Below are 72,089 nucleotides of genomic sequence, written 5' to 3'. Positions count from 1 at the left end.
ACAACCGAACGCCGTCAATGACACGGGAAGATCACCATTCGAAATTGTTTATGGGGTGAATCCATATCTTCCTATTGACTTGGTTCCTATACCAAAGAAGGATGTGATGAGTTTCGAAGCAAAGAAAAGACAAGCTGCATTTCTTCGAGTTTGTGAACAAGTTAAAGCACAAATCGAGAAAGCCAATGCTAGATACAAGGAGAAAGCAAATAAACATCGAAAGCAACCTGTTTTCAAAGTTGGAGACTTAGTATGGTTACACTTAAGGAAGGAACGTTTTCCATCCAAGAGGAAGAATAAATAAATGCCAAGAGCCGATGGACCATTCAAGATACTTGAAAGCTATGGGACTAATGCCTACAAGTTAGAATTGCCGAGTGAGTATGGAGGTGTAAGTGCGACATTCAATGTTGGAGATTTGTCACCGTACTTAGATGACGAAAATTTGAGGTCAAATTCTCAAAAAGAAGGGGAGAATGATGCAGGAGCACTTGAAGAAAATGAAAATGAAGTCTTAATTAGTCGAAATGTAACTCACATTTCTAAAGGTTTCAAAATGGGCTCAAGTATCGTAAATATGATAGCATGCAGAAGCAAGAGTGACGGGTTGGAGTCCGTCTAAGTCAACACGCCAACCAAGGAGAGTCAATGTCAGTGCTGGTGGAGGTGTTTAGGATTATTAGTTTCCTTATTTTTGCTTTCCTAATTCTAGTCAATAAATTTAAGGTAGTATTGTTATTTCCTTATAGTTTCTTTCTTAATCTTAGCAAGATTGTAATAAGGCAATTTGCCATAATATGGGTTGGTTTCCTAATCTGTTTAGGACGAGTTAAGGAAGTTTAGGGAAGGGAGGTCGGTTCTCTCCTTAGTATTAATAAGGGTCATTGTATTCAGTTTTATTCAATTCAAGTTTAGAGATTAATACAAGTTTTCTTGTTGCTTATTGCTTGCGAGCTTTGAGTGTCTTATTTCTTTCTTGCGAGGGAGAGATTAGAGTGTGGTTGATCCTTGCGAGGTGAGAGTCATAAAAACCAGTCGTGAGTTACAATCAAATTCCTTGCGAGGGAGGAGGGAGTGATCACGTCATATCTCTTAAATTTTCGTTCAAATACATATAAAAATCAAATAAGCAGTTTAATATTCCGTTGCGTTTTAAAGAAAAATCCGAATAGTCCAACGTACTATTCATATCCATAAAATCGACCAGATTTTACATCACCCCCCCCCCCCCCTCGATCGAGTCATGCAGACTCGTACACTACCCGCATGTTCAAACTCGTACTCCCAACTTTCTATACTTTTATGCAAAACGACAAACAACATATATATATATATATATATATATATATATATATATATATATATATATATATATATATATATATACGTATCTTTTATGTACTCAAACAAACAACTTTCCTTTCGTATTTCTAACATGCCACGTTATAAATCAAATATCATGCTTTCAACCAATCAACATACAAACCACATCATCATCATCTTTTACTACATACCTCCTATCCTCCACATGCATACATCCACTAATTCATACCACACATTACTATATAGATACACAAAGCACAAGGTAAACACATAGCGATCCCGACACACACCCCATAGTGACCGGTTCAAAATTGTAGGGCGAGTTCGCGACTTTAGGACGTCTCCCAAGTCTTTGCATTAGCTTCTACAACTCCTACCCGGGTTCATTTTAGTTTGACTCCCTATGTTCATTAGGTTCATTGGTTACAGGTTTCAAGATCATCGCTCTGATACCACTTTGTGACACCCCCATACTCCAAGTGCCTTACCAGGACCACTTAAGGTATGAGAACGTCACCATCTCGGTTACCCGAGGCAATGATACTCAAATAGATAATAACGAAACGTATTTAAATGATAATAAAGTTTAGATGACACAACAAAGTTCCAAAAAATGTCAAAAGGAATACAACTGTTCTCCAAAAACCAAAGTACTCAAACAACTAAATAAAATACAGCGGAAGACTCTAAGACCGGTGGTGACTCCATCCCAGTTATCCCTCACATAAACCAACATACTTGCTCAACAACTGGCCACTGTTAGGCCTGGAAATTAGACATCCCTGATCAGTATCTCACCTTAACCTAACCATCAGGCTGTCAGGGTGTCAGGGTATCAGGACAGATGAAGATAGGCACCAGGCCATGGAGAGGACAACGGTCAAAATATTAGGACGATATCAGACCAGGAAGACATATTACAAGAGGAATATATGCGCAGCATTGAATAGGAAGATCTCGCAGTAAATACAGTAATTAAGGACGTAATATTGGCAATTATTGCGGGTAATTAAGGAGAATAATCCATAGTAATGCCGCCATCACACAACCGTTCAGCAAGAGCTTATATAAGGGATATTTGGAAATCATTTGAAGGATCATCACAAGACAAGGCAATATACAACATTCTCATTTCATTCATAGATAATTACGTTCAATTGTTCTCAATACATAATACAATAGTGAAATCCTCTCCTGGCTTGGTGCCCGTGATTTTTTCACATTTAAGGGTTTTTCACGTACAAAATTCTTTGTCTTCTTGTTGTTATTTTTATTGCATTTACAATATATATTTTGCCCCTGACGACCTGACTATTAGGGCATTTAGAGCTAGTTAACCCTATCCAAATCTACCCTGACCTGATTTCGCCTTGCGCAAAATCCACACAAAATAATTGGCGCCCACCGTGGGGCATCTAGCTCTTTAAATCCTTTTTTCTCATCTTACAAAAACTCAAAATCCTACAAAAATGGCCCAGCCTACCATTGAAGAACAATTGAATGCAAGCTCTCCAGCAAATCGCTGAGTTGGAAAGTTTGAAAGAAAAAGTAGCCCAAACTGAAGCAGAAATCCCTGCGACTAAGAGAATCTGAGCCAGCTCTGAAACAAAAATTAGAGAAAACCCAAGGAGCGGGCTCTAGATTCCAGCCAGGAACCCCATTTGCATCAATCATCAAAAACATCGATTTCTCCAGTTTTGGGAGCCCAAGTCGTTCTAAATTCATTAATGTTGATGGTGACGATGAACCAAATAATGACAATGAAAAACCTGATGAATCTACAGCAGCCATCATGATGGCAGTGGTTCAGGAGATCAAGAAACTCAATGAAAAATTTGACAAGATACATGGAGTAACTGTCAGCATGGAAGAAGCTGCCCCTGACAGTTATGCTGATTCGCCTTTCATAGACGAAATAGCAAAAGTAGATTTACCAAAGAAGTTTGTGGTCCCATCCATGAGGGTCTATAATGGAACCACAGATCCACAAAATCACATGGCTCTCTATAAACAAAAAATGTTGGCTGCATCTATTCCCAGCGAATTTAGACAAGTTTACATGTGTCAGGGATTTGGAACGACCCTGACCGGCCCTGCTCTGCAATGGTACATCAACCTGCCAACTGGGAGCATCCATTCCTTCTCCAACCTGATCAACAATTTCAACCAGCAGCGAGTAGCAGAGAGTTGGAGAAACGATCCAGTGACCTTTACCGAATCACACAGAAGCCTGATGAAACTCTCAGGACATTCCTTCCAAGATTTAACAAAGATAAAGTATCCATTCCCAGGTGTGACGTTGGAACGGCAGTGGAGGCATTCAGGCAGAGGTTGCTACCACATAGTGACTTATACATCGAGCTCACTAAGTATCCCTGCCATACCTTCAAAGACGTCCAGGCCAAGACTCTTACCTTTATCAGGCTAGAAGAAGACAAAAGCTACAAACTTGGATCACCTAGTGGACCAAAAGATTATGAGAGGAGCAGTAGGAAGAACAACAAAGGAAACAACTACAAGCCTACTCCATATTCCAGACCAGATCAACCAGAAGTTAACCTGGCTCATGAGTATCAAGGTAAGGCTAAAGTTTTTCCACCTATTTCCGAACATAACTTCAGTGTTGATATTGCAGGATTAATCTAGAGACTTGACAACATGGGATCAGTAGTCAGATGGCCCAGAAAGTCGGAAAATCCCAACCCTAGAAGGGACAATTCCAAATGGTGCGAATTCCACATGGACATTGGACACACGACGGATGACTGTTTCACCCTGAGGAAAGAAGTGGCTTATCTCACAAATCCGGATACCTAAAAGTCCCGATCAAGACGAAGGCGGTATGCAAACCAGGGCAAAGAGGATCAAGAGCACAAGTAGGATCGCACCTCCCTCCACCACCTCCAATATACGAAGTAAAATTCATATCCGTGGATCGAAATCATGATCGACCCGATTCAGTTCAGAAAAAAAAAGATAGCCAGGACGCCAAGGACTGTCTCACCATGCAAACCAGACCATATTCCAACAATCACTTTCAATGATTGTGACCTGGTAGGTATTCCTGATGTTCATCATGATGGCCTGGTAACTTCTATGCAGATTGGAACCGCCACAGTGAGAAGGATCCTGGTAGACGGAGACAGCTCAGTAAACCTGATCATGCTTGACGTGCTGAAAGCCATGAAAATCAACAAGGACAAAATCACCAAAAAATCCAGTGTCCTGGTAGGATTCAGTGGCGAAACCAGGAGCACTCTAGGAGAAATCTACCTCCCAACCTATGTTGAAGGAGTCTTATCTTATGAGAAATTTGGAGTCCTTGATTGTCTGTCATCTTACAACGCGATCTTTGGTAGACCCTGGATTCATAATGTCAAGGTCGTGCCATCAACCTATCACCAGTGTATCAAGATACCAACAGACTGGGGCATAGACACAGTCAAAGGGGATCACAAGACAGCCCAGGAATGCTACACAACAGCTTTGAAGCCTTCCAAGGTAGGTAAGTCCCTCGCATATCAATTATAGTGCCCTGTCAGGAGCACTTATGAAGCACCTCCCAGAATGGAAACAGATCAAGTAATTCTGGACCCTGAGTACCCTGACAGGTATGTTTTAGTAGGATCTGACGCCCCGAATAGTGTCAGGCCCGAACTGGTAAAGTTTCTTAAAAATAAATCATCCTGGTTTGCTTGGTCACATTTTGATATGACTGGAATTAGTGTCGATGTAATTACACATAAACTCAATATTGACCTATCTTTTAAGCCCGTGCAACAGAAAAGACGAAAATTTACAGCTGAAAGAAATGCCATAATTAACGAAGAAGTGGAAAAACTCTTGGATATGGGAATGATCAGGGAAGTAATGTACCTTGAGTGGCTGGCTAACGTGGTTGTTGTGCAGAAACAGAATGGAAAGTGGAGAGTCTGTGTAGACTACACTGACCTGAACAAAGCTTGTCCTAAAGACCCATTTCCTTTACCACATATTGATGTCATGGTAGACGCCTCAGCAGGCCATGAAATGCTGACATTCATGGACACTTCCAGTGGATTCAATCAAATAAAGATGCACCCTGCTGACCAGGAGAGTATTGCATTCATTACAGACCGAGGCATATACTGTTATACTGCCATGCCGTTCGGCCTGAAGAATGCAAGGGCAACGTACCAGCGCCTGGTCAACATGATGTTTAAAGACCAAATAGGTGATATCATGGAAGTGTACATAGACGACATGGTGGTAAAATCTAAAAATGCAGAAGATCACGAAATAGCATTCGAAATATTGGAAAAATACAACATGAAGCTCAATCCTGCAAAATGCCACTTTGGACTCTCAGCAGGTAAATTCCTTGGATACATGGTCACAAAGAGAGGTATAGAAGCCAGTCCTGAACAGATAAATCCTATCGTGGAACTACAGTCGCCCAGATCTATCAAGGATATCCAAAAACTGACAGGTCGGGTAGCTGTCCTGAACCATTTCATATCAAGATCCTCTGAGAGATGCAAAACATTTTACAACCTCCTCAGAAAGAATAAACAGTTTCAATGGACGGATAAACATGAGACAGCCTTTCGAGACTTGAAATATTATCTATCATCTCCACCTTTACTGGCTAAATAAGAAAAGGGAGAACCCCTGTCAGGATACTTATCAGTTCCTGACACAACAGTCAGTGCAGTCCTAGTAAAAGAACATGACGGCCAACAACACCTTGTTTATTACGTAAGTAAAAGCATGTTGGATGCTGAGATGAGGTATGGACTACTTGAGAAATATGTTTTAGCTTTGATTATGTCATGTACTAAATTGTGACCTTATTTTGAAAGCCACCCCATTGTAGTCAGCACCAACTTACCCATAAAATCTGTCCTACGTAAGCCTGAACTAGCAGGCAGGATGGCCAAATGGTCAGTGCAAATTAGCACGTACGATATCTCCTTTGAACCCAGGGCAGCGCTCAAATTGCAGGCCCTAGCAGACTTTGTGGCTGACTTTAGCCCTAACCTGGAACTTGACCTGAAAAAAGAGGTCAATCAACTAGAAAATAAAACCCCAGACCAAGAATAGACCCTGTTCATAGATGGGGTATCCAACGCCAGGGGGACAGGGTCAGGATTAGTGCTCAAGTAACCACAGGGAGATATGTTAGCACAGGCTATAAGCTGTGAGTTCAAAGCTACAAACAACGAAGCAGAATATGAAGCTCTGATAGCAGGCTTAAAGGTTTGTCTAGACCTCGGTGTTCAAAACCTAAAGGTAAAAACTGATTCACTTCTAATTGCTAATCAAATAAAGGGAATTTATATGGCTAAGGATGCAAAAATGATTTCGTATTTAGAATATGCAAAAAACCTTACCGCTAAGTTTGCTTTATTTGACATAGATCAAATATCAAGAGACTTGAACACCCATGCTGATGCTTTGGCTAGCCTAGGTTCAAATTTTACCCCTATAGTTTTCGACAAAATACCAATTGTTCATTTATTAGAGCCAGCCATCAGCAAGCCTGAACAAGTCAATCCTGTCAATCAGCATAATAACTCTTGGACTAAACTCTATTATGATTGGTTTCTTCGAGGAATACTGCCTCAGGGGAGACATGAAGCAAGGGCTTTTAAAATTAGAGCTTCAACTTACGCTATTATCAATAACACTTTATTCAAGAGATCGCAGGCTGGACCTTACTTAAGATGCTTAGAGCCTGACGAAGCCAAACTGGTACTTCAAGAAATACACGATGGACACTGTGGTAACCATAAAGGAGGAAAGAGCCTAGCAAGTAAAGTCCTCAGGACAGGCTACTACTAGCCTACACTGAGGGCTGACTGCCTGGAATATTCATCAAAATGTGAAACCTGCCAAGTCCATGCACCAATCATACATCAGCCATCTGAGTTCCTTCACTCAATTTTTGCACCCTGACCATTCATAAAGTGGGGCATGGATATTGTGGGAAAACTGCCCGTAGCTCCAGGACAAAAAATATTCATGTTGGCCATGACTGATTACTTCTCCAAATGGATTGAAGCTGATTCTTTCAGGAAAGTAACCGAAAAGGAAGTAATATCCTTCATCAAGACAAATATCATTTGCAGATATGGAATCTCGTCAGAAATAGTATGTGATAATGGAACCCAAATTGTGGGGAAAAAGACCTAAGCATTTTGCCAAGAATGGAATATCAACCTGGTAACGTCAACCCTTAGATACCCTAAAGCTAATGGCCAGGCTGAATCAAGCAATAAGGTAGTCATAAGGTGCCTAAAAAAGAAGCTAAAAAGAAGACGAGGCAGATGGGCTGAAGAACTTCCATTAGTACTATGGGCAGACAGGACAACTCCAAAGACATCAATAGGCCAAACACCTTACTCTTTGGTGTACGGCTGTGAAGCTGTCATTCCTACAGAAGTACGGGTGCCAACATAAAGGTACAGCCTGAACAATGTTGAAGCAAACAGAGACCTGATGCAAGATAACCTGGTTCTAACAGAAGAGCTAAGAGATGCTGCCAAAAATTAGGATGGCATCATACCAACAAGCAGTTGTCAGGACTTACAACAAAAATGTCAAAATAAAAGTTTTCAGGGAAGGAGACCTCGTCTTACGCAAAGTTTTTCCAAACAAGAAAGAAAAATCAGCAGGCAAGCTAGCCCCCACATGGGAAGGCCCTTACTTAATTGATTCAATTGTTGGACAAGGAGCATACAGGCTCCAAACACTAGAAGGAGAAATGATCCCAAGATCCTGGAATGTAACCCATTTAAAACTATTTCATATGTAAAGACCATATCAAGCTATAACCAAGTACAAACTCATATCATTACTCAACCTGATGTGCTACCTGAAAAACTACGTGTTTTACATACTCTGTATGCAACTCATGTCTATATATCTAAGTAACCCATTTTCTCTCACTTTTTTGAATCTTGAACAATTATACATGATAAATATTTTATATGCATAAATATTCAGGATTGAGGGCTACTCTACTATATATCAATTCCTGAAACAAAACTTTGCACTTAACTGTGCCTAACGAGTTGGTAACCATCACCAGATACAGTAAATGTCAGGACCAATCAGGCATGAAATAATTGCCTGACCTGACTAGGTTTACTGCCGATGATTACAACCGGCTGGACGCAGCAAGACAGGTGAAAGGGTGTTCTCTCCCAACCACTTAGTCTAAAATCCCTCCTGACAGGCCGAATACCAAGCCCTCCAGATAGGCAAGGGACATAAGCCCTCCTGACAGGCCGGTTTTCCCACCCCTTCAACCATTATGGCAAAAAACTATACTTGGTTGAATTACTCACGACGATTCAAATAACAGGATAAATCAAAAATGCTTTGCAGGTTAACTAAACACAAATTTTGACAGGTCCATCAGGATGGAAAAAAGAAAAACTCACAGGCTCAAGCAAAGTCAAAAAAGCAAAATCGGCCAAAAAAGGCCACCATGCCTATATCAATAAAGCCCTTACCCTATTTATCCTTTAATCTTTTGCATTTGTATGGAGTATTTATCAAGACTCATGGAGTTTGCTACTAGAACATGGTACTTCAGATATCATCCTATGTGTAAGAGTTTGAAACTTACTCACTTACTCTTTGCTGATGATCTTCTCATGTTCAGTAAGGGTGATGTGGAGTCTATCATGCTTATTCTTAGGGTGCTGGCTACTTTTTCTGGCTCTTCAGGGCTTAAGGTCAATGCTTCTAAATCAGAAGTAGTTTATAATGGGGTTCCTGATTCTGTAAAGTTTGATATTGCTCAGGTTTCTGGTTTTCAAGAGGGTAAGCTCCCCTTTAAATACCTTGGTATTTCTATTCAACCAGGTAGACTTACAAAATCTGATTGTAATGTTCTTCTGGAGAAGATTGTGTCAAAGATTAGAGGTATAGGGGCTAGGAAATTGAGTTATGCTGGTATATTAGTTCTTATAAACTCAGTTCTTAATACATTGCATAACTACTGGGCTTCCATCTTTTTGATTCCTAAGGGAGTTATCAAGAGAATTGAGAGTATTTGCAGGAATTTCTTATGGTGTGGGGGTTCAGACTATAACAGGGCACCTTTGGTGGCGTGGCAGGATGTGTGTTGCAGCAAAAAGGAAGGTGGCTTGGGTATAAAGGAAGCAGGGGTGTGGAATATAGCAAGTGTGGGTAAACTTGTGAATTGGATATATACAAAAGCTGACAGATTGTGGGTTCTTTGGATTGATCATGTCTATATGAAAGGGGCTAATTGGGAAACATATCATCCTCCTCCTGATTCTAATTGGAATTGGAGGAACATTTGCAAGATCAAGGATAGGTTAGCTGGTGGTTATCAGGGTAATTGTTGGGTTGCATCTACTGGTGGTTACTCTATTAGTTCAGGATATCAATGGTTACAGGCTTTACACCCACCTGTACCATGGTATCATGGTGTCTGGGATAATTGGGTTATCCCTAAGCAAGCTTTTGTTGGTTGGCTTATTCATAGGAATGCTTTAAACACAAGATCTAAACTGTATAAGCTAGGCCTGGTTTCTACTGCTAATTGTGTCATCTGTGAGATGGGGGAGGAGACACATGATCACCTATTCGGGGACTGTGTCTATGCTTCCAAACTTATTGCAGGGTTAGAAAGTTGGCTGCAGCTGAAGCTCAATGACCAGTCTGGTTCTTATTCTAAGTTGCAGCAGAGGGTGTGCAGGGTAGTTAAAAATGCAGTCCTGTATGCTATCTGGTTGGAAAGGAACTCTGCTCGTTTGGAGTTATCTATTTGCAGGCCTGAAAGATTGATTCAGCAGGTTCAGAGACAAGTTCATGGGAGGCTAGTGCAGAAACTTAGGAATTGTACTATGCCTAGTGATTGTGGTTGGCTAAGTACCATAAATATTAGATGTTCTTTTTGTACTTAGCTTAGATGAAGGTTGGCACTTCTTGTAGAATTATTATGATGTAATCCTTTTATTATTAATACAAAAAAGCTCACATTCTACCAAAAAAAAAAATAAAGCCCTTACCCCCTGGGGTAAAGGCGCCAAAATATTCATAAAGGCCAGGGATAGTCTCCCTGACCTGGATAAAAAAAGAAAAAGATAAAAATTGTTCGTCCATGAACATCTCCCCTGGATGGGCCAAATACCAACTAAAAAAATCAAATTACTGCTTCTCCTTAGAAACAGTACCAGCACTCCCACTCTTAGCCGGATCAGCATCAACGTCCTGCTCCCCTAGAGAATCGACCTCCTGTTCATTGCCTATGTTATGCAGGTCAGGATACTTTGAAGCAGCAAAAGCCATCTCAGCTTCAGGATTCCACTTCGCCCTGGCCTCGACAGACTCTAACATAGCAGCAGCCCTCCCTTTAATATAGAAATAGAGGGAAGCATCATCAAGTTTGAACTCCAATTCATCCCTCTCCTGGGTGAGCTCTTCATTCCTGTCCAAAGTTTCCTGCAAGAGCCGCTTACTTGAATCTGCCTCAGCCTTAAAAGCATCCTTTTTAGCCTGCACCCTCACCAAATCAGCAGCTTTAGCAGCCAGGTCAGCTCGTGCAAAATCCAGTTCAGACTTCAGCCTATCATAATCTGATCTCATCAGATAAATCCTGGCTACCAAAGAAGTAGCCTGATAGGCGTTACGGAGACAGACCGTAGCACCCTGACCAAAAACAGGAAGAAGAATATGAGTAAAATACCCCAATAATAAAAACTACCCAAACAAAATACACATAAAAATAAAAATAGCCTACCTACCTCACAGCAGCCAGGGCACCTGCCAAAAGGCTGACTGAATGATCCACTGAAGCAACCGCCTAAGTAGCAGTCTCAACAGGGTCAAGGGTGAGCATAACGTCTGACTTAGAAGCAACATAATCCCTAATCTTCACCCTAGCAGCCTCCATATTGTCCACCCTGGCCTTCACTTCCCTGACCGGGGCAGAAATGTCAACATCTTCAATTTTTATTTTTTTGGTTGCTGAACTTGTTTCAGCAGGTACAACAGTGACCTTAGGAGCATCAGGTTGTTCAGCCAAATCGATAACAGGCTCAGCATCTCCGCTTCCCTAGGAGCCCTCCTCTTTAATCTTAGCCAACCTGGCTGAGAGGTCAGCCATACCAAACCTGGCAAGGCGAGTAGACGACCTGGTGGCTACAACACGAAACACTATATTAGCAATATAAACTAAACATCACCAGGAAGCCAAAGTAAGAAGAAAAAAGAAATTAAGATAGACTTACTGCCTGAGGTAGTGGCACTAACAGCCCTAGAAGGTTTAGCCACCCTAGCAGCGCCATCAGCCTTCAAACAGTGAGGGAGATGGCCAACCCCACAGCAGAGAGGCCAAGACCTCTCCAAAGGAGGAATAGCAAGGAAAGCATAAATATTGGCAGTGGGATACTCAGTTTCAGTAACCCAATCATCAACTGCACACATAAAAGGTATGATTCAATATGAACTTCATTTTATTTTTTACTAACGAGTGAAACATGCAGGACAAAAGAAAAACCAAAAAACTCACCAGCAACGCAAGCTTCGTAATTTAAATATACCAGGTCAGGACCCACAGAATTGGTCGTGACAAACATGTACCCAGCAGCCCAACCCTTGTCATGGCCGCTATCCAGATTGCTCAAAAGGGGAGTAGTAGAAGCCCTGACCTTAAAACTTATACGGCCAGCACTATTGGTTTTGACAGCATAAAAAGCCTTCAGATCATCAAGGGAAAACGAGATATTGTGTTTTTTACAGAGATACTCAACGGAACATACAACCTTCCACACCATAGGCATCAGCTGATAAGATGGAACACCAATCTCCTTAATAACCTCAACCATAAGAGGAGAAAAAAGAAGCTTACAACCTGCCCTGAAAGCCCAGTCATGAATGCAGAACCAACCATGACAAGCCCAGTCAGCCCTGATAGGAGAATTCTCAGGGATCCAGACTTCAGCATCAGCAGGGATGATCCCCTTATCCTTCAACACCTTCTCAAACTCAGGCTTCAAACGATTTGCAAGAGACTGATCGTCCTTTAGAGCCTTTGTAGGCTTGAACTGGAAATCCCCATGGAAAATTGAGATCATCTCCAATAGAGAATCACTCGGCTTATTGATCGTAGAAGGTTGAGCAGCAGAAGAAATAGGCAAATTCTCAGAAGAAGTTTCCTCAGGATTCTGGAAAGGGGGGTTGCAGGAGTCGCCGCCTTGGTAGACTTCTTTTTGCGGCCATTATTGAAAGATTATGAAGATTATTTGAAGATTAAGGAACTGGAAACTAAGTAAAATTAGAGAAGAAAGTTATTAAGAGAGAAATGGGGGAGATTATTCTGATGGAGATCAACTTAATGAAGTTAACGGGTATTTATACTAGAGTAAATTAGGGTTTTAACCGCAAGTGGATTTATAATCATTGAAGGAGTTGCAGTAAAAAGCTACACGCGTCATAAACTGCAGGGAATAGCCGTTACAGGAACTGACTAGGCAAAATTCAACCATTGGATAATTTTCCTAAGATTAAAGTTATCTCCTCATTTTTTGTCCTGACACATTGAAAATGAGGAGATAAGGAGCAATTGTTAGGCCTGGAAATCCGCAGACGTCCCTGATCAGTATTTCACCTTAACCTGACCATCAGGCTGTCAGGGTATCAGGACACATGAAGATAGGCGCCAGGCCATGGAGAGGACAACGGTCAAAATATCAGGACGAGATCAGACCAGGATGACATATTACAAGAGGAATATATGCGCAGCATTGAATAGGAAGATCTCGCAGTAAATGCAGTAATTAAGGACGTAATATTGGCAATTATTGCGGGTAATTAAGGAGAATAATCCACATTAATGCCGCCATCACACAGCCGTTCAGCAAGAGCTTATATAAGGGATATTTGAAAATCATTTGAAGGATCATCACAAAACAAGGCAATATACAACATTCTCATTTCATTCATAGCTAATTACGTCCAATTGTGCTCAATACATAATACAATAGTGAAATCCTCTCCTTGCTTGGTGCCCGTGGTTTTTTCCCATTTAAGGGTTTTCCTGGTACAAAATTCTTTGTCTTCTTGTTGTTATTTTTTATTGCATTTACAATTTATATTTTGCCCCTGACGACCTGACTATTAGGACATTTAGAGCTAGTTAACCCTATCCAAATCTACCCTGACCTGATTTCGCCTTGTGATGCGTATAGAGGGGGGGTAAAAATTCTAATAAATTTCAGCGGGAATCACGAATAAATTCCGTCTAATTAAGTCCAAAATAAATACGACGGATAATCAAGTTACGAGTTGACAAATAAGAGCAAGCGCGCAAAACGAGGATGACGAAAATTGCAGGTCACGACTAGGGCTGCCGTGTGAACCTTGTTGTGGAAATTCAAAGACGATTTATTTTTCCTTGCTTTATAATTTACGATGTCAACTCAATTTTCTTCAAAATTTAAATTACTAGATTTTTCTAGCAACTAGGTAGATTATATTTATTGTAAGTCAAAATTGAATTTCCCCATCCCCCTTCCTTAGGTCGGTTTCTAGGCCTATAAAAGGCTGATTTGTACTTCATTTTTAGACATCTGGAAGAATTTAAAAACCGTTTTGAGAATTATTCTCTTAACCGTCAAAGCATTAGTGTGGTTTTACACTCGTGTAGAGACAAAATTGAGATCGACGCGTTTCGATTCTCGACTTAAACCGCGGACGCGCTCCAAAGTTTAAGGGGAACTTCCTTGTCGCGTTACGAGGATTCCAACCATTGTATCGTTATAGGTCTAACGGTAGCAAATATCTCCAAAGTTCACACAAAAACAAAAACAAAAAAACAAATCACTGTTCACGTGGTACTGTTCACGGTACTGTTCGTCACAGGAAAACAAAAAAAAAAATATTCATTCGTCAAAAATTCACAAAATGGCGTTTAACCACGAGCAAGCCCAAATTTCGAACCAAGCCGCTTCCGCCAACCCACCCCATACGTTGCAAATGGTATCAGAGCCAGGTTGATGCGTATAGTGGGGGGTAAAAATTCTAATAAATTTCAGCGGGAATCACGAATAAATTCCGTCTAATTAAGTCCAAAATAAATACGACGGATGATCAATTTACGAGTTGATAAATAAGAGCAAGCGCGCAAAACGAGGATGACGTAAATTGCAGATCACGGCTAGGGCTGCCGTGTGAACCTTGTTGCGGAAATTCAAAGACGATTTATTTTTCCTTGCTTTGTAATTTACGATGTCAACTCAATTTTCTTCAAAATTTAAATTACTAGATTTTTCTAGGAACTAGGTAGATTATATTTATTGTAAGTCAAAATTGAATTTCCCCATCCCCCTTCCTTAGGTCGGTTTCTAGGCCTATAAAAGGCTGATTTGTACTTCATTTTTAGACATCTCGAAGAATTTAAAAACCGTTTTGAGAATTATTCTATGAACCGTCAAAGCATTAGTGTGGTTTTACACTCGTGTAGAGACAAAAATTGAGATCGACGCGTTTCGATTCTCGACTTAAACCGCGGACGCGCTCCAAAGTTTAAGGGGAACTTCCTTGTCGCGTTACGAGGATTCCAACCATTGTTATCGTTATAGGTCTAACGGTAGCAAATATCTCCAAAGTTCACACAAAAACAAAAAAAAAAAAAACAAATCACTGTTCACGCGGTACTGTTCACGGTACTGTTCATCACAGAAAAACAAAAAACAAAAAATATTCATCCGTCAAAAATTCACAAAATGGCGTTTAACCACGAGCAAGCCCAAATTTCGAACCAAGCCGCTTCCGCCAACCCACCCCATACGTTGCAAATGGTATCAGAGCTTCGGCTCTTGATTTCCTTAAACCAAGACGATCCTAAGGGGAAGGAAAGGGTGTTTGATCCTAGTTTACCACCTGTTTTTGATGTGTACGAAGACGATGTTATATCGCTCTTTCACGATGGTTTTACAACCGAGGATAAACTTGATTTCAATTTCAATTTGCCTCCTATATTCGAAGGAACTATCAATTGCAGGGATGTAACATCGGAGACAAAATGAGCAGCCCAAGAGAATCGTGGAGTTAATCTTGAACCTATGTGTTTATCTGGTTCGGTATGCTATTGTTTACATTTGAAGGTCATGGTGAATGACACCTTTAATTTTCACGGTTCTAACGATGCTCCAAGATCAATTCGCTGTTTAAAGCATTTCGGGCAGAAGATGTTTCGGAGCGATAGAGCACGGTTGAACCCTTCACGCTGCAAGTTTCGGGACTGTAGAGTTTGTGGGTGGAATCAGCCACAATCATCGAAGGTGTTCAACCCGGGCATTGGGTAGGAAAGGATAAATGCAAAACCAGCATCTCCTCCTCGACACTTAAAGGTACAAGAATCGAGACGATTCTTTTTGAAGAAAAGGAGTGTTGATGCGTATAAAGGGGGGTAAAAATTCTAATAAATTTCAGCGGGAAACACGAATAAATTCAGTCTAATTAAGTACAAAATAAATACGACGGATGATCAAGTTACGAGTTGACAAATAAGAGCAAGCGCGCAAAACAAGGATGGCGAAAATTACAGGTCACGGCTAGGGCTGTCGTGTGAACCTTGTTGCGGAAATTCAAAGACGATTTATTTTTCCTTGCTTTGTAATTTACGATGTCAACTCAATTTTCTTCAAAATTTAAATTACTAAATTTTGCTAGGAACTAGGTAGATTATATTTATTGTAAGTCAAAATTGATTTTCCTCATCCCCCTTCCTTAGGTCGGTTTCTAGGACTATAAAAGGCTGATTTGTACTTCATTTTTAGACATCTGGAAGAATTTAAAAACCGTTTTGAGAATTATTCTCTGAACCGTCAAAGCATTAGTGTGGTTTTACACTCGTGTAGAGACAAAAATTGAGATCGACGCGTTTCGATTCTCGACTTAAACCGCGGACGCGCTGCAAAGTTTAAGGGGAACTTCCTTGTCGCGTTACGAGGATTCCAACCATTGTTATCGTTATAGGTCTAACGGTAGCAAATATCTCCAAAGTTCACACAAAAACAAAAAAAAAAACAAATCATTGTTCACGCGGTACTGTTCATCACAGAAAAACAAAAAACAAAAAATATTCATCCGTCAAAAATTCACAAAATGGCATTTAACCACGAGCAAGCCCAAATTTCGAACCAAGCCGCTTCCGCCAACCCACCCCATACGTTGCAAATGGTATCAGAGCTTCGGCTCTTGATTTCCTTAAACCAAGACGATCCTAAGGGGAAGGAAAGGGTGTTTGATCCTATTTTACCACCTGTTTTTGATGTGTACGAAGACGATGTTATATCGCTCTTTCACGATGGTTTTACAACCGAGGATAAACTTGATGTCAATTTCAATTTGCCTCCTATATTCGAAGGAACTATCAATTGCAGGGATGTAACATCAGAGACAAATTGGGCAGCCCAAGAGAATCGTGGAGTTAATCTTGAACCTATGTGTTTATCTAGTTCGGTATGCTATTGTTTACATTTGAAGGTCATGGTGAATGACAACTTCAATTTTCACGGTTCTAACGATGCTCCAAGATCAATTCGCGGTTTAAAGCATTTCGGGCAGAAGATGTTTCGGAGCTATAGAGCACGGTTAAACCCTTCACGCTGTAAGTTTCGGGACTGTAGAGTTTGTGGGTGGAATCAGCCACAATCATCGAAGGTGTTCAACCCGGGCATTGGATAGGAAAGGATAAACGCAAAACCAGCATCTCCTCCTCGACACTTAAAGGTACAAGAATCGGGACGATTCTTTTTGAAGAAAAGGAGTGTTGATACGTATCGAGGGGGGTAAAAATTTTAATAAATTTCAGCGGGAATCACGAATAAATTCCGTCTAATTAAGTCCAAAATAAATACGACCGATGAACAATTTACGAGTTGACAAATAAGAGCAAGCGCGCAAAACGAGGATGACGAAAATTGCAGGTCACGGCTAGGGCTTCCGTGTGAACCTTGTTGCGGAAATTCAAAGACGATTTATTTTTCCTTGCTTTGTAATTTACGATGCCAACTCAATTTTCTTCAAAATTTAAATTACTAAATTTTGCTAGGAACTAGGTAGATTATATTTATTGTAAGTCAAAATTGGTTTTCCCCATCCCCCTTCCTTAGGTCGGTTTCTAGGCCTCTAAAAGGCTGATTTGTACTTCATTTTTAGACATCTGGAAGAATTTAAAAATCGTTTTGAGAATTATTCTCTGAACCGTCAAAGCATTAGTGTGGTTTTACACTCGTGTAGAGACAAAAATTGAGATCGACGCGTTTCGATTCTCGACTTAAACCGCGGACGCGCTCCAAAGTTTAAGGGGAACTTCCTTGTCGCGTTACGAGGATTCCAACCATTGTTATCGTTATAGGTCTAACGGTAGCCAATATCTCCAAAGTTCACACAAAAACAAAAACAAAAACAAAAAAGAAATCATTGTTCACGCGGTACTGTTCACGGTACTGTTCATCACAGAAAAACAAAAAAAAAATATTCATCCGTCAAAAATTCACAAAATGGCGTTTAACCACGAGCAAGCCCAAATTTCGAACCAACCCGCTTCCGCCAACCCACCCCATACGTTGCACCTTGCGCAAAATCCACACAAAACACTCACCATCCCCGAATGGATCACCACAGTTTTTAAAACAATTAACGGGGTCAGTATTGAATACATAAAAACAATAGCCACAATGAAACAGAAACACAAACAGCTGAAGCAGCTCAAACCAATCTCGAGTCTCCATCTCCAATCTCCACACAACTGACTACACACTAAAGTGTGTAGTCTTGCCAGAGTACCCATCGCAACAAGTACTCCTCGCCGCCGGTGGGGGACCGCAGCCGTTCCCACCTAAGCCCCGCTCATCTCCATCGAGCGATAAACCCAAGTTCATTAATGTGCACATCCCTTCTGTGGCGGGTTCCACAGAAGGGGAATTAAGGGCGTGAAGCCACTCCCGCAAGTGACTCCACTCAGCCAGGGACGCACCCCAAAGATCACAGACAGATACACAACCAATCAACAATATACAACCAACAACCATCAAAATCAAACCAACAATATATTTAACCAACAATCACCTTCACAAACACCACACATTATGTAGCCAATACTGAGTAGGGAAACCCTACCTAGAAATCAAACACCAACAGTCGATCAAGCAGCTAAAACAGAATATTTCTTCAATGAAACCTCCTCCTATAACATACATACATGCAATTACTTCCACAATCATATAAATCACCCAAAACCCCTAATATCACCCAATTAGGGTTTAACCAATCTTAACAAAATATTATAAAAATTATATAAAAAGCTTACCCACGATACAAGGATCACTACGGCGTAAAGAACAATGCAATACGACACTCCTAGCCTTGGGATTTGCTAATAATGTGGCGAGAACAATCAACGTAACTTCTAATCTTCTCTTTGAAAGGTTTTAGAGTGTAAAAGTGTTTTAAGAAAAGTGACGAAAGCTTTATATACTAATCCCGCATTATTAACAAAACCCGTCCAAATAAACCCGTAAAACACACTTACTCGATCGAGTAAGTGACTTACTCGATCGAGTGACCCTTACTCGATCGAGTCCCCATCTTACTCGATCGAGTACCCTACAGGCAGTCTACTGTTTTGCGTAAAAAGCTACTTACTCGACAGAGTAAGCCCCACTCGATGGAGTACCTTAAGACGCATAAAACCGTAGTATTACACTTTATCTCTCAACCGCCATTTTTTTCCTCTTCTAATCTTCATCATATTTATCATCTTCTCTTCCATTCTTCATCAAAACTTCATCGCCTCTTTTAATCTTCATCAAACATTGATTACTATTCATAATCTTCGTTCATCGCCTTTGATTAATCTGATCATTTTTCAAAATTTGATATGAGTGGTGAATCTGTGATGGAAAAATCTGAATCTACTCGGCCTGATTTTGATCTTCGTGCTATGGAGAAGAAATATGAAGATTTTTATCTGGGTGGTGAATCTGGGATAGAGATGAAAGAGGGCGAAGTTGATGATGGATCGTCTAATGTTGTTGCATGTTGCTCAAATATTGCTTCTCTTACAATCGTGGATGAGGAGAGGCAGATGAGGATGATGGTTAATTCAAAGATAGGAGATTCTGAGAGGGAGGCGAAGAGGTGGTTAGACAGCCGTCAATCTGTTCAGAACAAAAAAATATTTATGGAAGATCTATGTAGATCATGGCCTGAGTTTGGGGTTTTATTGGAGTATGAAAATGAGGAGAATGCAAGGGAGAAAAGAGATGATGTTGCATGTAATTCTGATGTTGTTTGTAATTCCGATGGGGAATTAGATCCAGTGTCCATACGAAAAAATCCGGTTATTTCAAAATGGTTTATGGGGAAGCTTTCTAAATATTGGCCTGGTTTTTGTCTTACAGACGAAGACGAATCGTCAGGAGGTTGATTTCTTGTTCCTTTAATTTTTTACATTGATTTTTTTTTTGTTGGACTGGTTATATAATTTCTGTTTCATCTAATTTAATCTACCCAATGATCTCTAATGTTGAGGGTAGTTGATTGCCTGAAAATGTTGTTGTACATATACAATGCCACCACCATTTGTAGTGATGAGGCTGTGTATGTACGACAATGTTGTTTACTAAAGCTAATTGTTCTCAATTGCTCATGTCTGAAGTTAATATCCTTAGTGTCAAAGACTGAATAGTACAAAAGAGTTGCAAAGTTCTACAACAAAACCAAATACAGACTAAATAAAATGCTTCACTGTGGCCTTCTTGATTGTTTGTTGTCCTTGCTTCTTACTTTATTTGTGAAAATGGTGACTTTGATAAGATATCCAGTCTTTGCTAAGTTCTAACTGTCCAAAATGTTTCATATTAATGATGTTTATATAAGTTTCTTCATTCCCTTGCACATAAATCTAGGAACCAATCAGTAATGCTCCCAATAGGGGGATAAAACCCCAATGTTGGGTCATTACTACCTTCACCTGCTTCAGTAATGGTGTCAACAGGTTCAATGTCCCATGTTGGTTCATTACTGGTGCCACTGGTACATGCTATATTTTCTGCATTCTCCGTTACTCTGTGAAGTGAATTTACTAATTCACTTACATTGCTTGGATCACCAACATTCTGTACATATTGTATGCATTCTTTCACTAAATCAATATTATCCAAACATACTTAAGTTTAAGAACATCTTGTTCTTTATATGCCTGGATTGTTTTATGAATAAGTTCATCAAACTTGATTGCTTTTTTTTGTTGGAGAGATTGGATTGACCTAAAAAAAACCCCAAATCCAAGACATTCAAGTTTGGTGAATTGGGTGTTTGATAAGCTAACTCAATCTGCCATCCATCTGATGTTGTTGCCTTTTTGAAATCTGGATCATCATTGCTAAAATGTGGACGAGCATTATCTTGTTGAATAATTATGTGCTTACTCACATTAGAAGGCCATTTGGCCTTTATTGCTGGTAACACACAGTTTAGAATCATCTCTTTTGTTAGTTGTTTGTTTATAGACTCAATACATTTTGTTTCTACTGTACCCATTGGCCTGTTTTTGGAATTTCTTTGTGCTGGTACTTGTATAACAAAGGGCCAAATACCAATCTTTCCATCAAAAATAAGTTCACCATTTGACCCATACTTTGGTCTTCCTATAGCAGACATAAACATTACTTTTTCTATGAAACTTTTAGATTGCAAACACCTATAAGAATCTGTTTCACCCGTACCCAAGTAAAATCTTGTAGAAGGTTTAGTTTTAGAAAACCATTTCTCATCCATATGAATGATATTGCTTTGATCTTTGAAAACTACTCTTTTAGTTACTTCATGATATTCTAAATGTTGTAGACTGAAAATTAATCTAGCAAGTTTGTTTTTATCAGTCAAACCTGGTTTGAGTGCATTTGTGTGTGACCTGATCTGCTTTGACATCACCCATCTTGAAACTGTTGACTGACTCACTCTTAAATTTTCAGCAAGTGAGTGTTGTGTTGTCCTTTTTGGTAGATCAATTGACTTGAGCTTTTCTTCATCTAACACCACCCTCCCTAATTTCTTGCTTCCTTTCTTTTTACTGCTCATATTGACTGGTATGGATGCATTTCTCTGTAACTATGCTGACTTCCATAACCTTTGTATGGTTTTCCTGTCCACTGAAAACCTTGATGCAACTTCATTGATAATGCCATACCTTGGTTTTCCATTAGTGCTGTTTTCCCATAGCGTTTCATTAATTTTTGATCTTTCTATGTTTGTGAGATTCTTCATTGAATGATTTTGATTTTTTTGTTTGAAAGTTGTTTTTTGGACTGAAGCAAATCAACGAACCCTGATAAATACACCTTCTATTTATAGCATAAAGAACTTTGCACTCTTTTGAGAATTTGGTTTTGGCGCCATAATGAAACCTCTTTGTATTTTTGGCTCCATATTTGATTTTTGGTTTCAAATTGTAATCTTGGTGAGCTGGATATTTAACATTTGGACTGACAATTTGGGTTATCTTGGTTTACGAAACAACTAATATGGGGCAATCAAGATAAGATGAAGAAAATCGAAATTTAATCTGAAGTCCATCCGTCTGTTTTGATCTTTAGTGTGCTTGTAATTTAATCTGAAGTCCAAGTTTTTGTGTAATTTAATGTCAGTTTAGAGTTTAATGTAATTTTATTTTAACTTACTGTAATTTAATTATGTAATTTAATTACAATTTAGAATGTGTAATAATTTAACTTCATGTAATTTTATTTCTACGCAAAACCAACTGTGTACGCAAAACCGTCTATGCATCAGCACTGTGTTTATGAATTTGGAGGGAAACGAATTTTGGTATGTAAAAAAGGAGGGAGTAATTACTCTCTTAATTAACTAATTACCAATCATAATCATAATACCCTTCATCCAAACTTCTTACCCACAAACAATACTTTTCATTATTATATTATCCTCCTTAATTCTTGTGCCATCCTTTAAATGGGACAATTATCTAGAATAGGAGGGAGTACTTTATTCTTTTCGCACCGAGATCGATAAATATCATACAACAACAACAACAACAACAACAACAACAACAACAACAACAACAACAACAACAACAACAACAACAACAACAACAACAACAACAACAACAACAACAACAACAACAACAACAACAACAACAACAACAACAACAACAACAACAACAACAACAACAACAACAACAACAACAACAACAACAACAACAACAACAACAACAACAACAACAACAACAACAACAACAACAACAACAACAACAACAACAACAACAACAACAACAACAACAACAACAACAACAACAACAACAACAACAACAACAACAACAACAACAACAACAACAACAACAACAACAACAACAACAACAACAACAACAACAACAACAACAACAACAACAACAACAACAACAACAACAACAACAACAACAACAACAACAACAACAACAACAACAACAACAACAACAACAACAACAACAACAACAACAACAACAACAACATTACCCCAGTGCCTCAATGGCTCCCGCAAATTGCGAGGTAAGGGGGGTCAGATGTACGCAGCCTCACCCTTGTGTTAGCAACACAAAGAGGCTGTTTCCGAATGACCCAAGATGAAAAATGCGTCGAGAACTGCATCGAAGGACCACTACTTCACAAGAGAAAGAAGCGCAGCCACTTTAGTGAGCCATTTTGCTTTATTTCATCATAATCCAGAACCAAAGAGTAATGAATCTAAGAAATTATTTTAGTCCAAAACTTTTTTTAATATATTCAGAATATATAATTAGAATATACAAACTGACCGTGCAAAGCACGGAATTCTAACTAGTATTGTTATAAAATCCCGGTTCAATGTACCTAAAACCCAAATTAAGAGATTATTTTCAGACGGAAGTAACAATCAAGTTAGGGGTTTTCTATAAGGTAACCCTCAGTTTTTTCGATTTCTATAAGGTAACCCTCTATTTAATTAAACCCACACTAATAACCCTGTATCTCTTAAAAAATAATCAGCGTGACACTAAGGCTTAATTCCGTCAACTTTGACGTTAATTGTTGATATGTTATGCTGACATGGCAGTTGTGGTGAAACACTAATGACTAAGCAATTACTTGAAAATAAAATAAAAATAAAACCCAAAACCCCCTAACTATGATCATTCACATTCCGCTGTTTCATTCAGAAACCCTTTCACCTTTGCTCTGCCAACCCAAATTAGGGTTTCTGAACCCAAAATTCATCATCTAATCAACCTAAATTTCATCGATCATCTTATCAAAAACCTGCATTTTTCATCCTTCATTTGTGGATTTCCAGGTATTCATCTTTCTCCTTTTATTTTTGTTTGTCTTGCATAAGACGGACATTATTTATCCGTCTTATGCTTAAAACGGTCAAGTACTACCCCATGATGATAACTAAGACAAAAAATTTGGCATTTTTTAGGCAACAAGTGGGGTAACTTTTTTATATATTTGACCTATCTTAAGTTTAAGACGGATAATGTCCGTCTTAAATGAAAATTTGTGTATTTCCACATTCACTCTTTGATTTCGGTAGAAGTAGGAGTTGTTAAGTTGAAAAATCCGTCAAGACAACCGAGATTGAAGCCACCTCAATTCGGTAGATAGATGCAGTATGGACTTTACTTTTTGATTTGTCATTGAGTTTAAATGTCTCTGTGGTTGGATTTTGTGTGCTGTACCGATTAGTTGCACTACTTGTTGTCATGTTTGTTTGTTGTCTTATACATTAGCTAAGGCTAAACTCCATGCTACATAATTCACCGTCACTTTTTAGCAAGGGTAATTAAAATGGAGGGAATTTAAAAGGAGGAAGGAGAAAAAAGTGAAGGAAAACTAACTAAAGCCCATGTTACCAAGTTAACAGCCACATCACAAAGTTAACAGTCAAATTTGTCGGATTGGAAAAATAAGGTTATGCTCATTCAATTATATAGAGTACTAGGCAGTATCCTGCGCTTTGCGCGGCCTGTTTTAAAATTTAATTATTATAATTGAAGAAAAATAACATAATTTATATATGACCTTTAATATTTTTACTTACTAGTTGTTGCTCCGCGCCCTCCCGGGCGCGGTGCCCCAATTTGGTCAATCTTGTAGACGTTCGCATGAGGAAGTACGGTAGAATAAATGGAAAGTATGACTAACATTGGCAAGGAATAGAGTTCATAGAAGTCGTGTCGTTCAAAGATTTGTACCAAAACACGTCATCATTGCTATATACAAACACAATTAGAACTGGATGGTATATGCGTATAGCTCATGTGAATTTGTAGTACAATTAGCTCTAGTTGTTGCTCGGCGACCTTGAGGAATCAGCGAAAATAAGGCGGGAGTATGGAAACAGAAAAGGAATTGGTCCATGTACTCAAATGGTGGACCGTATATTACTCAACTGGAGAAAATGTTTGAAAACACGAGTTTGCCAAGAAGCCTTGGTAAAATACTCAAAAACATTTTTCTTGGCAGTGCAATGACACTAAGGCACTTTTTTTTTTTGGCAAACCGAACCAAAGAACGAGACAACATCACGAGAGTAGGAGAGGAACTAAAATACATTTGGTTAAATGTCAAAGACGACTACGTAGCCCAAACAATATACTTAGTATTCATCAACTTTCCAACACCAAATGATTATCACTTATTCTAGTTGTATTTCAACCACCAATTAGCAGCTAAACATGGCTGTTGCAGATCTGGGCCATAGGATAGTTATTTAGTACTTGACAAAAACAAAACAACCTTAGTCGTCTTTTTGGTCTAGGTTTTCCGATACATCACCAACCTGTACAAATTCTTGAATATCGAGTGTTTCATTGTCAACTTCCACTTTTACTCCAAGTGCGGTGTAGTCCGATATTACCGATATTCCCTGATAGGAGGAGTCTTCGGTGCCTACTTCAATCAAGATAAGCAATAGCGATACGTTGAAGCTTTTGTACGTGCACAGAAGTTGCAAGTAAACTTATATTTGATATCTTCTCCTTTCCTAGTAAACTTGCACAGTCAACAACAGACATAAGTGAAGTAATTTCCCACAAAAAAATGTCAGCATAATCAATCTGCTTTGGAACCGTTTAGATGGATTCCATATGAATCAAACTATCAAAGCATGTATGAGAGAAGGTTAGAAATCACTTGTAAGCAGATAGGTATGGACCAATATCACAACTCAAATAACACCCAAAAAGGGAAAGAAGTAAGTGGTAACTGAGCTGAAAAAGTTCATAACAACATTACCAGTGCCATGATGGTTCTTGCATATTGCAGGGCAAGGGGAGGTTCGGAGATAGACAGGCTTACTCATAACTCGCCCATATTCTTACATCCTTTAAGTAATTGTTTAGACGTAGGTTTCAAAGAGGCAGAAGAAACATAAGCTAGAAGAGACACAAGTCACCTGAAACAAGGAGAACCAGCGTGAACTTAATACCCATCTTCTTCTAAGCTCTAATTCCAATCCCTTTAAACCCTATACTTTTCAACCTGAAATCAATATATGTACAGACTAAATACGCCTAATGAATAAAAAAGAGACGCGGAGTGAAATATAACATTTTTCTTAAGCAAAGGTTGCATAAATTAAATCGTAAACACCTAGTGTCAAACTTTCTTTTGGGGCTATAGAAGCTTGAGCCATGACATCCATCTAGTTTGCTCCTACAGGCAATTATGGTAGAAAATAAATGGACATATATGACTGCAAGTTAAAACTTGCAATAACCGCAGTCTATACCTAAGCGTTTTTGTACCACAGCGGTAACCCTAACATAGAAAGAGCATAAAAATGATGTTTGGCTAATAGTACTACCCCTTTTTTGAGTTATAAGAGAGGATGGCCCCTGTACAACCCCAAGGTTTGACTATTTAAATCCCTAAACATACACTAACGACCCTAAAGTAGACATCATCAAATGAGTAACAACCGAAACTAATACGAAATAACATCACCGCCCTACACCCAAAAGCAACAACTTAGCAATGGCTCTGTTTTATATAAATAGATCACTCCGAGGAACTACACGTCGGCCCTGCTTCTGTCAATCATTTTAGATACGAAACCTCGTTTGGACTACAAAATGAACTCTTTTTATTGTCGTTGTGGGTACAGTCCAGCCCATTTGTGCAATTTAACGAGGGACATCGAGACCATCTCATAAAAGAGCTATGAAACACAATTAGTATAAGCTAAAGTAGTGATCATGGTAGAACATAAGAAAACTGAAGTGATCAAATGAAAGAGAACAGAAGAGAACCTAGTACTCCATTGTGGCAGGAAGTGTCCAACAAACAAAGACCAGATAAGAGAAGCGAGCAACCCCTCATTTTGAGCTCCATCACACCGCAGTAAAAAAAATTGTTTCTAAAATTCCTGTCAGACAACCTGAATTAGAAAACACTGACCTCGATCCATCAACAAATTCAGAAACTTTGGTATAGCAAAAATAAAGTATATGAAAAATTGAAAAGAGCGAATTATACCTGTATATATGGTCCCGCGAAACCCTTTCCGTAGTACTAAAAAATTCTGAATCGAAAGCGGCGATCAAACCATCTAAGCTAAACCAAGGCTCAACAATTAGATCAGGTTATTACATTGAAAATCTGGGCTAAATTAGCATTTCCCATGTCGCTGTCTAAAGGGACAACCAAATATGAGCTCAACACCGTCCGACACATAACATCCAGCAACACTGAAAACACAGCAAACGAAACAAAAAAAAATTAAACAACAATCAGTTAAACTCGTACATAAACAATCTTACCTCCGGTTGGTCGTAAAATTCCAGGCGCAAAATAACGAAATCAAACTGAATAAACTATAAAAAAAAGTGATAATGCGAGACGGGCAAAAAACCCAGAAAATATAAAATGAAGAACTAAACCCTAAAATTCAACAAGGCACCAGTAGAAAACAAAGAGTAATTCTGGCCCCATGCCTATTCACCAACGACAACCCCATGCCCCGCGACTACATATAAACAGGTTACTGCAACAAGAAAAGAAGAAAAGACGGCAGTTGAAATAATAAACCCAATCAATAATCGCCAAATAAAATAACAATTGGGAGTTCACTAACCTAAGATCACGAACAATCCAAAAATCATCAATGCTACCGCCTAGCCTGGTTTGCAGCCCGACGGTCGCCATCTCAAAAACACCTGCAACCACAATTGAAATAAACAAATAACATCAGAATGAGGAAGAACGAATACTGTAATGAAAGAAACAAATGGGTACGAAAAAATTAGGATGTGGGAGGAGTGTTGTAGAGGAAAAGAAGAGATAAGTAGAAATGAGGAAGCACTCATAATTTGAAAGGAACAAATGGGTAAGAACACACCTAAAATCATGCACACCAAACTCCAACGTCAAAAATTATCAAAAATGTCATGATCTATACTCCGAACTTCAGTCTGATTTTCGTATTCCTCGACAAAAGCTGCAATCACAGCCCAAAAAACCGCAAATATAAGCAATATAATTGTAGACAACATATATGAACAAATAAAAAATAATCTAAACTAAATAATATATAGACAAACAAAATAGAGAAAGAGCAGATGAAGTGTCCACACGAAATTTGCGCGAGGAGCACCAATGTAATGTTGAATCCTTTCGCTGTTGTAGAAGGACCAGCCTGTTTATGGATTTTCCAAGTCTCTTGTGACTCTAGTTGATAGCCAACAGTTAGGGTAACTGTGAAGTCCAAAGCCGGAGCAATGCAACACATAAATTCTGTCCCCAGGACCCCGTGAACACATATACACAGGATAGTAACGCAGGAAAAGAAGAAATAGGGCAATGGAAATAACAAACAGAATCAACACTTGCCAAATAAACCAGTAGAAATTAGGACAATGAAACCAGTACAGTGATTTATCAAAACCATAATTAAACAAACTAAAAACATACAAAATCATAAAATTGAACCGATGTAAAGATTGATGAAGATGGTAGTTGACAATTCACCATTTTGAGTGGGGGAGATGATAAATAATACTTTCATAAACTTCTAATTGGCTCCTAATATGAGCAAACAAGTCAAATGAAATTCTTTTAAATTTCTCATCAGATTCATATACATGTGACAGTCGTGCATCAAAAGACATACAACATACTTTTTTGGATGAGCTTGCCAGGAACATGTCTAATGCAACAAAATTTGGCCAATTAATAACCTAATTAAAATTGAAAACATAAAAAATTTAACAAACCAACGAGAATAAACACAGAGATTTGAATGAAAAAGTCATTTTGAACTTGATTATCTGATTAAATTAAACGATGAAACCTAAATATCAATTTGATAATAAAATCAAAACAATCAAAAATTATACCTGGAATAAGGTTAAGAACAATGATAAGAGGAAGGCGAGATTTTTGATGAGTAAATTGCAGGTTATAATGCGAAGTCGATTGCTCGTTGTTGAGAGAAGAGGGTTTTTGAAGATGGAATTCTCTTCACATATTCGATGATCCACAGGTATAATTTATGAGCCAAAAACCCATAAAACGATCATTCAAATCTCGCCTTCCTCTATCATTTTTTATCATTCAAATTTCTCTTCAAACCTTCAAAAATTCTCTTCACATATTCTCTTCACATCTTCACAGATTTTTGATGATCCACGGGGACTTCTCTTCACATATTCGATATCAGTTATTAGCTGAACTGAAGGACAACCTACAACAAAAAATAGTGACAAAAAAAAAACATTAAAAACGAGAAAAAGATGGAAACTTTATTACTGAGAACAAAAATAAGATGAAACCCGGATTGGAATGATGGATTATGAAGATCGTTTTTATAATGAAAGTGAGGGGAAAATGGGGAAAATATCTAATAAAATGATACAGCAACATTACAATTGATACCTTTGCAATGTAATTGGCACACAGGTCTAGACAAGCATTATAAATTATAAATAAGTGCAAAAACGAAGTAATTAAAATGACCCAAGCATCAACAGGAAAACTAACCTCTAGCTGTGCAAGCACAAATCAACCTCAGAGGCACTGTTCAACGAATGAAATAATAATATTAAACGAAGTAGTATTAATAATCAAAGAAATGATAACAATTATAAGAATAACACTAATCGGCGACAAACCCACAAAAAATGAAAAAGATGAGTTCACCAGTTCTAGGATAATCAGAGATGGGAGCTAAAATCATCAGCTGAGTTCAGATTAGGAAAAGAGAGAGAAATAGGGCGCCAGTATACATGGTTGTTCCCGCCGTTGTCATCGAAAGCAGCATTGTCATCGCCATCATATCAACACCTTATCGTCACTACCATGACACCAAGTCCTCATCGTCAGCATTGTGGTCTGATATTGAATGAAGGGATAAACAAGGATAACAATTTAGCACAATACCAAACTGATTAAACAAGGATACCAATTGGTCACTCTAATTTCGACCACATAAATGATTTTCCCGATATATGAAGGAATTGATCTTCATGTGAGGATAAGGGGATACAAAAGAGTATTGTAATTAAACTGATGAAACTAATACGAAACTGAAATTAAAATAAGCAAAACTGAAACTAATACGTAATTAAACTGACCGCACAAATACGTATCAATTCAACAGGGCACCATTGGAGAAAAAACAAGATAAGGAATGCCTAAAAGAAAGACACTAAAATCAAACAAAACCCTAAAATTCAACAGCACAACACCGTATTTGTATGATGATCAGTTAGTACCTTAGGGATGATCATGGGAGAAGCAAAAGAAGAAGATAAAGCCATAGAGGAGAGAATAATATAATGAAAAATGGCAAGTAAAGTGAATTGAATTATATGGGCAATAAAATTGAAGAATGCCCACTTTATAATATTGGACTAACATCATAATAATCAATCAATAAAAATGATGAATCATACTCAATGTTAGGAAACGGCGTATGTCTACCTTCCATTCAAGGAAAAGAAAAGAAAAGGCATGTGTTAGTTGGTCACAAATTCAAAGTTTTCAACAAAAAAAACTCGAAATAATGAACAGCGAAAAGAAGAAAGAAGATGTAACCTTAAATGTTGCCATCGGACTCATCATCAGCACCGTCATCGTCACCACGGCATCGTCATTGTGGTGTGAAATTGAAGGGGAAAGGGGAAAATGTCACTGAGATGAAGCTATGGAGTAAAAGGGAAAATAAGCGGATGAGAAGTGATAAAGAAAATATCAAAAGTTGTGGATGAGAGTATAACAGAGATGGAAGGTGGAGATCTAATGCGTAAATCTAACGGCAAAGGGAGACTTTGGGTGGTACTATTCATTGCTACAGTACACCCAAGTCCCCTCTTTTTAAGATGTAAGGATAAATAAATAAAAATTAATTTTTCTCAAATTTAATTTTTTAGGTTTATTTTCAACATTTTAAAATAAAATACATACAATTTTAATTAAAACTAATAAGTGATAATTAATTATGTTGATGAACGTTTTATAAAATTTATTCGAATAATGCAACAATCAACATTAAGTACTCAAATTATATCATTTCACAATACGTTGGGTTCCAAAGCAATTAATATTTGTTGAAAATGATGTGAATATAATTTTATGTAATTTTTATTTTTTTTTATGTATAACTCGTGATATTTTTGTATCAAACATATAGAGTTCAAACTCAATTTATTCAAATGTTTTGATTGTGTTTTTCATCTACTGATATAGGACAAAGGAGAACCCACCCCAAAAGCTAGCTCAAAGGGTGGTAGAGCCCTTGCCCTATATAAATCCCACATCAACCCCCCATTTGATCGATGTGGGACTCATGTCCCATACCATGCAATGGCACAGTCCTGTAACATTCGTCCCTTCTTCAGGACCAACGTCCTCGTTGGGTCACGGCTACGTTGGGTCACGGCTGGCTTTTCCAGGCCACCCACTCCGTAGGCCACCCACTCCGAGGTCGGCTCTGATACCACTGATATAGGACAAAGGAGAACCCACCCCAAAAGCTAGCTCAAAGGGTGGTAGAGCCCTTGCCCTATATAAATCCCACATCAACCCCCCATTTGATCGATGTGGGACTCATGTCCCATACCATGCAATGGCACAGTCCTGTAACATTCGTCCCTTCTTCAGGACCAACGTCCTCGTTGGGTCACGGCTACGTTGGGTCACGGCTGGCTTTTCCAGGCCACCCACTTGTGTCAAACATATCTATAAAAATTGCACCTTTTATATTTTTAAACAACTATATATAAATGACGTTTAAGAGTTTTCATGTAAATAAAATAGGTTAAACTTTCTCAAATAATATTTTTCGAGGTTTAACTTCAAAGTATTTAAAATATAACATATAAAATATTTAACTAAAAGTTTTAGCTAGTCATAATCAATATTTATACTTGACGTATACGTATTTTAATTGAAGATATTAAAAAATGTAACGTTTTTTTTCTACTTTTTCACGTCTTTTATAATACTATATTATTTAATAATCATTACTTTTGTTTTGATTATTCAAATGCATTCGTGATCACTGTGTACATACATACTCGTACACATACTCGTTATCACACTATTTAAATCTATCAAATTCTCATATGTATTCAATTTCTCGCAATATAATTTTTTTCATTCCCACTTAAAAATTTACTCCCTCCAAACCTCTATATTATTCCCTATTTCCTAAAACGGATCATTCATGTTTTCTTCCCCTTTCTATTTTTGGAAACATTATTCTTATTTTATTCATGCCTCTCTCCTATCACCAAACCTCACTCAACTCTTTTACTCCTATTTTATTCATTCTTTTAATGTTTGTGGCCCACAATTCATTATTTAACTGCTACTTAATCATCCCTCTCCCCTCTCTCCTCTCTCCTCTCTCCCAAGTCCCAACCACACATACGTCATTTATCAATATAATACTTCCTTCCTTAATCCTTATGCCCACTTCAAAGGCGAAGAATATAGAGGGTTGGAGGGAATATCGCTTAGTAGTTTTCTTTAAGTTATGTTTTTAAGAAATACAATGACTCTTCCAAATATATTTTTTTTCTTAGAATTTAATGGTCTAAGTTCTATAACTTTCTCAAAATGTCTTTTTACGTAAACATAAAATATTATGAGACACTCACTTAAATCATCTCTACAAATCAAAATATTTCAATAAATATAATGAAAATTATACTCAATTTTAAGCATTTTTCGCAATAAACGTAATTATTTATATTTTAGGATTTTTATCAAAATAATTTTTTAATAATTTTAGAATCAAATCACCGTAATTATTTAATGTAATTTTATAATAAAATTTATTAAGATATATTTAATATTTTGTTGAGATTTATACAACATTTATTATGTTTATATTTAATGTTCAGCAGTAATTAATACTTGTATTTAAAGCTGGATTGACACGTGGCGCATCCACAGCACTTCAACCCAGCTTTATATATATATATACTAGATTTAATGCCCGTGCGATGCACGGGCCTAGAAATAATATCATTTTATTTAAATTTTGTTTAAAGCTGTCAATAAATTGTATAATGAATAAACTACACAGATGATTGTTTGGTGAGTTTTTTTTGTTTTTAGTAAAATCATGCTTCATGCTAAGAAAGTTAATGTATTAAAAATTACCATATTCTCCGTTCTATTCTAAATAACCCTCCCTACTTTCTTTTTGTCTATTTACTTTACCTTTCGTATGTGTGTCGTCCAAATTAAATTTTATGGTGGGGTAGTATGTTTTCGGTTATTTAGAATAGGAGAGAGCATGTAATTTCAATAGTGCACATATTAGGAGATCAAAGGTGAAGAGTAAATGATAATATGATCGAGATATAGAGTTTTAAAAACAGTCATATTAGTAACCACTTATAAAAATAGTCATACTCATGTTATTAGACAGTTTGTGCATATTCATTTATAATACATAGAATAAAATATGGTATCATATACAAGCCTGAATATCTTTGTTAAGTTCCTTCCATTTATGTATATATAGCTATATAATCATATGTGTACGATTCTTTGGAGCCCTTTAACACATTGAGTATGTAATTAAAAGTCATATTAACATTGCATAATGTGTGGTGGTGGTCAATGCTTGTTTGGAGTCTAGCTGGATGGTAATACAAATGGATGAAATACTTTAGATCGAAAGTTGAAACAATCCACTATACATACTCCGTATATCTTAGTCATTGCTATGGCATCCAATACCCGATTAATCCTAACCAAAATCAAGTTTGAGCATAATCTGCAAATAAATCTGTCACAATCAGATTTAGTTACATAAATTAAACCGAAAATTAAGACAAACATCTACTTTATCTACATGTCAAAACAAAAGACGTGAACAGAATTAAGCAAAATCAGATAAATCTTCTTCTATAAACAAACTTACAAATGTTACAACGTTACGTTTTCCCTTCTAGCAATATGTATGATGATTTTTCCTACACCCAAAAAGGCAATGTGTTTAGTACTTGATTAACTTATCTAAATATATACTCCCTTATTCACGGTTATTTATTTATCTATTCCACATTAAGGTGTCTCATTTATTTGTTTACCTTTCAATATTAGGGTAGATTTTTTATGGTTAATTTGATTACACACCCGTTATGTCCACTTTTCATTCACTAACAACCACCACAAATGACCCCCTCTCCTTTTTTTGGTCTTTGTATCAAAACCAAACGTAAACAAATGTCCGGAACGAAGGGAGTAACACATAATAGAAAAGTACCCATATTAAACAATCAAGGCTACGCTTGAAATAAGTTGATAATTCACCTCTACAAAAGGAGTAGGTCCTCTAAGAGACCGACTATACTAAAAAACCGTCTCACATTAAGATAACATGAAACATATCTTGCTAAAATTTCGTAAAAAGAAAATAGGTATACATGAAATTAAAAAAAAAAAAAAAAAACCTGAATTTGTTACCTAATGTTATTGCCTTTTGTCAATTCATATCTATGCATCCTGCAAATAAACAAAATAGACGATTATCTCTCAATAGTTAATAACACAAGCTTGTTATATGCAAATATTATATAAAATCAACCAATCAATGACAATATTAAACGTAGGAGTCAATACTATTTATATAGGCTGATTATGTTTTCATCCTAGTTAAATTCTGGTTGTTAGAATAATTAATAATATTCGTATGGCCTATGTGTTTCAGGTTTTAATAAAAGTTAAGTTCACATTAATATTACGAGACTTTAATATAAAAGACGGTATCGTGATGGATCGGTCCCGATTAATGTAATTAAAGTTCGGGAATTATTATTCCCTCCTACCGTACCCTAATATACGTCGTCTTTCACGAAAAGGTACGATCGGGTTTGTTTTTGTGAAAAGGTACGTAGCCCATTATATAAATAAATGGATCTACATGATAAAAAACATACACAGAACGATTCATCTGACAAAAACAAACTATACATATAACAAAGTGAAAGGGTGAAAAGTCTGTTTCTTCCTCCATCATCAAAGGAAACATTAAAGAAAGGGTTAAGGAGGAGAATCAATTGGTTTATACTTCTCATTATTGAATTGATTGCGTCTGTAAGACATGGACCAAGGTTAGTCTTCTATTCCGTCTTTATAATTGTAATAGGGTTGAATTAATTCAAGTCTATATGTTCTTGGGACTGATTTCATTATTGAAATCGTAAAGTTAATCTTATATTTGGTATCAGAGCCATTATAGATTTGATTAATTTACCCATTAAAAGATACAAGTACAAATTAAATTATATTTTCATCATATTTGTTCGCTCGCCATTATGACAGTGAGAATTGTATTGGTATATTGATACTCTGCCTGATCTCTTGATACATTTACATCGTCATGTTCCTTTTCAAGTATTTAATAGTGGGCAAGGATGATCTCTTGTAATTATAATTGTTGGTGCTTCCGCTGCACTGCTTAATTCATGGGTGTACTTATTATGGTTAAAGCATGATTCTTGTTCATAAAAGAAAAGCCATGACATGATGTACCGTATGTTAATTTGTTTGTCTCTAGTAATTGATTCATGATTATAGTATATATTATCATTACGGTTTGTAGATAATATGTACGTATGAATTATAAACAAATTGGTAAATTCATGTTATGAATTGTATCTGGGGAGGCAATACAATCTGCGGTGCAATTTATAGTTCATAGCCCTCAGAAGCATTTACACCATTTAGTTTGATGAGCATTTAGTTTCTTTTGTTTTCCCTTTTTCTTTGTCGAGGTGTTGTATCATCAGTCTCCTTATTTATATATAGTTTTTTAAGGGCTCTGCTAGAAAATTATGTTGGCACTTCTTTTATTCAAATTGTTCTCCTGTGTTAACGGATAGCCATTGGAACATAAAGTTAATAATGATAATGATTGGTAGAGTTCATGTTTGGGTTACTTAAAGGGAAAGAGTAACACACATTAATTATGGGGTAATTTGTATTATGAAATATTAATACATGTAAGGATAGGTCTACCTATATAATTTAAATGTTTTATTTTGTATATATTACATGTTAGTCACCAAAGTGGCCTTGTTATATTGCATTTTGACATTTGAAATTAAAGTTTTTAATTGATCATGATTAAAAGGGATGTATAAATGACAATTATAGATAGATTGATCAATTATTTTTTGTCATCTATATTTTGGGAGATCACCCAAAGGTGGGTCATTAAATATAGTTGATGATATAAAAGGATTAATTATTCATAAATTGGGTCTAATAGTATGTATATCCAAAGATAACATTCTTATTTGATTCATGTGTGATATAATTAATTGTTAAAGTATACATTAGCATCAATGATGGTTACTTGTATTTAAGTGTTGCCCAAAGGTCATTTAAATACATGTATAAATGTTTATATAATATTATTTGAATCTGTATGATAGTTTTTCAAAGCACTAATTGGTAACATGTATAAATGATTGCAGCATCTCCAAATTTGTTTGCATCTGCTGACTCTTTTGTAAAGTTCAATGGGCTTAATTATGATGAGTGGGCCTTAAAGATCCAGTATACACTGGGTATAATGGCTTTAGACATTGTCATCCTGACAGATGAGGTACCAACAAAAATTACACCTGAAAGCTCTGAAACCGAAAAGTGTCATTATCAAGCTTGGGAGAAATCTTACAGGTTGGGTTTACACCTCATAAGGATGACAATGTCTGATAACATTAAGCCCTCCATGCCTAAAACAGAGAAAACAAGGGAATTCATGCTTAAAGTAAAAGAGTGTTCACAGTCGGATTTAGCTGATAAGTCAATTGTTGGTAGTTTAATGAGTGAGCTGACTACTAAAAGGTTTGACTGGTCTCAACCGATTCATGATCATGTGACACACATGTCTAACCTGGCAGCAAAGTTGAAGACTTTAGGAATGGATGTAAGTGATACTTTCTTGGTCCAATTCATCATTAACTCTCTACCTTATGAGTTTGGCCGCCAGGTGAACTATAACACCATTAAAGATAAATGGAACTATCAAGAGTTAAAAGCCATGCTTATACGGGAGGAGGGGAGATTAAAGAAGATGAAAGATCAAGTCGTTCATTTTCTCGGTCATGATGGTGCCAAAGAAGCAGCAAAGGCTAAACCGAGTAAGAAGGGTAAGAATGGTAAGAAGGAAAAGTCTTTCTTTAAGGGACCTGAAAGTGCGATCCATAAAGAGAAGAAGTGTCACTTTTGCAAGAAAATAGGACACTTCAAGAAGGATTGTCCTAAAAGGAAGGCATGGTTCGAAAAGAAAGGTAAACATTATAGTTTTGTTTGCTTTGAATCAAATCTTATAGAAGTACCTAGTAATACTTGGTGGTTAGATTCTGGTGCAACTACTCATATTTCTCACATTAAACAGGGATATCGTATGATCCAGCCCATAAGAGGAGCTGAACAGTTTGTATCCATGGGAAATAGGATGAAAGCACGCATTGAGGGCATTGGGACTTACAGATTAATCTTAGACACTGGTTGTCATATAGATCTTACAGATTGTCTCTATGTACCCGATTGTGCTAGAAATCTTGTATCATTAAGTAAATTGGATAATTTAGGTTTTAACTTTAAGTTTGGACATGGTGTATTTTCTATGTACCGTGATGAATACTTTTATGGTAGTGGTACTTTGATTGATTTACTTTATAAGTTCAATCTTGATGTTAAATTTTCCGATTCCCTATTTTATGTTGAGAGCCAAGGTATTAAACGTAGTGCATCGAATGAAAAATCAGCTTACTTGTGGCATCAAAGGCTAGGTCACATATCCAAAGAAAGGTTAACGAGGTTGGTAAAAGATAAAATTCTACCTCAATTGGATTTTAGTGACTTAGATGTATGTGTAGACTGTATTAAAGGTAAGCAGACTAAACATAAAGTAAAGAAATCAGCTACAAGGACCTCTCAGCTTTTAGAAATTATACACACCGATATTTGTGGACCTTTTGACACTCCATCCTGGAGTGGTGAAAAGTACTTTATCACTTTTATAGATGATTTCTCCCAATATGGTTTCACTTATTTGTTGCATGAAAAAGCTCATTCTGTGGATGTCCTTGAGATATTCATAAATGAAGTAGAAAGGCAGCTAGAAAAGAAAGTGAAAATTGTGAGATCGGATAGAGGTGGTGAGTTTTATGGAAGGTTTACTGAAAATGGACAATGTCCTGGTCCATTTGCAAAGTTACTTGAAAGTAGGGGTATTTGTGCACAATATACAATGCCTGTACACCTCGTGAACGGTGTTCTTTGAAAGGCGGAACTGTACTTTAATGGAAATGGTTAGGAGCATGTTAAGTAATTGTTCTTTACCTCTTTCACTATGGATTTATGCATTAAAGACATCAACCTATGTTTTAAATCGGGTTCCTAGTAAAGCAGTTCCTAAGACTCCTTATGAACTGTGGACGGGAAGGAAACCGAGTTTAAGACATCTTCGAGTTTGGGGTTGCCCAGCTGAAGTGGGGTTGTATAACCCAAATGAAAAGAAGCTAGATCCTAGGACAGTCAGTGGTTATTTCATTGGCTATCCTGAAAAGTCAAAAGGGTATAGATTTAACTGTCCTAATCACAGTATGAGAATAGTAGAGACTGGAAAGGCTAGATTCATTGAGAACGGTCAAACTAGTGGGAGCATTGAACCACGAAAAGTGGACATTAAAGAAATTCAGGTTGAAGTTTCTTCTCCTGAAGTTGCACGTGAAATTGTTGTACCAATCGTGTCGTCACAGTCAAATGACATAATGGGACAACAACGAAATGAAGTGCAAGACCCACAAAATGACAATAACAATGATGATCAAGTCACAATTCAAGGGGAGAATAATATGTCACGTAAACAGTCAAGGCAACCTGTAAGGCGAAGGAGGGTAGTCAATGTTCCAGAGGAACAATTAAGGCGATCTATAAGAGAAAGAAGATCAGCCATCCCAGATGACTACGAGACATATAACGTTGAATGTGACTTGAGCATTAGTGAGGATCCCGTCTCATTCCGTAAGGCCATGGAAAGTGATAATTCTGAAAAGTGGTTAATTGCCATGAAAGAGGAGATAAAATCTATGGATGACAACAAAGTATGGGACTTAGTAGTGTTACCTGAGGGTTCTAAGGCCGTTGGGTCGAAATGGGTCTATAAGACCAAAAGGGACTCTAAAGGTAACATTGAAAGATATAAGGCTCGACTTGTTGCCAAAGGTTTCACTCAGAAAGATGGCATTGACTATAAAGAAACTTTCTCTCCGGTGTCAAAGAAAGATTCTTTAAGAATTGTCTTGGCTTTGGTAGCTCATTATGATCTAGAGCTTCACAAAATGGATGTAAAGACCGCTTTTCTAAACGGCGAGCTTGAGGAAGAAATATATATGGACCAACCTGAGGGATTTGCGTCCCCAGGTAATGAAGATAAAGTGTGTAGGCTGAGAAAGTCGATATATGGGCTAAAACAAGCTTCCAGACAATGGTATTTAAAGTTCAATGATACCATCACGTCATATGGGTTTGTAGAGATTACCGTCGATCGGTGTATCTACATTAAGATCATTGGGAGTAGATTTGTTATTTTAGTCTTATATGTTGACGATATTTTGCTTGCTGCGAATGATCTAGGCATGTTGCATGATGTAAAGAAATATCTATCTAAGAACTTTGAAATGAAAGATATGGGTGAGGCATCCTATGTGATCGGAATTGAAATTTTTCGTGATAGATCACAAGGATTGTTAGGGTTGTCTCAGAAAGCTTATATTGACAAAGTTTTATAGAGATATAGAATGAATGAATGCTCACAGGATAGTTCCTATACGAAAAGGGGACAAATTTAGTAAAATGCAATGTCCCGATAATGAATTGGAACGAAAAGAAATGGAGAAAATTCCCTATGCATCCGTGGTTGGGAGTTTGAACTATGTTGAACATGTACTCGACCGGACATCGCCTTTGTTGGAATGTTGGGTCGGTACCAAAGTAATCCGGGATGGACCACCGGAAAGTCAGCAAAGAAGGTCCTTAGGTACTTACAAGGCACTAAGGAGCTCATGCTTACTTATAGGAGATCCGATCATCTTGAGGTGACTGTTATTCGATTGATTATGCTGGGATGTGTTGATAGTAGAAAATCAACATTTGGCTACTTGTTCCTTTTAGCTGAAGGGGCAGTATCATGGAAAAGTGGGAAGCAGTCTGTCATTGCTACTTCTACTATGGAAGCCGAATTTGTGGCATGCTTTGAGGCCACTATTCATGCATTGTGGTTGCGAAACTTTATCTCAGGACTTGGAATCGTCGATAGTATTGCCAAGCCACGAGAATTTATTGTGATAATTCTCGCACCGTCTTCTTCTCTAAGAATGATAAATACTCCAAGGGTGCTAAGCACATGGAATTAAAGTTCTTATCGGTCAAAGAGGAGGTACAGAAACAAAGAGTGTCATTTGAGCATATAAGAACGGATAAGATGGTAGCAGATCCATTAACTAAAGGATTACCACCCAAGGCATTCATTGGCCATGTAGAACGCATGGGTGTTGTATCAAAGGTCTTGTTATTATAAAGTTAATATGCTTGTAATAAATATGACATCTAGAATTCACTTATAGTATTGTTTCTGTTATAACATACATGCTAATCATTATAGTATATGTATACATTACAGTTATTGGATTACATGTGACTTACTGTGAGAATTAATGTTCTTCTCAAATTAAAGATTTACCTAGATTTGGAATTGATTTGTGATACATGGAAGGAATCATGTCGATTAGTAAATGACGTGTGACCGCCATGATCCAATTAGTTCTATTTCGATTAAGGATATGAAAGTTAGTGAGTTTAACATAAAAGTGCACATTATAGTTATTAAACCATTAAGTCAACACAAAGGCCAAGTGGGAGAATGTTAGAATAATTAATAATATTCGTATGGCCTATGTGTTTCGGGTTTTAATAAAAGTTAAGTTCACATTAATATTACGAGACTTTAATATAAAAGACGGTATCGTGATGGATCGGTCCCGATTAATGTAATTAAAGTTCGGGAATTATTATTCCCTCCTACCTTACCCTAATATACGTCGTCTTTCACGAAAAGGTACGATCGAGTTTGTTTTTGCGAAAAGGTACGTAGCCCATTATATAAATAAATGGATCTACATGATAAAAAAACATACACAGAACGATTCATCTGACAAAAACAAACTATACGTATAACAAAGTGAAAGGGTGAAAAGTCTGTTTCTTCCTCCATCATCAAAGGGAACATTAAAGAAAGGGTTAAGGAGGAGAATCAATTGGTTTATACTTCTCATTATTGAATTGATTGCGTTTGTAAGACATGGACCAAGGTTAGTCTTCTATTCCGTCTTTATAATTGTAATAGGGTTGAATTAATTCAAGTCTATATGTTCTTGGAACTGATTTCATTATTGAAATCGTAAAGTTAATCTTACACTGGTACCCTCAAACTCCTCTCTTCGTGTTTTTGTTTCTGGCCAGGTGACCAAGTCCCACTAAAACTCAACTATTTTGATTTTAAATGTTAGTTACACATTGATAGTATATCTTAATCGCATAGCTATTTAATTTATTATATAGGCAGTTTGTTAAGGTTGACTCTCTGTAATCGCTCAAAAAAACTTCCTTTATTAATATTGATAGATAGATAGATATACTCCCTCCTATTCACTATATTCTTCCCCTTTTCTTTTTGCACAAGAAATAAGAAAGTGAATTTGGACCACACAAAACACACTACCCCACATGCAATTTAATTTGGACCACACAAATCAACCCAAAAAAGGAAATAGGGAAGAAAACCCGAATAATTCGAATAAGGAAATAGGGAAGAATACAGTGAATAGGAGGGAGTATAAGATAGGGTTACCATTAGATGTTTAATTAAATAGAGGGTTACTTATAGAAAACACATCAAGTTAAGTAGACAACCTTTAGCAACCTAGTTAAGTTGGGTCAACATTTGTACTCGATAATTGTCACTTGCAATCTTAGTAATCTTATGATCACAAAAATGGCGAAATTATCTCAAATTTCATCTCTATTCAATCAATTTAGAGCTTCTTCTAATTCACTTTTATCTCAGTATGAGCCACTTGTTTTGGTTATTTCTCCTATTCTTTCAATTTTAATTGCAAGAATTATTCACTCTCTTTTTAATGCTGTCTGCGAAAATGGTCTTAAGGCTTCTCTAATTGCTTCCTTCATGTATACCATCAAGTAAGTAATTACTATATCGTCCGTTCCATTTGATTGTATACGTTTTTCAAAATACGCAAGTATTTTATTATTGGTTGAAATTGTGTAGGTTGGTTCCTGGAGTAAATAGGTACCTTGATGCTGAAAAACAAAAGGTACCCTTTTATTTGGCACAACTTTTGTATTACAAGTATTTATGAATTTTAAATGTTACGGAGTACATTAAATGCTACTGATTTAATTTCACCAAGAAATATATGATGTTGTGTGATGGATCAAATTTTTCACAAGTTTGTGGTTTCTGTATGATATGGTCTGAACTTAATAATTGAATACTTTGAATTGATTACTTGACCTACCTAGTTGTCTAGTACATTAGATTTTGTGGATCAATATTCAGCAGCTCATTTTAAATTGGTGATTCATAAGATGATTGATGCCGATGACTTTACCCGGTCCCGGAGTTTTTTTAGTCTCAGTTCAGAGCACACCGGGACGCTTTTTTGTATTGTTATGTGATTACCACAAATCCACAACTTTATGTTATTTTGTAGGTGATCTTACCGAGGTTAGTCATTCATCATTACCCGGTGCCTATAAACTATAAAGAATAGACTTGGCAAAGCCTATCCTTACACCAGAATATGACATGAAACCTGAATTGTCCCAGCCGGATCTGAACTTTAGTTACGACCCAAAATTACCTGACAAGTAAATGATGACCAAAAAATGACTTGGGCGAAGGTGACATATACTCCAAATGGTTTGAGAAGAGAACATCTGAATTAGAACAACCGACATGAAGTGTTTGATACACCAACAATGACCGGACCAAACAAACTTGACCCGACCTAGACCCAAATGACCCATTTTTAAGTCTTGAGAGGACCCCACTAAAAGTTGGGTAAGGGATCAGGGGAACCCAACCTTTAAGAGTATAAAGTCTCTTTCCAAAACGAAAAGGGATACATAAATAGTTTATGTGCCTCTTTTTGTCGCTAAGACAGAGCCACAGGGGTAACGGGTAAGGGCACAACGCTGCATTCAGCCGACCCCCTTTTGGCCTACAATTTGCGGGTGCTCCTTGAGCTACTGAGTTAATGTTGTTCAATCCAAAAGAATAATTTATCTTTGAGTCCATCACAAATAGGTGGACTTGTAATTACTATGGTTATTGCAAGTGACACTAGTAATGGTCTAGTCGTTTTTGCATAGGTTCACCTTCAAAAAGTGCTATTACTTCAGTGACGTATATTATATTATACGCCCCGACATGACTACACTGATCTATCTTGTCCTCTCGTATAGTCAATTAGTCATATCTCAATTAATTGATTTTTCTCACTTGCAATGTTGCAATTGTGACAATATTACAATTTATGAGTTATTTAACATATCATATGTGGGGGTTGGTAAGTTGGGTCAGAATGAGGAACTCAGGCAGACTACTTGAAAATTTATTACAGTTCTCATTGTTGCGATGAAGCTCTAGTAGGCACGCTTTTACTCAGAGACTGATTCAAGTACCGAATGAAGGAAATCACTGAGTAGCTTCTTAATCGTCTGTCAATGCTCATACTGATCTGATAATGAGAAATCTGATGCTGTAATTACTGTGTCTGTAAAATCCTCTCTTTATTTTTTTCTTATACTGTGAAATTGATAATATGATAGTCATAGTCTATCTCACTGTCGATACAAATCTTGGGGAAGCAGTGAATATGTTTCTTGGCTTTCTTCTTGAGTGAGAGTAGATGTGTTGTCTTTTTTCCGTGCTTTGTTCCTTAAACTTCATGCGAATGAGAGACCCTTGTTAACACAATCAAGGCTTTGTTGTCTCATTGTGATGTCCAGGTCGTAGATAAGATGCAATCAAGCAACAAATCAAAAAGAGATGGTTGGAGGTTCGAGCTACCGACTAATGGCTTAGGTCCTGAAGTGATTCAACTAATGAAAGAGGAGAAAAAAAATGACGTGGCATGGCAAGGCAAATGTTCTGGTACAGTGTATGTTCATACCATTATTATATATTGCAGTTGTAAAATGTAGCCTTATGTAGCTAAGGAGAGAAGAACAACGCAAAACAATTTGCTTGCATTTTACACATTACAATTAATCTTTAGGTAGCTTTGAAGAATATTGCTTACCACTCTCTTTAGACCATTTATATTGTCCCCATTTGACTTTAGCGGTGAAATGATGCGTATTTGGCATATTATCACAATATACTCAATTTGCAACTTTTTGTAAATGATAATATGAAAATAGTTGCTTTGATAAATCAAACATGAAAATTATTACGTTCAATCTCTGAATATATTTGGAGAAATTAATGGTCAAAGTTGACATTGGCTAAGCGGTTAACAACCAAAGTCAAATGGGGACAATAATCTAGGATGAAGGGGGCCTGTGTGCGAACCTTGGAATACTCTAGGTGATGCCCATGGATCTAGATCATAATATGGGTAGTTGTGGTGTTTAGCTGAAGAATTGGTTCCAAATATTTGTAACTGTTGTTCTTTTATACTCTTAATTGAGTTTGTTTCAAACTATGGAACTTAAGAGCAAGTATGTTTCTTTGGTGCAGGTATATTGGAGGAACTGAGTCTGAAGGCCACTTTTCCTTAATAAATGAGGCATGTTCAATGTTAGTAGTAAGCTGAAGCAATCATTAATGAGTTTGATTTCTCACTTGGCCTTACCTCGTACACTTTCTTTGGTGACTGTTTAGCATTGAATTTGGGAATTTAAATGCTTTGTTTGAAATTTAAGATTTAACAATCTAAGTCTGACTTAGGTGTTTATGTTTTGGCTAGAAAATCTTGTGTAATCGGCATTGGAGTCTTGGTTAGCGATTTTCGTTTCAATCCGTGCACCGTACTTAAAAACTTCAGTTTAAATGATATTCTAAATCAATGGACATTCTGGTAGCCTTGTTTGAGGGTTCTCGGAGTTTCAATTTCTGTTACATTTGGAATTTTTGAGATTTACTTGATTCAAAAATTCAAGACTATCAATAGTTTATTAATCCAAATAAAAAGCTAAAATTATTTATGGGTCATGGAGTATAGTTGAGAGTACCTGCATAAGGAACAGGACATCACGTAACTCCTTACTTATGAATGACGTGGATAAGGCTGATGAGTTTTTACAATTAGATTCTATTCTTTTTTGTTGTTGTACACCTTAAGTTGCTACATTGTTCTATTCCTGAGCTCGAATTTATCATTGTATTCACACTCATTGCTAGGTTTGCGCATACAAACCCATTACATATGGATGTCTTCCAAAGCATTGCTAGATATGAGTCTGAAGTTGTTGCAATGACAGCTACACTACTCGGCAGTAAATCAAAGGTTTCTGGTGAGCAAGTCTGTGGAAATATGACATCAGGTGGAACTGAGAGTATATTATTAGCTGTAAAATCTTCACGCGACTATATGAGAGCCAAGAAGGGAATCACTAAACCGGAAATGTAAGTCTGTACGATCTCACACCGTCAAAGTTTTATAAATTTATATAAGCCATTGAACAAAAGTTTTCTTCTTTCTTCTTAATAACATTTTCTTAATGCGTAGGATTATCCCAGTATCTGCTCACTCAGCGTACGACAAGGCTGCCCAATACTTTAAAATAAAACTGAGGCGTGTTTCTGTTGACAATAGGTTTCAGGCAGATGTAAAAGCAATTAGACGGTGTATCAACAAAAATACTATCATGGTACTCTTTTGAGACTACTGGCCGCACTTGGGTCTACTCCGTATTAATGTGTATTTTTTCCCTAAGCAACTCAGTAACATTGTTTCCATTTTCAATGGAGTCAAAAGATTCGGTGTTTACTGCCTCCCAATATTGATATAATAAAATGAAATGGCTCAATGAACTACTACATTTGCTTCTTTTCATTGTAAAGTAGTGTCCTCAGCGATTCCGACTCAGTTTTTATTATGGGACACTATAAAACAGCCTCTATGTTTTGTTAATATAGGGGTAAGTTTGCAAACATCCGACCATCTCATCCCACCCTGCCATTGGTGGGAGTAGTGTTGCATGGTTAGGTTTCGGATTGGGAACAGGTTGGATTTTCAAATGCTACTGAATAATATAAAAAACTAGAACTCTAGTTTACAAACGATTTGTAAGGATGGTTGATCAAACCCCAAACCATGGATCAGTGCGAGTACTGCGCACTGGGGTAATATTGTTGTTGTTGCTGTAGTTGTAGCTTTATAACACTCTGGTTTTGAATGTTTTCCTCCCTTGTCAGTCATTTTAACTAAAACTAAATGCCTTCTACAGATTGTAGCATCCGCACCAGGGTTCCCGCATGGAATAATTGACCCAGTCGAAGTATGTAAATTATTTGTCAGTAGAGTGGAATTTGTTATGAATACAAATTGATACTATGTTGCTGTTAACAGGAGCTTGGCCGAATAGCAATGAGATTTGGTGTGTGCTTGCATGTAGATCTCTGTCTTGGTGGGTTCGTTCTGCCTTTTGCCCGCAAACTTGGGTAAGGCTTGTCATAATCAGTATATCGGAATTGCAAGTTCGGATATCTGTGTCTGAATGTTTTACTAATTATCAAATTCTTGCTTATTTTTCGCCAGTGATATCAATCTCTGAATGTTTATTACTTTTTGTGACGTTTCAATTTGTTCATCTCCTATTAAATTATTTATTTTTTCAGGTATCCAATTCCACCCTTTGACTTTTCTGTCTCAGGGGTGACCTCAATATCCGTTGACGTGCACAAGTATGGGTTGGCTCCCAAAGGAACCAGTGTTGTCTTGTACCGTAACCATGAAATCAGGAAGGTAACAATTGCCTCCTTTTGGTTGCAACTGAATCCCATTTCCTTCTTTTTGTTGTTCAACTTGGTCCTTCTGTTTGATAGGTAGCTATTCACATATCTTCCTATTTAGAATGAATGATTTACTGGCACCTATTTACAGGAATAGATGTTTATATGCGTGTGTCATTTTTCCTTCCCCTTTTCTGATTTGCCTCCTTCCCTGGCTTTTCTCAGCGTGTCAGGCTCAGTAAACTTCATGATTTCCATTTTAGGGTGCCCATGAATACACTTTCACTTAGAATATTGCACTGTTTGTACATTATTTGTCGTCAATATGGTTTGTTATCCTATATATTTGATCAACATGCGTTTTATCAACATGTAATTATGTCCCTTAGTTTTGTGCAAAACAAACAAGGAAGTTTATTCGTGGACAGATGAGTATATGGAAGACACATTTTGCCTATTCTTGCTCACCCCACTTTCCCTTCCCTTCAATTTTTTTGTATCCGTTGATTTTTCAAAGGGAGAAAACTAACTTGTGCTTCTATCTGCAATTTCATGCTTGTGAATTTGTTGCGCACATCAACAGCATCAATTTGTTGCCGGTGAGTCTGCATTCTCACTTATCTTTTCAATTTTTGCTGAAATCTAAAGTTTAGTTTGTTTAAACATGTTCGTGAGTTCTTCCCTTATTGCTGAGTCCCCTTTGTTAAGCGGCGTTTGTTAATCATTAGAAGTAGAACCCTAACTAATCTGAATGGTCAGAATAATTATATTCAGTGCATATCACCCCTTTTGCTTTAATTTTAAACTTTTGAGTGTGTATCCATTAATATTGCAGTAACCGAATGGTCTGGTGGCCTTTATGTATCGCCAACCATTGCTGGGAGTAGACCTGGGGGTTTGATTGCTGGTGCATGGGCCGCAATGATGACTTTGGGAGAAAAAGGTTTGAATATGTAAAATTTTAGCTTTTAAATTTTGTCATTTTCCGTTTCTTGTGATTGATAAATGATTTCCTTGTATGTAAGAACTAAGAAGGTACTTCGAGAAAACAAGACAAATAACAAGACAAATATTGAAGTATCAAAGAAGATTCAAATATGCCTATCTTTCGCACATTTTAGCTTTGAATTCTTCTCATGTTTTCAATTTTGTGATAAATGATTTTCTTTCATGTAATAGGGTACTTGGAGAACACAAGACAGATCATGGAAGTATCAAAGAAGATTCAAGAAGGGTTTGTACTGTTTCTCACTTTTTTGTCCCTGCTCCATTTTTGTCGACTTAAGCTCACAACATGAACTTCTTCCTTCAGTATAAATGATATTCCCGAGTTGTTTATCGTTGGGAAGCCTGATATGACAATTGTGGCATTTGGGTCCGATGTTCTCGACATATTTGAAGTTAATGACATGATGTCATCTAAAGGCTGGCATCTCAACGCCTTGCAGCGACCCAACAGGTCTGAAACCAATTTAAGGTTTTTTCCACTACCTGAATTCATGCACTGTGACTTTTATCTCATCCAATTAATTGTCTTTTATGTTCCAGCCTGCATATATGTGTGACCCTTCAGCATGTCTCCATGATTGATGACTTCCTTAAGGATTTACAAGAGTGTGTACAAACTGTAAGTTCTTAAAATCTAGTACCAACATACTTCTGTCATTTGATCTATATTATCCCTATTTGACACTCTAATTAAACAATAGTTGACCAATATTCTGTCACAATATTTAATAGGTACAATTATTATTATTATTTTTTTTTTTTTTTTTGCGATAAAAATAAAATGTTGGTTCTGATAAATTAGATGTGGCAAATTTTAGATAGTATCTCCATATATGCCTGGAGAAAAAAATGGTAAAATTGACATAGATCGTCAAAGTCGCATGTTGACACTTTATAACAAATTAGTACTGTATTAGCTAGATAGTTGTAGCACATAAGTCATTGCTAATGAATATTTATCTTTCAGGTAAAAGCAAACCCAGGTCCAGTCAATGGAGGACTTGCCCCTATATATGGCGCTGCCGGAAGAATGCCTGACAGAGTTATGGTACAGAAACTTCTGGTTAATTTCATGGACAGCTCTTGTTGATATATGCTTCTCAGATCTGTTGTATGCTCGAGTTTATTATTCTTTCGTACTTTTTCTTTAGCATGATCTAATTATCATATGACATTGGAGAAGCAATTCATGTTTCCATTACTCCTGGAGAATTTTTTTTTTTTTTTTTTTTTTTTTGACAGCAACAAATAGTATAGCTTACACAAGAGCTCCCTGAGCAAGATTATGAGCTATCCTATTCACTCCCTAGGACGAAAAACTAAGAGAGCAACAATGAAAATGAGACGCAATAGACTTAATATCATGGATAATACAAATGAGAGATGCAATTGGCTTCTCCGCTCCCGCACCGCAAAACCAAGTTAAGACAATCCGTAACAAGTCTAACATGAAGGTACCCCTCGTCCAAGGCCCATTTAAGCGCCATGATAGTCGCATGTCCTTCGGCATGCGGGTAAGAAGAAAACGAACGAGCGTGAGCGATATTCCTTAAGATCCCATTAGCATCCAATAAACACCACCCCATGCCAGCACTTCTATCATCCTTCCAAGCAGCATCACACTTGACGGTATAAACATTTCCGCACCCAGGTCCACCAACAATCCAATAGGGGAAGGAGTTTCTAATCCTCTTAGCTAACCCAAAATCAGGGGAGGAGTCCAGCAAGGACGCTCGAAGGAGGCTAACATCCTTACTGCCCACTACCTCCTTCATACACTGAATGTCACCAAGAATAGAGAGAAGAGCACTCATAGGCCAAGGGCGACGATTCTTGAAGACCATATCATTCCTGCAACACCAAATTCTCCATAGGGTAGCGATAAGGGGGAAAATAAGGGAGTTAGGATCTGGGCCACTTAGGAAATAAGTAACCCAGTTAATGACCCAAACCCTAGCATCAATGTCCACTCCTCCCGTGATTTTAAGACCTAAAGGGCATCCGAACCATAGAGCCTTTGCAAAGCTACAATCTCTAAACAGGTGAGAAATAGATTCCACACAAGGAGATGAGCTATCACAAAGAGTACAGGAGGAGCGCCAATTCATTTTTCGTCTAAGGAATTCAGAACCCACTGGAAGGGCATTAGCCATAAATTTCCATAAGAACACCTTTAGTTTGTTAGAGATAGGCAACTTCCGAGTTTAGATCTCGCAAAGGCCACAATTGTTGCGACATTCTAGAAAGATCAAGGTGATCGAGGTAGGTCCATTGGATAAGGCCATAAAAATGACATAGTATCCCGACTTGACAGTGAAGGCACCATGTTTAGAGAATTTCCAATAGAAGGAGTCATCCGAGGGTTGACACGGGATATAAGTTGCGAGGATTTTCTTTGTAACTCCCTCACCCGGATCGAAACCAAGAGAAGAGAGATCCCATCTCCTATGACTATCATGAAGGTCACCAACCAACAACGCAGGATCAATAGGAGCATCACAAAGCTCCCCACAAAGATCATGAAGACTATCACCCTCAATCCATTTGCTCTTCCAAGCATTAAGACGAGAAGAAGATCCAATAGTCCAAGCAATATTATTGTAGATAAGATCGGATCCCCAAACAAGGCTTTTGAGAGCCCAAGACGACGCTTGGGGAGCCTTCCAACGGGTCTGGAATAAAATATCATCTTGAACACCAAGCTTGGGACCAATAACTTTACTGATAAGGCTTCCCGGAACACATAAGATTCTCCAAGCAGATTTGGCAAGAAGAGCTTGGTTAAAGCAACCAACATTACGAAGTCCAAGGCCCCCTTCTCCCACAGGCCTACTAAGGAAATCTTTAGGCAATGTCAATAGATCACTATTTAACAAAGCAGCAAGCGATGTCCTCTATTTCCTCCTATATGTTTGTGCCTTTGTAAGGCAATCTCTGTTGTGTGGTAATAATATTTGACTGGAGTTGACGTGGAGAATTAGTTTTCTTCTTTACCGTTCCATCACGTTTTCAGGGGTCCAACTTTTTTTAATCGAAAATGGTCCGACCTCATTGTGTATGCTACGGTTATTGAAGTTCTTTTTCCCATTCAAGGAACATATAATAAAATTAATAGAAAGACACTGTAAGAGATAACTATGTAATATTATAGCTGCAACAACACCTTCAATGCCATTATGCTTTTCTTCCATTCCTAGCACTTGTTGAACTGGGTGAACAGTCTCGAGTTGCCTGGAAAAGTGCATTCTTTGATCCTAATAGCTTCACTCTGAAGAGTTGTCTCAGCCTATATTTGATTTGATGACCATTGACGCCAAAACCAACCTACCATGTTGTCACTCTTTGATCACTGTCCTCAACAAGTCATCGACATAAACTTCATTTTTGTAACACGAGACGAATAAGATTGACAAATGGAATATACCTCATATAAGTTTATTGGGAGTTGAACATTACTGACCTTAAACATCTATAATTATGATTTTCTCGTCGCTCATCTCAGGCTAGTCCTTACATTCATATGACCTTACTTTCTTATCATTCGTATCTCCAAATATTATTATAAACAATGGTCTCTGAAGAGTTAGGAACGATAAACCCCTAAGAGGGGGAGGGGTGAATTAGGTGTACCTTTTAAAAAAATTATCCTTAACTTAGTTAATTGATTAATTTAAGTAAAGAATATTGAAGAACAAGACTTGAGAAACTTAATTGAATGTAAGTTCACAAGAAGGTATAACAGTTTTATGTCACAGTATAGGTGACTGTGACACAAAACTTGACTAGGTACAAGCGAGAAATAGCAAAGTGAAAGAACGTAAAAGTAATTGAACAAACAAACGACATTTTTTAAAAATTGGTTCAGCCTCTACTCCGAGGCCTACGTCCAACCGTTATTTTATTGTTTGTTTAGAAATTTACTCAAACTTACTAAACCCCTTACAATGAAAATAACTCGCCAACCTACTCCGGTTGCACTTAAACTTAAAGCTACTCCGCTTCAAGAGTTTATGGGTTCTATCTCAAGGTGTTACAGAATCTTGAATCTCAAGAGTTCACTAAATGAACATGGAGATCACAATTAATATCTATCACGAGAATCATGGAACAAACTCATTATGTCATAGTACAGCGAACTGATACTTGGAGGTTTACAGCTTTTTCAAAAACAAATGAAGACTTTAAAAATCTGAAAAACGTTTTGCAAACACTTGAATAACAAAGCTTTAAATGCACAAATGATTTGCAATGTTTTACAATAAATGCTTTGGAAAGTCTTAAGAAATAAATGAGACTAAGACACTCTATTTATAGTAGATTTGATCTCAAGTAAGTACGATTTAGGGAAATTAAATCCAATATAAAATTAGTAGCTTTGAGTGATGGTAAGTGTTAGACTATAGGCTTGGGGCTTAAGTTATTGAAGAAATCAGAAAACTTAAGCTAATACACTCAACATGTGACCTTTTACAAAAATGGCAAAAAACTTTTCTAGCTTTAAAAGTTTGACAAGTCCAACTTACCATTTATGAAAAAGGTATTTGCACAAATCTAGAGGTTTATTCAAGTGGGTTTGTGACTTAAAAATTTCAGATTGTTTTCAAGCTTTTGAAGATTCAAATGTTTAAGGTTTGAAATTTGCAAAGTTTTAACACTTAAAACATTTCATTGAAAACGTCCTCCATACGGTAGTATCAGAAACCACAGTACAACGTACTGTTGCATGATTTTGCCATAACTTGACTTGAATGAGAATGTTACACTTACTCTTACATTTTTCGACTAAGGCTAGGATAATATCATTGTCTTGACTTTCTTGATTATCTTGATCATCTTGAATCATCGTTGAAAGTCCATTTGATTGCTTCAATCACTAATAATTTTCAACTAAAAGCAAACAATCAAATAATAAGGGGACTTGGCATCATCAACTCAATGTGTTGTAACAGTTTCCCCCTTTGATGATGACAAGTCCAAACATGTGTGATATTCCCCCTTAGCCCATGGTTAGTCGGTCTTTGGTCATTTCAACATATGCATAATTTATAAACATGATCAAGGTATTCGAAGGGTGCAACATGCTTGACCAAAGTAAAACATCTAATCATGGTAGCTAAGACATAATTACGGTGAATGTTAGCCTAAGAGTTAAAAGATCACACATAAGCATATTTTGAACTACTTCCCCCTCTTGACATCATCAAGGGAGGAGAAAACATGTTCAATATTTAGCCATATGATTTAAAACACACATAAATTGTTCAACCAAGATAAAAAAAAACATCCACAAGTGCATAAGAGTTTTAAAGACAAAGAGCCAAAGGTTGATAAGAGAGAAACGATTTAGGAAGGCATGAGCTTAAGCCGTGGATTATGGCTTCTTATCATCAAGACGTTCAAAGAGATCCTCATTCATGGTACGAAGATCAGTCACCTCGTCCCCATAAGTTGATCCAATCTTGCAAGCACCACCCCCAATTCAACAGTAGAACCCATCGTAGCACCATTTCCGGACTGATTTTTCCGCTCCAATTTCCCATCCTTTATTTCCATATTCATTCGAGATAGAAGACCCGGTGTCATTTCATCACTCAACTTCTCAATTGCGGGAATTCCCTTTAAAACCAACCCCTCTTTCACAAATATGATGGATAGCCACATACCATAAGGCACTACGACATTCTTGTCGAAATTGCCGCTTTGAAATTCAGTGGACATCTCATGAATGCGATGAAACATAAGACGAGGAAGGTTTATGAGTTTCTGTTTGATGAAATGGTGGATGAGGAGCATGTCAAGGAGGGAGCATCGCCCTCGACTATTGTTGCTAGGAATGAGGTTGCGGAAAATAAGGTTAAAGATAAACCTAACGGGTGCGGATAATTCGAGGGCATAGATGTTGGTTGGGCCATTGTCATCATGAGGTCGAAAAACCTTCATGACTTGGGTAGATGTTACCTCGTCAATTTCTCCCCAATCACGTTTGGGAAAGGAGGTAAGCCCGACATCACACACAGCAGCAAGTTGGTCAATTGTTAAGACAAATGGTTTTTGATTTATGTAAGCTGAGAGGGTTCCAGATGCAACATCTACCTTGACTGTTGCATAGAGTTGAATGACCTCGGATAAGTACATGGGACTATACTTGTCCAACAGATTCACTCAACCCTGTGCATACATTGCTTCCTTGAAATATTTGAAGGCAAGAGAAGTATCATACCAAGACTTTTTATATCTCCTTCCACTGTGAAAGCAACAGATCAGCATACCGTGGCATAGCTTGAGTACCTCCTCCAGAAGATCAAGTGCATTGAGATGGTTGAGGACATCATTCTTGAATGATTCTTCAAAAGGAGCAACAACTAAATCCATGCATGTATTGAGCGGAACCTTCTCCTCAATAATCTCATCCTCATTTACACTTGGCAAATCCCGATGATAACGATGCCGTTTGGGTGCCTTGGTCTTTGAACCGGATCCCCTTTTCCTTTGAGTTACTTTGGGTTTTTATGGGGATGCTTCCGGTGCTACATCATCGTCATCACCAAAGATCTCGACCATCTTCCTCTTAGACCGGGTTCTAGAGGTCGGTTTTGAGAACAATGGGTCAAGCCCATCATCGAACACTTGATCGGCATCTCCTAGATCCTCAACATCAACAATTTCTTCAACATGCACCGTCTTTGTTGAATCAATTTTTGGGGGTTCATCAATTTTCAAGGCATTAGGACCGATTTCTTCTTCAACAGTGGAAGCCTTTGTTGCATCCATCTCTCTCGGCACATTTTCCTCCACCTTTTCATTTACCAAGTCTTTTAAGAGTACATCATCATCATTCCTTTCCTTGTTAATTTCAACTTCAACACTCTTCTCCTTCTCACTCTCATTAACTTCAGTACTTTGCTCCCTCTTTTCTTTCGAATCTTTCTTTCTTTCTTATTTTCTTTTGATTTTTTCTGACTTTCTTTTGAATCTCCCTCATTTTCTTTTGATTTTTTTTCATCTCTCTCTGATTTTTCCTCACTTTCTTTTGATTTTTCTTCTTCAAGTTCCCCCTCATTCTTTTCACTTGAGTGACCCTCTTTTTCACCCGACTTCACAGCTTCATTCTCCTTTTCAATTTTTTTCATCTTTTTCGGTTCCCTTAGAACCAAGTTCTTCCTCATCCGTGTCAAAATCCACCTCAGCATGCAAGTGGAGCGAGATTGGAGGTTTCCTACCACGACCTCCTCTGCCCCGACCACCACCTCTTTTGGCAGTTGTTTTCTTTCGTGCCACAGCGGCCTTGGCAGTAGCAGGGATAACATCATCGGTTTTGGCAGCGGATTTGGGAGGCATTTTCTTTTTGGCAATGTATTTTGGATTAAAGGTGTTTCTGAGTTAGAGAACTTCCTTTGAAAATTTTGGTTTTGAAGACATTTGAATTATTGGCAAGGAAAGGGGTTTTGACGGTTTGGGAGTTCGAAAAAGGTAAGGGAAGGTTTTTGTTTAGTGGATAATAGGGAGTTTAATGTGGGTATATGGGAGATAATTTGTGGGGTTGGTGTGGTTAACTAGGGGAGAGTAGTGGTAATGGGCGGTTGAGTGTTGAGAGGTTAGGTGTAGGATTGTAGGCTTTGTTTTTTATTTGACATAAAGTGGTTTTGTAGGCTCAATGCAATAATTAACTCTAATGCACAAAGACATTGTTGATTTATTATGTTCGACACTTTGCATGCATTTAAACAAGTTAGCCAAATTTATTTACATGTAAATCCAACCTCTAATCAATCATTGGAGAAAATAATTTAATTTAGCTACATGTCACCTAGTAAACCAATTTCCGACCGAAGTCTTACGAATTGTTCTCTTTCTAACGGTTTTGTAAAAATGTCCGCAACTTGATTTTCCGTTTTACAAAAGCTTAGACATATATTACCCTTTTCAACTTGATCACGTAGAAAATGATGTCTTATGTCGATGTGTTCAGTACAGTGAATATTGTATAGGATTCTTTGATATGTTGATTGCACTAGTATTGTCACAAAATATGGGAGTAGTCTCGAAAATAAAACCATAATCATGCAATTGTTGACGTACCCAAAGAATTTATGCGCAACAAAGAGAGGCACTCACATATTCACTTTCGGCCGTGGATAATGCAACGGTGTTTTGCTTCTTAGAAGTCCATGAGATGAGACACGGTCCTAGGAACGTAGCAATGCCCGAAGTGCTTTTCCTATCCAATGTGTCACCGGCATAATCCGCATCCGAAAATCCTACAAGATCAAGTTCGTAGTGAGTTGGGTACCAAAGATATAGCCCTTGTGTTCCAATCAAATACCTAAAAATCCGTTTGACGGCTTTGAAATGTGATTCCTTAGGATTTGCTTGGAAACGGGCACAAACACACACACTAAATTGTATGTCGGGTCGACTAGCGGTTAAGTAAAGTAAGGAACCGATCATACCTCGATATACCTTTTCACTAATGCTCTTACCATTTTCGTCCTTATCAAGCTTGATTTTAGGCACCATTGGTGTAGGCATAGGATTATAATTAGTCAACCCAAACTTACTTAGCATTTCTTTTAAGTACTTTTGTTGATGAATCATTGTTCCGTTCTCATTTTGTTTGATTTGAAGACCAAGAAAAAATCCAAGTTCTTCCATCATACTCATTTCAAATTCGGAAGTCATTAAATCAGAAAAGTACTTATAAAGAACATTGTTAGTTTCTTCAAAAATAATGTCATCGACATATACTTGCACAACAGTCCGTCTCCTTTTGACTTGATAAACAATATTTTATCCACGGACCCACGTAAGAAACCATTTTCCAATAGAAACTTTGAAAGCCTATCATACCAGGCCCTAGAGGCATGTTTTAAACCATAGAGTGCTTTATCAAGTTTAAAAACGTGGTTGGGAAACTCGTTGTTTACAAAGCCCGGAGGTTGTTCAACAAACACTTCTTCATCAAGGTATCCATTTAAAAATGCGGTTTTGACATCCATTTGAAAAAGCTTTATACCTTGATAAGATGCAAAAGCTACAAGCATTCGTATGGCTTCAAGCATAGCTACCGGTGCAAAGGTTTCATCATAATCGATTCCTTCTTGTTGGTTAAAACCTTGCACCACTAGTCTAGCTTTATTCCTTACGATTTCTCCAACATCATCTAGCTTGTTGCGAAAGACCCACCGTGTACCAATTACAGTACGTTGTGAGGGCCTAGGGACAAGATATCATACCTTGTTCCTTTTAAATTGCTCCAATTCTTCTTGCATGGTTATCACCCATCATTCATCAGTCAGGGCTACTGTGACATGGTCTGGTTCAATTTGTAAGAGGAAATCGTTGTGTGCACATAAATTTTGGAGCGATGATCTGGTTTTTATTCCAGAGGTTAGGTCACTGGTTAGGTTCGATAGAGGATGTGAGCTTTGGTGCTTCCATTTTTTGGGAATAAGTGAGTTAGAGGATTCGGTTTGTTCGTCTGTAACAGTGGAGGATTGTTTGAAGGAGGTGATTGTGGTTCGTTTATAATTTGATTTGGTTGTTCTTCACCATCCTTGTTCCCCTGGATGAGCTAGAATCATCTTGTGTAGGAGGACGATTAGTTCCCCCTGAATTTTGGACATCCTCCTCAGGCAACAGTGGCTCCAACTGTTGCTTGCCTCTTTCACCACTTGATCCATATCATGTCGTGTCATACCAATCTCAAAATAATTATCATACTCATCATCCTCATCATCAACCTGTGTGTTTGACACAAAAAGACTAGATTCGTCAAATATTACATGAACACTTTCTTCCATTTTCATAGTCCTTTTGTTATAAACTTTATAGGCTTTACTATGATCAGAATAACCAACAAAAACTCCTTCATCACTACGAGCATCAAATTTGCCAAGGTTGTCTTTTCCATTATTGTGCACAAAGCATTTACTACCAAAGCATTTTAAATGTGAGAGATTAGGTTTTCTTCCTCTTAGTAGTTCATAGGGAGTTTTCTCAATGATTTTTCTAATCATGACACGGTTGTAAATATAACAAGATGTGTTTACGGCTTCGGCCCAAAAATTCTTAGGAACTTTAAAGCTTATGAGCATGGTCCTAGCCATATTTTCAAGAGTTCGATTCATTCGTTCCACAACCCCATTTTTTTATGGGGTTCTTGCGGCCGAAAATTTATGGCTAACACCATTCTTATTACAATAAGACTCAAATGACAAGTTCTCAAATTAGGTTCCATGGTCGGATCTTAATGAGACAAGTTTATAACCAAATTTGTTTTGGACCTTTTTGACCCAAATTAAAAACTCATCAAATGTTTCATCCTTAGAACTTAAAAGAGAAGCCAGATAAATCTCGTAAAGTTATCTACAATGACACAAATATAACGACATCCACCTCTACTCACAATACGCATGAGACCACATAGATCAATATGAATGAGTTCAAGAGGTAAGGAAATGCTAACAACCTTTTCGGATTTAAAAGAGCATTTAACTTGTTTTCCTTTAACACAATCATCACAAAGTGATTTAAATTCAAACTTAATGTTAGGAATGCCGTCAACTAGATCAAGTCTCTTGAGGGTGTTAAGTGTCTTAGCATTTACATGACCAAGTTGTTTGTGCCAGAGCCAAGGGTCGTTCTTTTGAACACTCGTGCATGATAGTGATTGAACCGACAATGAGTATAAATTAGTCATGTTGTAGATACCCAGTATCTGCTGAGACTCCAACAAACACCCGATGATTATCGGACTACAACATGCTTTGGAATCGCAGCGTTTGATCGACAGTTCGTGTACAACTTTACGTCGGAAAACTTAAAACGATTTCGAAAATAAAACAATTAAAAACTTTTCAATAGTACCTGGAGTGTTTAATGCATGACGACGAGGTCGCAATGACACTAACTAGAGTCAAAACCGACACCAGGCCAAAAACCGACTCAAAATTCAAATCCCGACTCCAACAACGAGTCAAACCAAGTCAAACACAAAAAACAAACCATTCAAATGCTTACATGTTAAGATTTCCCGGGATCATGAATGGTCAAGTACCAAACATGTGCATACAAATCCTAGGATAGAGCAAATCATGATTGCATTTGTGTGAAAGAGACAAGACACCTCGAAGACGTGCGACGTGGCTCGCACGTTTTTGAGCAGCCCAGGTGGCCACGTCACTCAAAACTCACACAACCACTTATTCTCCTATAAATACCCCTCAAACGCCACCATTTGAGAACTTACACGAGTGTCCGCCCCCTCTTTTCTCCCTTAAAATTCTCGACTCGACTTCCTAAGTCACAATCCGACACTTGTTTATGACCTACCGATCGTAAACACAAGCCTTACACATTGTTTGGTACCGTCATCGTGCATTAAATCACTTGACCGACCATTTCGACCACTACACCATCACTAAACTTAACAAAACACTCTTTTTACTTACTAAAACGGTTTTAAACCGAGTCTTTTCCGACCAAACGAGTTGATACACTTACGTCGGTTTCTTGCCATAAGCCAAGCATGTAAGTATGAGGGTGTAAAAATCTTCTTTTATCATGTTTTCATTTGTTTTATGACTATAACATGCTAAATCATGTATAACATGGTCCAAAACATGGGAAGAATGATCCAAAACCGGATTTTTGGTTGAGGCAGAGGCTACTTACGTAGCAAACTGGCTCGCGCCTAAAGCAGCCTGCCTCACCCTTAAGTCCAAACCGTGTTTGGTCTCTTCATCTCCTTTATTTTCATTTCATATTTGTAAACAGTTTTTACCATTTCAAATATTTTTAAATCCTTTTTATTTTTACAAGTTTTTAACCATAAAATATTTTTCACCCTTGATTCTTAATACCATGACGGTTTAATCTGTGTTTCGGTGATAATAGTTGGTTAATTACATTTAAAAGGTATTTTAAAGCCTTTTATTTCATTTATTTACATTTTGAAGGGTATCTTAAAGCCTTTCATCATTTCTTTACACTTTCAAAATAAATGTATTAGTCACCAATACAAAGTCATCCTTGGTTCTACATACCATGTCGGATTTTATCCCGAGTACGATGATGAATATTGACTAATTATATTCAAATGAACTTAAAACAATTAGTTCATAATCATTTTCAAAACTATTCATGTCAAGCTTGCAAAGTCGAACCTGACATCGAATATCGTCAAAACAATGACGATTATTCAAGTCTCGTTCTTCAAATCAACACAAAAGCGGCCTAAACGGCCTCTTCAAACCAAAACGGGTCAAATACCCATTTTTCAACACGTTTTATAAACGTTTTTCAATGGTCAGAACACGTCATATACCGTTGACTGACCCACGCCTAAACAGACCACTTATTTTCCTATTTTCAAACCAGGGGAGACCCCCTTACATCGCCAATAGGCTCGCCTATTCTCGTCCCGATCGATGCGGTCCCCCCCTTCCAAAGATTGGTCTAGGATTTATCCCGACTCCGGCTAACCCGGATATAGGACGGTTCAGACGACTAATTTATTCATTCAAAAACAGTATTTGCAAAATGCCTTACTAAGACAAATGGATCACGTTATGCACCATAAACCTAATTTGGTAAATGGATGTTTAATTTCTGTCTTGCATGCAAATCAACCATAAATCCAACTCGACATCTTATACTTGATATTTGGATTAAATCAACCGACTTAGAAAGCTCTCACATGTTAGGTTTAAACTATTGGTAGCGCATTCATGCATTTAAACCGTTTTATCAACTTTTGCATTCAACCAACCAAGATCGATCAGTAGAGGCCGCTACCGCGGGCGGGATTGGGTGTCTGATTAAAGGGCTTCCCAATACGTACCTTCACCTCTTACTCAGAAACTTTGGATAGTGGACGACCTTATACAGGGCGTACGAGAGTCATTCTAGAGATATGATGCTAAAGAGGGACGATTCCTTATCTTTAGTACCTATGTCAAACACTGCTTTGTGCTTCGTTTTACCGAGGTATAAAGTGGATTCGAATGGGTTCCAAGCATCCCACAAATGCTTGGTGGCGACTCCTAACATCTCTAATCGTTCCGAGACCCTTGCCGAGACGAAACCGACCGATCTAAAACAATCCGGTCGAAAGCATTTTTACGCCTCCGAGCGTGGCTTTCAAAAGACCGCTATACGTCCACAGATTGGCTTGGCGTATAGGTGGCCATGTCCACAGATTGGCGACTCCGCTGGGGAAAACTAGGACACTTGTGTCTTTGTGATCCCTAGATGGTGAGACTCGAACGAGGTCTTGGTTGGAATGCATTAATTGATATTACGGTCACGGTCGGGTTCCTTGTCCGGGCCCACAACCTAACCCTTTTCGACCAATTGGCTCGTCTCATCGGCGTGAGTTTTCTCATCCCCGGGTTTCGAATCCCGATTGAGTCAAGCATACCGTTGACATTACACATTTCTGTTTCGTCAAAGGGCTTTCATCACCTTCGAGCACGAGGCTAGGGCACCCTCCTTACACATTTTGTTTGGATTGGTATCCCTCTCGCAAATCGGGGTTTGATTGCTTGGTGTGTAACCCACCCTCTAAGCCAAAACCCGTGTCAGCATTATGCATAAAATAATGAACCTGTGAGTGCTTATGTGCTATATGATCATAAGTCCTTCCGTGTCATTTTCAAACTTTCAAAAAAAACCTCGGCCTTTCGCCGACCGTTGCTTTTCAACACGCCTTTCTAGGCCGTCGTAATGACGATTTTCAAACCCGGTTTTTATAACCATTTCAACACGCCTTTCTAGGACGTCGTAATGACGATTTTCAAACCCGTTTTTTTAACCATTTCAATACGCCTTTCTAGGCCGTCGTAACGACGATTTTCAAACCCGGTTTTTATAACCATTTCAACACGCCTTTCTAGGCCGTCGTAATGACGATTTTCAAAACCGGTTTTTATAACCATTTCAACACGCCTTTCTAGGCCGTCATAATGACGATTTTCAAACTCGATTTTCTACAACCATTTCAAATCACCTTTTTACGCCGTTATAATCGCCGCGTCAAGACACGGATTTTAACCCGTTTCGCGCCGACAATGGCTCTTTCAAAACCCGAGAGGAGCACACACCCTTTTCTCGAGACGCTTTCGGGATCCCGAGGACCATACACCGTCCCTGAGACCTTTTCAAACATTTCAAACTCGATATTCAAAACATACAATTTTGAATTTCAAAAACCGTCTTGGAAACAATACACTGTTTTCCGAGCCGACTCAAACTCAAAACCATCTTTTGCAAACAAACTTAAGACAACCTTCTCAACTAACTGACTTGCGGAGATCCCTATCTTCGGAAGCCGTCCATAAAGCGACGAATGAATCTTTTTGAAAATTTCTTTTTTCGAAAACTTCAGTCCACCATTCCAATTCCGCCTCGTGTCTATCGATTCGAAGCAAACGTGCTTATGGGTCTTTAGTTATGAGTCGTCTCACCACGAGACTCGTCCAACGGCGTCACGCCGCTACGTTGGACGCATGCCAAAGGTTCGGTCAACACCGTCACGTCATAAATCGAGTCAGCACTGAGGTACCACACACGGTCACCCTCGTCTGGTTGAGTCTGATCTTTGTCACGTCCTTTGTGTTGTCTGCGATCAGTCTTTGAACCGTGTCGGATTGAGTTGTAATGTGAGCCGCTTTTCTACCTCAGAACCATGGCCCCGTCTTGAACTTCATCCAACAACAACAGCGACAACAGAGATGTCACAACTGCTCAGCTAGCCAGACTACTCACTGCTCTTAAGGTCACTCTAGACCGTGTCGAGACCCGTATCGACACCGTGGAAAACAAGGAAACTGGAGAGCACAACACTCCGCCCTTGACTGAAATTGAGAAAAGTCTGAAGCTCTTGTAAGAACAACTCCTAGCCCGGGGTAACAATATCCATCTTCAGAGCAACCGAAGGTTTGAACCTGTTAGGGATCAATCACCTGACAACTTTACCTTGACCGATGTGCCCAAATTCAAGGGAGTGGAGGACCCTCTCAATAATATCCGAGCCTTCAAAGACTACATGGCCATAAAAGGGGTCAAACAGGAACTCTTCACCTGGATCTTTCCATCATCCCTGGAACCGATCCCTCGCCAATGGTACTACTCCTTTGACCCGAAGAACCTCACTACCTGGGATGAGGTCACAGTTGAATTTGCTAAGCAATATGCCGACAATGTCGAAATCCAAGCCAATACCCATACTCTTGAGGTCCTAACCCAAAACGACAAGGAGGGATTCACCGAGTTCTTAACCCATTGGAGGAGGGTAAGCACTCAGTTGGTCAGCAAACCGAGTGAGTCAACCTTGGTGGAAAAGTTTGTCAACAATCTCCGCCCGGTGTATGCCAACTTACTGAGATACCAAAACATCAAGACGTTCCAGGATCTACAAATCTTTGGGACACGCATTGAAGACGACCTCCGAAAGGGTGTTCTAGTCAAAACCACCGGTAGAGGCTACCAGGGGTCCACATCAACCGGATCTCTCCCCTATGGTCAGACGAACAAGATTGATGAGGTCAACCTCCTTGAACCAACCACCAAGAGAGCTGAGCGCCCCCAAAGAGTGTTCACCAATATAGAGTCAACTTATACAAGCGCCCTGAAAAGGCTTATGGACCAAGGGAAGTTACAAGCGATCGGACCCACCCCGGATCCGTCTGATGCTAAGAAATCCCGCTTCTGGAACCCTAAGGCCTACTGTCAGTACCACCAAGGGAAAGGGCATGACACGGAAACCTACTTCAAGCTCAAACACATCATCCAAGACATGATCGATAAAGGGGAATTGCCTTTGCCTCCACCGACTAAACCGAACAACAAAACAAACCCTTTGGGAATCTATGCTATCTCCGATGATGAGCCGACCTTGGACTGCTCACACCTCATCCTGCCAATTGATGACGAGGTGAATGCCTTGGAGAGGGATGCCTCGGACGGGGTATTTGTGTTCAGTGCCGCAACCATGCTTGCCATGTTCCAACAAGTTGAGGAAGCTATAGACAGTCTCTCCGAAATGATTACCCGACTTGACGATGCTTACCGCCGACTGATTTTCAATCCTCCAACGCCACGCCCAAGGGAAGGTCCCCCAGGCATCCAAAACTACCCTCACCAAGATGGATTGCTCCCGCGACCATTCTGGCATGCACCTCACGATAATCACCCTCACAATAATCACCCCCACAATAATCAACCTCACAAAAATTTCCCTCACAAAAACTACCCTCACAAAAATTTCCCTCACAAAAACTGCCCACCGAGGAATACCCCTCCAAGGTACCCTCGAGATCCCGAAATCAATGGCATCTGGAGAGATGATGTTGAAGATGTCTATATTGTCCCAGGGAAAGAGAAACAGGCGAAAGAGATCGGTCATCTTACCCGGTCCGGACGCCCCTATCAAAACCCAACAGTCGTTCCAACAACGAGCGACCAGGTTGTCCCGGACGTGGACACTCAACCCAAGACTCCCAAGAATTCAATCCTCAAACAGCTGCAGAAGGCAAAAGCCAAAATTTCAATTTGGCAACTGATTGCCACGTCCTTCGAGCATCGACAAGCTCTACTACAAGCCTTGGGAAAACTGACCGTGCCCTCTACCTCCTCCCCGGAAGAAGTGGTAGCACACATGACAAGGGATGTCCTTGATCTGAGCAACCCGGTCATCTTCTCTGACGAAGATATCCCTCCCTTCGAAGCCAACCATAACCCGGCTGATACGTGCCTAATGTATAGTCTTTTTAGCCTATTTCAGCACGTATTTCTATGCATTTCTATACCGTTTTTATGGTATTTTGCCCCGAATTGGCTACTTTGGTGTATTTTGTCCTTTTTGTAGGAATGATCGAGAAAGTAGTGGAACCACACTCCTTTTTGTCCTTTTTGCATGCATTTAGAGGAGACGGGATTGTCCCAGAGTGAGATACTGCGCTTGGAAGCGTCATGGCACGCATTACGAGACACTTGGGTGAAGACGTGAGCTGAAATGAAGACATAGTCATTCGATCGAGATGTTTCTCAGTCGATCGAGTGATTTCTACACTTTCGATGGTCGATCGAGCTGTTCCTCGCGATCGAGTAAGTACACAAGACCAAGTCCTCGATCGAGTAACTTGTTGGTTGATCGAGTAACTTTTGCTGAGAAGTTGGTCGATCGAGTGGTTTAATCCACTCGATCGAGTGGTTTTTATGAGCATGGGCTTTTAATTAGTCCGTGTATTATTTTGTTTCGCAAAGCTTTAGTACTTTTCTATATAAACCTAAGTTAATTAGGTTAATAAGGGATCTTACCTTTTAATCACAACTCTTTTACTTTGAAACCTTAGTACGTAGCTTTTCTTTCCTTCATCACTTTTGCTTGGGATTATTATTGCTCGGATTCAGTTGTTCTTTACGCCGGATTCGCACTGATTGTAATCCTTTCTCTCCCTTTATTAATAATAATCAATTGTTGCTTTAATTTCTCATTGTGTTCTTATTTTCCCTTTGCCCTAATTTTCATTATTGCGATTCATTGTTTATTCATTATGTTTTCTGCTGGAAATTTGTCTGCTGTTAGTTTAATTACCGACATGAGTAGCTAAACTCCCTTCATGTTGGGATTAGGGAATCTACGGTAGAAAGATGACGATTTAGTAGATGGATTAGACGAATTAATCACGAGACTCTGTCACTATAGCAATTTAACTGTAATTCCCGACCTAGTTGAGTGCACGCTTCTATGTCACCCATTAAACTGGCTAAACTTAATCCTGGATCGAAAGATTGGACTAAATATGCCTGCTATAAACAGTAGACTACCCTAATGAGGACGAAAGTTAAGTTAGTGGTATTTTAGGATAGAAAGTGGACCGAAAGGACCTTTTAACATCCGTCTCACATTAGTTCGTCTGAATCATTTACAGCTGAGTTATTGGACTACCGTAGTGAACCGAAATCCCGACATGTCCCTCTCTTCTTGATAGTTTAATCATATTTATTGCTTTTATTACTCCTTGCCTTATTTCTCTTCCCTTCGTACTTCGTAGTTCAAACCAATTTCAAACAAACCCCCAATTGTTACCATAGGATTAGAAATAGACAGCTATAGTTACGTTACCTCCCTGTGGATTCGATACTCGACTGCCTCTGCTACATTTTAGTTGAGACCGTTAGGTTTTATCTTTGATGGTTGCGATAGCCGTGTCAAATTTTGGCGCCGTTGCCGGGGAGGCAATTGTTCAATTTATTAGTTGCTTTATTTTTAGTCCTTTTCGATCTAAGGGACACCCGTTCCTTAGACTATTCTTATTTTCTTCTGTTGTAGTTTCTTCTTATGCGCGCAGTCGCAGGTGGTCCACTACTACCATTCGATCCTGAGATTGAAAGATCTTTGCACGTAAAGAGGAGATTATTTCAAGACCAACAATCGAGAGGAAGAGTCTAGTTCTCGTTCCCAACTATTACGAGAACGAACTGTCGAGGATAATCCACCTTCCTCTCCGCCACACACTCATCGCTTGAAACCGTCACTTTTCCAGACTTTCCCGAAATGGCCGAAGAAGCGACCATTGCCAGTCATTCTGAACCCACAAACAGGATCTTTACAAGGGGTTCGAGTTACCGGGGAAGCTCGGAAATTCAAACCGAAACCTCGCTTATATCGGTTTGATCGAGTGAAATCGATTCGGGAGCTGCAATCAAGATGCGGCTCAAGATATGGAGACTTTTATTGAGTATTGCTGCTCCATACCCCCACCTTTGGCGTGACAGAGATCGATAAAAGAAACCATGTTCATCTTCTCACTCCGCGATCTTTGCGAGGGAGTGGTATAGGGATTTGGACCGAGCCGCTCACGGCATAACCGATCGGAATTCACGGGCTTTAACGTTCTATAAGAAGTATTTTTCTCGCATCGAGGACTATTGCCATTAGAGCTCAGATAACGAGCTTCAAACAAGGGCCTGACGAGAACTTTCACGAGGCATGGGTTCGATTTAAGAAGCTAGTGCGTACGATATACGCACCATGGTTTCAAAAATGGAGCTTGTGCAATCATTTCTATAATGGTCTCGTACGACGATCGAGGGGCTATTTTGGACGCTGCAGCCAATGGCCGATTTGCTGAAAACTTGGGAGCAACCAAGGGGTGGAAGATCATAGATGATTTGGCCATCCATAAGGTCAATATGGGAACTCGAGAGGAAATCAAAGGAGAGCTGCTGAATCTTCTTCTGTCGCCGCACTTGAAGCTCTTACTGCAAGGTTTGACAAGTATGAGCTAGGAGGAGCCTCCAAGGGAGGCATGTATCAAAGTTAATGCTATGACAGACGGTCCTTTCGTCAGTAGAAGATTTGGGGGAGAGGGACATGTCTCGGATCATTGTCCCATCCTTTTGAGCAATGCGCGCCTTTCAACACTACAGGCGAATAACAAGCATTACTACGAGTCGAATGTCCACCCCAATTTGAGGTGGAACAATCGAATGTGCTCAATCCCACCGCCCCTCCGCAGCGTAGTACATTCCTCCACACAAGAATCAACAGGCTATCGAAGCCTCCCTCTTTCAACCCTCCTAACCAAAGTACATCTTCTAGTGGGGTGAGTGAATTGGGTGAGCTTAAGTGCATGATGCAAGCCATATCGAAGCAATTGCAAATGAATGATCAACAAAATCAACAAAGAAAAAACGCGTCCATATAAGGCACTTGAGACTCAAGTTGCCCAACTTGCTGCAAATCAATCCTCGAGGAAGCCGGGTCAATTACCGACTCAAAATGAGAAGAATCCACACGAGACGGTAAATCGATAGAATTGAGAAGCGATCTTTCTTATAAGGGACCTAAGTGCAAAAATCAGACCTAAGGAAGCCATTACTGATGGTGAACGATTGTATCTTTGTCAAGAAAAAAGGACTCACGACAAAGCGCTTACTCGATCGATCAAGGCAAAAGGTGTTCGATCGAGTGGAAATGGTGAAGAAACAGGTCGATCGAGTAATTTCCCTGCTCGATCGAGTGAACAGGAAGGCGAAGTTGGTCGATCGAGTGGTGATGTTACTCGATCGACTGACAATGATGAAGAAACAACTCGATCGAGTGAGGAAGTTGGTCGATCGAGTGGTATTGATGACGGGAAGCTTATACGAGCCTGCTAGTGCTCGTTTAAGCAAGATATCACCTAAAGACCTCGTTCGAGAGGTAAGAAGCGCCCAAAGGATATTGAACTTGCACCGGAAGACACTTTGGAAGAGAGAAACAAGGGACTCGAGATACCAATCACGGTTCCCTTCCCGAGGCGGCTACAGAATACCAAAGTTAATCAACAGTTTGGCAAATTTGTCGAACTTTTGAAAAGCCTGGAAGTCGCGTGCCGTTCATCAATTGCTAACTAAGGTACCCTCTTATTTAAAGTTTATGAAAGAAATTTTAGCACGTAAGAGGACTATTAATGACAAAGAGACCGTAGCTTTGACCGAGGTGGGGTCACCCTATTTCAAAATAAGTTACCCCTAAGCAATCGACCGGGTAGTTTTTCGATTCCGTGTCATATCGGTATGCAGTTGATTGATAATGCGCTATGCGATTTAGGCGCTAACGTAAGTGTCTTACCTTTGTCTCTGGCTAAGAGACTCGGTTTGACAAAACTGAGTTGCACCAACATGACTGTCTAGATGGCCGACCGTAGTCTATCACGGCCATTAGGTATAGTAGAAGATGTACCTGTTCAGATCGGGAAGTTCTTTATTCCCGTTGATTTCGTTGTCTTAGACATCCCCGAAGATGCACACACCCTCATTATTTTAGGGAGACCATTTCTATCCACTGCCCGTGCAGTAATAGACGTCAGGGGGAAGACTTTGACCTTCCAGGTAGGGGACGAGGAGCTGATTTTTCATCAGTCCAAGTTCCGGAGAGCTCCCATGCAAGCCCAGCCTTGCAATGCTCTTTCTTCTATTAGTCCTATTATTGACACTCCAGATGAAAATTTGGAGAATATTGCTGTTATTGCTAACCCTCCGCCTCATACTTAGAGCAAAAAGGAGGAAAGTTTGTCTGTTTTTCTCACTGCAGGTACAGATGAAAGCAAAGATGGGGCTGTCAAGGGACATGGTGCAACCACTATCAATCAACTCGGAAACAAGGATGCCAAAGAAGATGACAGAGGAGCAAGGACGAAACAAGTTCGAACCTACGTGGATTGGAACTACATTCCTCCTACTGTTGCAAATAGTAATTCAAGCTCATGGAAATTAAAGAGGTCGGTCGGTATTCAAGATTGCAAGTGACGTCCTCCAGTCAGAAGCCCACGAAGGGGCTACTGAAATTTGATGAGAATTAAACGAGGAAATGCCCCGTGTAACACCTTGTAATAGACAATTTTTGAATTTCTTTTAACTTTGTTTTATTGCGTTTTTAAATAGGACAATTAGTTTTAGACAATTTTTAGCGTATACGTAAGACTATAGACTGTGTTTTTGCGTTTTTGGTATTTTGGGAAATTTTTCCACTTGTCTTATGCAGGTTTGGGGAAGTTTCACGCATTCCGAGGAAGAAAAGACGAAATAAAAAGGCCTACGCGAGGAAAAGTCCTCGATCGAGTACTTTCTGTACTCGATCGAGTGGAAAAAGGGTCGATCGCGTAGTCTATTTACTCGATCGAGAAAGGCCAAAAGAGGAACTGGTCGATCGAGTGCATTATATTCGATCGAGCAACAGGGGACATCAAAGTCCTCGATCGAGTGATTTAAAACCACTCGATCGATTGGTATGAACAGGACACGGGAGTTTTCTAAACTTAAACTCTTTATTTCCTTTTCTAATTCATTTCTATCCCTAATTCCGTCTAACCCCTCTCCCTAATTGCGTTTTCCATTCCCCCAAATCCCCATTTTCTTGCCCAAATCACCAAATCCGCCACCTACAATTCCTTCCTTGCATAATAATCTTCAAAAGCCCCTTGTTTTCCCCCCTATTTGTGCTCGTTTTCTCGGTATTTAAGGGGATTTAGGGTTTGCGGTTTTAAGTCATTAAATCGCCATTGTTGCTTGTTTATTTGAAGTTTAATTGCAATTGTAGGATCATTCTCACCAAGTAAGCATTCCTTTTACTTTTTTCTGCATTTTAATTTCAATTACTTTGATTATTATGAGGTAAAAATCGAATTAGGGTTTGAATATCCATATTTAGTCGAATTGTTTCGACTTAATTGTGTTTGTGTGCCCTTATTTAGCTTGCTTGATGATCATATCTCAATTCCTCACTGTTTCCACATGTTTAGTTCGAAATTTGCGCGAGTTCCCGCGATTAGGGCTTCTAAGTCGAATTTTTCGACTGTCAGACGGTCTATATGCTTTCTTGCTTGTTTAACTTCGCTTGCATACTTGTTGCTGTAGTTAACTGCTTTTTCCGTCTCCTATCGCCTTGACATGCTGTAAATCATTGGGAATCATGCACTGTGAGTCGAAATTTTTCGACTGCTAGGGGACTTACATGCTATCATGCAGTTTTTCATGCTGTTTTTAGTCTCCGTTAGCAGTCATTACATTGTCATTTTATCATCACTCACGTACTGTACTTCGAACTTATTGAGGATTGTTGGATTTTATCTGCTGAGAGTCGATTATCTTTCGACTGATAGGGCCTTTATATGCTGTCACATGCTGGTTAACGTGTTATTTTAGCCACGGTTAGCAGCCGTTTATCTTATCATGCCCTTTACCATGTTGCAGGATGGATACCGGTGCTTTACCTTCTACTAGTACCGCCTCCAGTCCATCCTCGAGCGAGTAAGTGGCCCCTGCTGTTGCCACTAGCTCCGCCTTAGTCACCACGGCAGCTTCAGCTGTTGTTTCTACACCTGCCAGGCCGTTCTCTATGCTGGGTCGAGGAGCCACGCCTCGATTCCCGCAACCTGGTATGCTGCCACCTAGGCCGAGCTAGCCGGCTAGCCAGTTAGCCCTTGCTTCCAGCCCTTCGGAGGCTGTTGTTACGGGAGAGGCCGCTCTCACCCCTTTACCAGGGATGCCCACGGTACGTTTTGCTTCCGCGGATCACCGGACTCGGTTATCCGCTTTGCTTCGTTGTCCTCTCTCCTCTACCCGTTTCCTTGCACGGGTTGACCTAGAGACCTTAGGGATTTATGAGGAGGTCTGTAGTTTGTTGAACGGGACGGGTATGTCGGGTCTGATTACCATGCAGGAAGCTGCTATTCGTATCCCTACATACGAGTTTTTCAGCTCCTACTCTTTTGACACCGACTCTTACGATTCCAACCCCTCTAGTCCTTGCATTCACTTCCGACTCCGCAACGAGTCGCACCATTGGACTTTGGCCAGGTTTGGGGAGGTTCTTGGCCTCGTTAGTGACGGTCCCACCGACCCACCTCGGGATCTCCTTCAGCCACTCTGGGCTGCACTTTCTCACACTCCTTACGCCACGCGGAAGGGAGCTCACGTTCACTTACCTGCTCCCCGTTACTTTTTGCGACTGATAGGAGAGACCATCTTTGGGCGACCTGAGCCCAATAACGTGACCAACACTGAGCTAGCGATTCTCGCGGGGTACCTTAACATTGACTCCGGTACCCCGTTTGTTCTAAACATTGCTTACTTGGTAGCTCAGCATTGGAACGGGATTGGGACGAGGGTCAAGACCTCTGTTGTCTGCGGCGGGCTAGTCACTAGGATTGCCCGCCATCTTTACCCCACTGAGCCTAGACTTACTGCGCCTCAAAAGCAGGCTTACCTTGACTTGGCTGCCATGGTTGACTTCGCCTGGTTCCCGAAGAAGGGCGCGAGGACGTGGAAGATTTGTGGTTCCACGCCTGTTACCTTGCCGTGCCCTACCCTTCCTCCACTTTTACCGCTCCCGACTGCTGCTGAGGGAGCGAGGCCACCTCCACCCACTTACCACCTTACCTTCACCCCTACTTATTCTTCTAGGAAGAGGAAGCGGGAGGCCGGAGAGTCATCTACCCCTCAGGTTCAGACTCCGCTCGATCGACCCACACAGACTCCCACGCCTGCACCTCTACTTACCCCTCCTCCTTCTGGTTCGGCCTTGCCGACCAATTTTGTTTGCCCTCCTGTTTTAGGGGCGCCCGAGGTCATGGACCAAGGGCGTCGTGATGCCTTGCTTCTGGATATGTGCAGGTACCTTACTGAGA

General features: G+C 38.8%; 5 protein-coding genes and 1 long non-coding RNA gene across 15 annotated transcripts; 3 read left to right on the top strand and 3 right to left on the bottom strand.

Moving 5' to 3' along the window:
* The first annotated feature begins 8,873 nt into the window (after window positions 1-8,873).
* LOC141629806 (uncharacterized) lies at window positions 8,874-10,247 on the top strand. The gene has a single exon (XM_074442749.1). The coding sequence runs from the start codon at window positions 8,874-8,876 to the stop codon at window positions 10,245-10,247; it is 1,374 nt and encodes a 457-aa protein (XP_074298850.1).
* A 9,990-nt stretch (window positions 10,248-20,237) lies between these two features.
* On the bottom strand, window positions 20,238-21,435 carry LOC141629805 (uncharacterized). The gene is made up of 2 exons (XM_074442748.1): window positions 20,586-21,435; window positions 20,238-20,497 (listed from the first exon to the last, which is right to left on the bottom strand). The coding sequence occupies exons 1-2, from the start codon at window positions 21,433-21,435 to the stop codon at window positions 20,238-20,240; spliced, it is 1,110 nt and encodes a 369-aa protein (XP_074298849.1).
* Window positions 21,436-24,953: 3,518 nt separating this feature from the next.
* On the bottom strand, window positions 24,954-30,592 carry LOC141626426 (uncharacterized). Of its 8 annotated transcripts, none has more exons than XR_012536010.1 (10): window positions 30,426-30,592; window positions 29,529-29,720; window positions 29,370-29,405; window positions 28,727-29,073; window positions 27,730-27,828; window positions 27,466-27,547; window positions 26,868-27,079; window positions 25,983-26,757; window positions 25,786-25,871; window positions 24,954-25,382 (listed from the first exon to the last, which is right to left on the bottom strand). It is a non-coding gene; the product is annotated as an uncharacterized LOC141626426 (long non-coding RNA). The 8 variants fall into 8 exon arrangements; XR_012536007.1 differs by having other exon boundaries at window positions 24,954-25,871; window positions 25,983-26,045; window positions 26,642-26,757; window positions 30,426-30,587; XR_012536006.1 differs by having other exon boundaries at window positions 24,954-25,871; window positions 25,983-26,769.
* Window positions 30,593-39,838: 9,246 nt separating this feature from the next.
* LOC141629804 (secreted RxLR effector protein 161-like) lies at window positions 39,839-40,279 on the top strand. Its single transcript, XM_074442746.1, has one exon. It carries the CDS (start codon window positions 39,839-39,841, stop codon window positions 40,277-40,279), a length of 441 nt encoding a protein of 146 aa, XP_074298847.1.
* Window positions 40,280-41,828: 1,549 nt separating this feature from the next.
* Window positions 41,829-49,111, top strand: LOC141626658 (sphingosine-1-phosphate lyase-like). Of its 3 annotated transcripts, none has more exons than XM_074440353.1 (15): window positions 41,829-42,122; window positions 42,211-42,256; window positions 43,956-44,107; window positions 44,689-44,748; window positions 45,352-45,576; window positions 45,767-45,821; window positions 46,401-46,451; window positions 46,523-46,614; window positions 46,792-46,918; window positions 47,489-47,504; window positions 47,741-47,848; window positions 48,085-48,139; window positions 48,218-48,364; window positions 48,454-48,532; window positions 48,881-49,111. In XM_074440353.1, the coding sequence occupies exons 1-15, from the start codon at window positions 41,905-41,907 to the stop codon at window positions 49,001-49,003; spliced, it is 1,554 nt and encodes a 517-aa protein (XP_074296454.1). In that variant the 5' UTR covers window positions 41,829-41,904; the 3' UTR covers window positions 49,004-49,111. The 3 variants fall into 3 exon arrangements, with proteins under 3 accessions (XP_074296454.1, XP_074296453.1, XP_074296455.1); XM_074440352.1 differs by having other exon boundaries at window positions 45,680-45,821; XM_074440354.1 differs by lacking the exons at window positions 41,829-42,122; window positions 42,211-42,256 and adding an exon at window positions 43,637-43,707 and having other exon boundaries at window positions 45,680-45,821.
* A 163-nt stretch (window positions 49,112-49,274) lies between these two features.
* LOC141629803 (uncharacterized) lies at window positions 49,275-50,066 on the bottom strand. The gene has a single exon (XM_074442745.1). The coding sequence runs from the start codon at window positions 50,064-50,066 to the stop codon at window positions 49,275-49,277; it is 792 nt and encodes a 263-aa protein (XP_074298846.1).
* Between the last annotated feature and the right edge of the window lie 22,023 nt (window positions 50,067-72,089).

The sequence above is a fragment of the Silene latifolia genome, chromosome Y, assembly GCF_048544455.1.
Source record: "Silene latifolia isolate original U9 population chromosome Y, ASM4854445v1, whole genome shotgun sequence".
NCBI lineage: Eukaryota > Viridiplantae > Streptophyta > Magnoliopsida > Caryophyllales > Caryophyllaceae > Silene > Silene latifolia.
This window is presented reverse-complemented; position numbering and strand designations above follow the sequence as displayed.

What these genes read in the sequence shown, in the direction of transcription:
- LOC141629803 (XM_074442745.1), bottom strand. Translation starts at nt 50,066, where the DNA reads ATGGCTAATGCCCTTCCAGTGGGTTCTGAATTCCTTAGACGAAAAATG.
- LOC141629806 (XM_074442749.1), top strand. Translation starts at nt 8,874, where the DNA reads ATGGAGTTTGCTACTAGAACATGGTACTTCAGATATCATCCTATGTGT.
- LOC141626658 (XM_074440352.1), top strand. Translation starts at nt 41,905, where the DNA reads ATGATCACAAAAATGGCGAAATTATCTCAAATTTCATCTCTATTCAAT. An exon ending in GAATAATTGACCCAGTCGAA is followed by an intron (nt 46,452 to 46,522) that starts GTATGTAAATTA and finishes TGCTGTTAACAG; the next exon opens with GAGCTTGGCCGAATAGCAAT. An exon ending in GATGACTTTGGGAGAAAAAG is followed by an intron (nt 47,849 to 48,084) that starts GTTTGAATATGT and finishes TTCATGTAATAG; the next exon opens with GGTACTTGGAGAACACAAGA.
- LOC141629805 (XM_074442748.1), bottom strand. Translation starts at nt 21,435, where the DNA reads ATGAGCAGTAAAAAGAAAGGAAGCAAGAAATTAGGGAGGGTGGTGTTA. An exon ending in CAACAAAAAAAAGCAATCAA is followed by an intron (nt 20,498 to 20,585) that starts GTTTGATGAACT and finishes ATATTGATTTAG; the next exon opens with TGAAAGAATGCATACAATAT.
- LOC141629804 (XM_074442746.1), top strand. Translation starts at nt 39,839, where the DNA reads ATGTTGGGTCGGTACCAAAGTAATCCGGGATGGACCACCGGAAAGTCA.